The sequence below is a fragment of the Azolla caroliniana genome, unplaced genomic scaffold (assembly GCF_043228905.1).
Source record: "Azolla caroliniana isolate FFs.n. ecotype wild unplaced genomic scaffold, voAzoCaro1.0.p SCAF_17, whole genome shotgun sequence".
Lineage (NCBI taxonomy): Eukaryota > Viridiplantae > Streptophyta > Polypodiopsida > Salviniales > Salviniaceae > Azolla > Azolla caroliniana.
This window is the reverse complement of record NW_028230452.1, coordinates 3,661,571-3,722,200: the sequence shown is the minus strand read 5'-3', so window position 1 is coordinate 3,722,200 and position 60,630 is coordinate 3,661,571. Positions and strand designations below refer to the sequence as shown.

The 60,630-nt window shown below is 38.7% G+C and overlaps 3 protein-coding genes, 1 long non-coding RNA gene and 1 pseudogene across 5 annotated transcripts; all 5 read left to right on the top strand.

The window, feature by feature from the left end:
* The first annotated feature begins 5,153 nt into the window (after window positions 1-5,153).
* Window positions 5,154-8,579, top strand: LOC147852879 (uncharacterized; annotated as a pseudogene). Its single transcript, XR_015531292.1, has 11 exons — window positions 5,154-5,246; window positions 5,328-5,427; window positions 5,483-5,527; window positions 6,777-6,838; window positions 6,926-6,976; window positions 7,058-7,146; window positions 7,222-7,422; window positions 7,500-7,595; window positions 7,865-7,963; window positions 8,036-8,152; window positions 8,256-8,579. The product of XR_015531292.1 is annotated as an uncharacterized LOC147852879 (transcript).
* Window positions 8,580-14,119: 5,540 nt separating this feature from the next.
* Window positions 14,120-14,691, top strand: LOC147852878 (uncharacterized). The gene is made up of 2 exons (XR_015531244.1): window positions 14,120-14,177; window positions 14,296-14,691. It is a non-coding gene; the product is annotated as an uncharacterized LOC147852878 (long non-coding RNA).
* A 4,568-nt stretch (window positions 14,692-19,259) lies between these two features.
* Window positions 19,260-24,178, top strand: LOC147852877 (putative vacuolar membrane protein YML018C). The gene is made up of 8 exons (XM_087333206.1): window positions 19,260-19,493; window positions 21,224-21,598; window positions 21,686-21,903; window positions 21,995-22,065; window positions 22,151-22,252; window positions 23,519-23,636; window positions 23,802-23,937; window positions 24,035-24,178. Exons 1-8 carry the CDS (start codon window positions 19,413-19,415, stop codon window positions 24,095-24,097), a joined length of 1,164 nt encoding a protein of 387 aa, XP_087189332.1. The 5' UTR covers window positions 19,260-19,412; the 3' UTR covers window positions 24,098-24,178.
* A 3,253-nt stretch (window positions 24,179-27,431) lies between these two features.
* On the top strand, window positions 27,432-33,240 carry LOC147852876 (mitogen-activated protein kinase 15-like). The gene is made up of 10 exons (XM_087332924.1): window positions 27,432-27,559; window positions 28,206-28,611; window positions 28,774-28,901; window positions 29,018-29,077; window positions 30,879-31,028; window positions 31,110-31,265; window positions 31,374-31,511; window positions 31,608-31,768; window positions 32,298-32,491; window positions 32,564-33,240. Exons 1-10 carry the CDS (start codon window positions 27,533-27,535, stop codon window positions 32,833-32,835), a joined length of 1,692 nt encoding a protein of 563 aa, XP_087189050.1. The 5' UTR covers window positions 27,432-27,532; the 3' UTR covers window positions 32,836-33,240.
* Window positions 33,241-43,326: 10,086 nt separating this feature from the next.
* Window positions 43,327-45,084, top strand: LOC147852875 (uncharacterized). Its single transcript, XM_087332786.1, has one exon. It carries the CDS (start codon window positions 43,359-43,361, stop codon window positions 44,895-44,897), a length of 1,539 nt encoding a protein of 512 aa, XP_087188912.1. The 5' UTR covers window positions 43,327-43,358; the 3' UTR covers window positions 44,898-45,084.
* Window positions 45,085-60,630: the final 15,546 nt, after the last annotated feature.

Genomic DNA, 60,630 nt, shown 5'->3' with positions numbered 1-60,630 from the left:
CATCACTTCGGTGCCTTCTTCCTTGATCTCGTCGGCCGCTTCCATTGCGTACCGACTCGCCTCGTCCGCCATGACCACGGGGCCTTTCTCCCTCCGTGTACAACATCTTGCTGTCGGTGTGCGTGCTCGTCGACGCACCCGCGTGGTTCTCCTCTACCAGGAGCATCGATTGTAAGTCGAAAAAGGACGGCGTATTCTCCCGGGTACACACAGCCGTTCGGAACACTCCGAACTTCGACGCCAAACCTCTGAGACAGATCTGGACCATCTCACTCTCCTCGATGTTCACCTCTATGGAGGCGACGAAGTCGCAGATATCCTTGATCTTCGAGGTATAGTTCGTCACCGACAAGTCGCGTTGTCGTAGGTTGCTCAACTCCTGTCGGAGCTGAAGCTTCCTGGCTGTGGTGCTCGCGGCGAAAATCTTCTTCAGATTTTCCCACGCACCCTTCGACGTCTTTGCATCCCGAACATAGCTCAATAGTTGTTCGCCCACACACGACGTGAAGCAGTATAATACCCTGCTCGCCGATTGCTCCCACGACGGGAAGTCTCTGTGTGTCGATTCGGGTGCCGCGTCATTAGCTCCTTCGACATAACTCTAGTAGCCGTGCCCGAGCAGGTACTGGTGCATCTTGTAGGACCAAGACGCGTAGTTGGTTCTGTCGAGCTTCTCTGTTGGAAGTGAGCTTGCCATGCCTCTATCCATCGTTCTTCTTGTTCTTCTTCGTCAAGCTATGTCGGCTGCAGAGAGGTTCTCAACCCTCGCGCTCTGATACCATGTAAAGAGTAACGTGCGGAAGCAAGTATGAAGACCGAACAGAAGGAAGAAAACACAAGTTTAATGGAGAGCTTGAGCTTACGCAGTATACGCAGGAGAGACAGAGAGAGTGAGAGAACACACAAGAACTATATTCAACATACTCTGTACATATGTGTGTTCAATGAACACTTTTATACAAGTCCTAGAAGGACTGACCAAAGTACTGACAATACTTCAATGCTCATTAAGAGCTCCTACACTAACTCCCAAATATATTCCTCACGGAATATCTTTCCTAACGGCCTCCTGGTTTACGCACCGATCCGGCCCTACCTACGCACCGGTCTGCGTACCGGTTTACGCATTCGGCCTAACCGATCGGTCCCAACCGATCCGGTCCTCGACATCTTCAGCCGATCCGGCCGATGTTGAGCTTGTCTCTCAACAGTTCTTCTCTCCCTCACCAGCCACTGAGCATTATCGGCCCTTGGATAAGTCCTTAATGTCTTATGCTTGGACATTCCATTATTAATGTGTATGTATACGTGTTTTTTATCTTTTGCATGTTTCCCAAACACACATACATACACATTGTTCGAATGTGCATGTGTATAGGAGATATTAGGGACTTACCTAAGGGCTAGGGATGCTCTTCTAGTGGTGAAGAGAGAAGAATCCACCCACAACTCAACGTCTTCCTTGATGGACCAAGTTAGCTATGTGCCCCATGAACTATGTAAAGATACCCAATTGTCTGACGTTGGTGGTGGAGAAATAGGAGTGTGACAAAAGATGCAGGCTAGTAGACTGGCCTTTGCCAAATCCATAATTCCATGATAAGTGTAAAAAGAACCATAGGTAGATATTGTGCAAGCAATATTGACGATGCTTCAACCCCCTTTCTCTCTCTATTTAATCACAAGTTACGAGAATATCTCATCTTTGTCTCTAAATACATCACCTCTGTTTTACTTCACCCTCCCCTCTCTAAAACCATACTCGAATCTACTTCAATTTGTGGCATTATCAATTTTATTTTTTACCTATTATATTGGGGAATGCAGCACGTTGATAATAACCTAGAGCATAGATGTTTCACTATTGGTAGCTAGTATATCATGCATTTATTCGTTTGTTATCTAACTCCATGATTCATAATTTGTAATATAGATTCTAGACATTTCTATGGAAGATAGTCAAGCTATAACTCCTTCATCTTCGCCTACTAAGTCAACTTTTATTACTGTTCAACGATGTTGTATGGTCTTGGTCAGAATAAAGCTAACCGGAAAAGAAGAAGAATTCGTAGAATTTGGGTAGCTATTCCTATTTTGTTGGATGTAGGTGATGATGTAAAGTGCAATTACGTTCCACCTCGTTGGTTGTTTCCACCACAAGCCTCGTTCTTAGTGCATACAACATGGCAAGGATGAGTGAGGATGTTGTTAACGGTCGAAGCAAAAGTTCATGAGGACAGTTCATCATTTTGTTTGTTGTCGATACAAGACTTGGTGAAAATGGCAAGAGGGTTGTTGTGGAAGCAGATTTAGGTATTATAATTTCTAGAACGATGAATGAAGACGACGATGGAGGCAAATACAAATTTTCATCAGGGTCCGAGGAATGTATGGCAAGATGGTTGTAGTGGAAAATGAAGCTGATCTATTTTGAAAGGATGAGTGAAGATGGTGGCAGAGGTGGAAGCAAGGTTTCATGGGAAGTTGAGGACAGTGGATTCATTCTGGTTTTTGTAGGTACAGGACTCGGGCGCTGAATAACAGGATGCTTGAAGTGGAAAATGAAGCTAATTTAATTTTGGAAGGATGAGTGAAGATGGTGGTGGAGGTAGAAGCAAGATTTCATGAGGGTTTGAGGAGAGTGGATTCATTCTGGTTTTTTGTAGGTACAGGACTCGGGTGATGAATGGCAACATGATTTTGATGCAAAATGGAGAGAGAGTTGATGTGGATGTTTTCGAAGCATTTTTAGTTATTTTTAGTTTTCAAAATGATGAGTGAAGATGGTGGTGGAGGTAGAAGTAAGGTTTTATGAGGGTGAGGAGAGTGGATTAATTCTGTTTTCTGTAGGTATAGGAAAGTGTTGAAAATAGAGAGATACACGACTCAGGCAGTGACTGGCAAGATGGAGGTTGTGGAAAAGGAATCTGTTAATTTTTGAAAGGATGAGCGAGGATGTTCTCGAGGGTTGAAGCAAAAGGTCATGAGTGGATGAGGACAACTAATTTTTTCTTGGTTGTCTATGCAGGAATTTCAAGGAAAATGGAGAGATGGCTGATGTGGAAATATTTGAAGCACATTTTTTGTTTTTCGTTTATACAACGATGAGCAAAGATGGTGGCGGAGGCAGAAGCAAATTTTAGTGAGGGTCTGAGGAGAGTGGATTTTAGTACAGAACTAGTATTTTCATATGCTTGAGGAAATTAAGATTCTTGCTCACATGAATCATGAGAATGTTCTTGCAGTGAGAGAATTTATACCAATTGCTCCGAGGATTAAAATAAATTCATTGGGCAAATGTACTTCACCGAGATTTGAAGCCAGACAATCTGTTAGTGAATGAAGATTGTGATTTAAAGATTGTTGATTTCGCCTTAATTCGAATATGGGGTAATAAGATGGTACAGATAACCAAAATTGCTTCTGAATGCGAGCGCTTACAGTGCAACTGTGGACATTTGGTTGGCTGCACACCTTTTTCCTGGCAAAGATTGTGTACATCAGTTTACCTCAATCATAGAGTTGATGGGTACTCCAACAAATGCTGAACTTGGCTATATACAAAGTGAGAATGCATTGCGATACATTAGAGAACTACCGAGACATCACAAACACCCATCACAAACACCACTTTTCGTCCCTTATAATAATCAAAAGAGACGATTTGTCCATGGATGTGAATATCAGAGTTTTCTGCATGCATTTTGAAAGCTTGTGGGTGCATTAGATCCACAAACAAGGGCGAGGAGATACATTTCAATGCTGAGAGGAAAGAGCTTTTCTGAAAAAGCCAACTTGTTGGAAATGCACTAGTAGATATGATGTGAAAAGCGTTGGAAATGTGGCATGAGCAAAAGGCAGTGTTTGACAAAATTCCTATAGGATATGGCCAAGTTGGAGGAACTCAAAGTGTTGTCTCTATATTTGACTAGATGAGAAGAAATGGAGTTTTAGCAAATCCGGTTGGAAATGCTTGCAGTCATACAACCATGGTAGATAAAGGTCAAATATATTGCGAAGCCATGGTGATGAGCGTTTATTTATATGCTGAATAGCATGCGAGAAAGAGATGGATGAACATTGGGTCTTAGCCAATGATCACATGAGATGGGAAAAAGAGTCATGTATGTGTGTCTACCGCTCTTTGTAGTCTTCTACTTTGAGTCTCTGTGTTTGTTATTGGCCTATCATGGCCACAACTTTTATGATGTTGTCAGACTAATCATTTTCTCATGTATGTAGAATTCATACTAATGAAGAATATTGTTTTGGAAAAAAAACTTTTATTTCTATTCATATGGAATCAATCTATTGTGATCAAGGGGTTTTTTACTATGATTATTCAACCAATGTTTTGTGAATATTTATTGCCTGCAAGTTTCGTACCAAATACCATCTATCTAGTTCAATTCCTATAATTCTACCCATTTAAATTGTTTTTCATCCATCTCTTCGTCAAGAACTTCGGCAATTATATCGATGCTCCGCAATGATCGGAAGTGAATTATCACGACCCCAAACCAAATATACTATTGCAATGGTGTCACTATTTCAATCAAACTAGCCCTTGCATCTGTTGAGAGAAGAGTTATTTTTTTAATCAAATGTTGTATTCGAATACATTGTATTTGTGTTGAAAAATCCTATTGTTTATTAGACATCACATACATATATGAATATGGATCTGTCTGTTATGATCTGAGTACCATAACAAACAGATCATAAACGTCAGACTTTATAGATAGATGAAATGTGGATCTGTCTGTTATGATCTGAGTAGTTCGCATTGTTAAACAACACTAAATCCTTATCATCTTATGTATAAAGAAAGGATTCTTTTTTTGGTTGAGAATGTCTATTCATTTTTTGCCATATTTGGGTTAACATGATCAAATAAAATCATGTGTTACAAATCTGGCAAGATTTTATTTGATCATGTTAACTCAAATATGGCAATAAAAGAATCAACTTTCTTAACCTCCAAAAAAATCCTTTCTCTAATTCTGGTCTGGGGACCACTGGCAGTGCCATGTTCTGTTAATCAATTTCAAAAGCTCTAGAAGAGCATATAAAAAAAATGCAGTTATTTAAATAGTATCATAAAAGAAAAACAAATATAAACTTTCTGGTGACATCTGCTCATACAATCTCATTGCAGAAAGCAACAATGGGGGGAATCTATGAATTTCCAGGTGTTGGTGTTGGTGGATGGAGCGTCAAAACAACTTTTTCCTCTTGTTTCAAAGGTTCAACTCCTAGATGCCCAAATATTCGATTTCTGTCAGACCCGGCAGAAGTTTTTAATTGACAGAGATTGTTTTGTGTAGGATTTTCCAAAAGCTTTGCTTCCAGATGGGATTCGTCCCTCACTCTCCTACGTCTTGGAGCTTCTTGAATCTAGTAATCTCAAGGACATCATTGTAGTGAGTATTGTTCTTATAAATCTTTAGCTCTTATCATGCTATTATGAGGTGTTTCATAGGTTCATCACCTCTCAAAATTCTAGATCATTTCGATGTGCTTTTTGGTAGTATATTTTTATAGAAGACTGTCACACGATGTAACAATTCTCTTGCATATGTATAAATGCAGATATGCATTGTATCCATTTGTGGCCTCGTTTTCATGTAATGTATCTCAACCAGAAAGGCTTAATAGATATATATTGTCAGCTGGTCTAGCTATTGACTACTAAATAGATAAATGTTTTCTTAGGCTACAAAGGTTATGCTATGTGTTTTTATTCTTTATTCTGCTGGTTCACAATTCTTGGACATGCATGCAAGCTTATTGGCGTCGTTTCATCTAATAGGATGATTTGAACCATCTACTTTATGTTTCATTTGCTATAATCAATCATGTTTAAGCACATCTGTCTTTAAAGCTAACAAACCTTGTTCTTTCTCAACCTAAATGATCGCTCTCTCAATGGGTGACATACTTCTGCTTGTGACACATTCATATGAATAACAATGAATGATCTTTGCCTCCAAAGTGCTAGTTCAAAAAAGCTAGGAATGATGGAGCCATATGGGATTTTGCATCACATGTGTGTAAGGAAGTAGAAGATAGAATGACAGTTTTCTGAGATATCTAAAGATATAGAAACTAAAAACAATTATGGGGTTTAACACATAGGAGGGATTAAAGAAGTAGAAGCAGTTCTGCAAAACAAAAGCCTACTGCTTAAAAAAATACTGCTTAAAAATATCCCCTTTTTATTGTCAAGTTCCCTTTTCTATATCTATGGCACTAAAAAGGAGGTAGTTTAAGAAATCTTTTTTCTTTTACGAATATTTTTTATCCAATCGTATTCGTATGCATTCGTGGGGGAGGCCCCACGAATGCGAATATGTCAATCTATGTGGACAATGCATAATCTTCAGCGAGAAATCTATGGATGTGGCCCTTTTATCGAAGGATGGATATTTGCAACATGGCTGCAGTTGAATCATTGTACAGCTTAAACACTGTCCATCTAGGGCCAATGCTTTTGCAAGTCTATTTTCGAATACCTTACAACATCCTTAACTACTAATTCAACATACAATTTTGCAAGGTGTAATTTTTGCATCATGTAAACCCCATCAACATCAGGGAGACTTAAAAGTTAAGAATCCCGTGATATTATGACTGAGTAGATGGGTTCAAAGAAGGAAATTATTGTTGTCAACCTATAATAGCATGGAACCATTTCTATAATATATTAATGGATGCCCTGAATGCTGCTAGGGTGTTGGACTAGGATCCTGACATGATCTTGTTTTGTGTTTCAGTAACTTCCCAGGTTGATCAAAAGCGGCAAATCAAAAGATCAATACTGCGAGCTTTTGGCAGGGTAATGACAGTATTTTGCTATGTATTACAGTGTCTTGTGCTATGAAAGGGGAAACTGGTAGTCAGTAGTTGTTGGTTGCTTTCTCAGATGGAGCTACATACAGATTTGATCGATGCAACATATCTATGCTTTTAAAAGGTACTTCCAAGTCACAAAATACATGTTTGATTTCGGACTAATGTAGAACCTCCTCATGATCTATATCATTCTTTTCTACAGAGCTATTTTGGAGGAAGTTCTAGAACAACGCCCAGGTATTCATAGCATCAAAGAAGAATTAGTTACCATATCTCATTAGATCACAGCTGGTAACTAAATTTGTACTTTTGGTTTTTTCTATTCTTTCATTTTCCATCTATTGATCTGCAAAATCTTATATCCAGACACTCGAAACATCTTCTATTGGGGAAATTGACAATGGGCTGCAATCATTAGAGAAGAATATGTCAAATCAACTGCTCCAGCTATTACCTCATAAAGCTGCATCATCAAGCCAATTTAATTGTTATGCATATGTTGCCAGCAAAGACCGATATTGTGCATGTGTCAACTCCATATAGGCGTACAATGATGTTAACCATGATGTATGTATGTATGATGATGCATGGTTTTATGTCGATTCATGGATAGAGATAGCTTATCACGTTCTGTGCATATCTAGGTTGCCGGAGATAAGGCTATTCACATTACTGGATATGAGGTTTCCAAACACAGTAATGTGATCCATCCCACAGCTAAATTGGGTCACAAATCAACGGTATTTCTAACAATGCACATCATCCTCACTGCTGGGAGTATTCACCCATTGAAGTTAAACCTTTCAAAATGTATATTGAAAGTAACAGCCCCCTGTTTCTTAATTAGCACTGAAATGAAACGTTTCAGCCCATTGTCAATTTCATAGTGATGCTAGGTTACACCAATATTTGTCCCAATGGGGGTTATACTCAGGCGTCAATGTCTTTGTTCTTGCTTATTTTCCAAGTAGTTTTGAATGAAACAACTGTTTGTTTGCGAAATTTACAGGTTGGGCCACACTGTATGCTTGGTGAAGGTTCTGAAATGGGTGATAAATGTAGCATCAAGCGATCTGTGGGCCATTGTCACATAGGCTCTGGTGTTAAGGTGATGGAAACACATGCTTCTAGATTCTCTAGAGGGGTTAGCAGCTAATCTCATGTTAATGGTTTGGTACAGATTATGAACTCAGTGGTCATGAATTATGTCACTTTGGAGGATGGATGCCATGTTCAAGGATCAGTGATCTGCAATAATGCACACCTTCAAGAGTGTGTCAATTTGAAGGATTGCAAAGTAAAAATGAGATGATGATTTTTCGATTTTATTTTTCAAATGCATTTCCATTAATGTTGTTTCTACATATATTTCTGTTCATTGGTGGACTTATAATATGCAGGTTGGTGCTGGATACACTGTTGTAACAGGTGAATATCAGGCTGAGGCACTTTCTAAAAAATAAGGGAAAGACAATGGAAGAGGTTTGGTAAATAATTTTTGTAGCAATTGAAATTATTTATATCAGCGCGCATTTTTAGTTCTGCTAGCTTTTTCTGTAATAATATATCAAATGCCACATGCATTCAAAACTTTGACTTCCATATTAAATGGCTTCAATTGAAAAGTAATTGGCTTGTGCTGTTAAACACCTTATTGTATTTGGGTATCGTAGAATTATGCTTTGTAATTGATCATTATAAGCAGTTGAGATGACAATTATGCTTATCGTGAACAAACTTATCTATACTTGGGTCTCTATTATATTAGTATGGTTGTCGGGAACGTGATGATTATAGCATCATGCTGTTACATCATTTCAGTTGGTCAATCTCAAGCTTCCATTTTGAATCCTATTTGGTAGGATTTTAAATATTTTAGAAAATGGTATAGTGTATCATTTGAAAGAATATCATAAATGTAATGGCACCTTTTCATTACATGGGAGGTTATACTCAGACCGATTATTAAAGAAGGCTAAAGATATAAATAAATAGAATGCAAAATAAGTAAAACAGCAAATTTATAAACATTCTTCACCTCTGTAACACATTCACAATCTTGAGTGCGTATGTGCAAATTAATTGTTGATTAATGTAGAGATTTGCTTGCTAATATTTCTTTTGTGAATTCAGATTGCTGTCTTTGCACCTTTGATTTTAAGTGATTAATGTTAAGCCTTTAGTGTATCACTAGATTCAATGGTTTTTTATAATATTAAGGTAAGATTAATAAGAGAGTTCATTAATAGAAACTAGGTCGCAAAAAGGTGAATGACTACCCAATTTACAACAATCTAATGCGAAGGAAATTGTTATTCATTAGCCCACATGACCATTTGGTGTTGTTGTGAAAGTAGTAAATGCTTGCTAATAATTTGTAGTCATGCAATAGCCACCATTGGTAGTATAGACCCAATCTTGACAATGCACAATATTTCAGATGGATAGAAACCTAGAAATGGTGAATGTTGACCCTTTAGACTTAGACATAACGCGTACATCAAAGGATCAAGGTGTGAATGCCACAAGCTTTGGCCATCATTTGCTTGAACTTGGAAGCTGACACCAGATGATTATATATAATGGCTTAGCCAAGTGTTTCCCACATGGAGGAGGGGAAAGCACTCACATGTTTCCCACATGGAGGAGGGGAAAGCACTCACATGTTTCCCACATGGAGGAGGGGAAAGCACAATTGATTACCTAATAGGACACCCTGAAGCTACCCACATGGTTAACTCCTTCCTATACTTTGAGCTAAAATGTGACACCTCCGACGCCACCAACTCTAGTCAACCGAACCATCACACCATAATACATTTCACGCAAGATCTCGTAGACATCTACTCCTGACATGTTCAAGCCCATCTCTCCTCTTTTGATTCTTCCTTGCCTTTAGAGAACCTCACTATAGAATTCATACACATCCTTCCCTCAACAACAATTAGTAGCTTCCCATACACGAAACACTCCAATCATAGTAGAATAGGGTCTATGCCACATAACAAGTGGTATGACGAGGATTGTAGAAAGTTGTATAGACAACTTAAAGTGTCGCAACTTAGTGGTACTATTTCCTCAGTACAGGCTTGAAATGAGATGTGCAAGATGACACGTCGTAAAAGACGAGCTTGGGAAGCATCCCAATATTGGGAACTCTACCATATGCTCATGAGTAGGGATTGCACCCTTGCATGGAAGAGATTACGGGAACCACGACCACAAACACCCATCAAGGATCCCAATATTTGGCACACATATATCGAGAGACTCTACCATGTCCCGAACCAACCAGACACTTTTCACGACCTCTAGGGTCGCCAAGGTCATAAAAAAATTACAACATAGGAAATCCATGGACCACACAAGATTGCGAGTCGAGCACATCATATATGCTCGAGAGTGCCTAGCCCCCTTTCTCACTCTAATCTTCAACCGCGCCCTCGCTGAGGGTTTTGCACCACAATGGACCATGAACACAATGGCCCCTATACATAAAGGAGGGGACCCAATGGACCCAAATACATATAGGATCATTATGATAGGTCATACGCCCGCTAAACTATATGGTGCGATAATGGAAGTTGAGCTCAACGATTAATGGAAACATTAAGTCTTCGAGCACTTGAGTAGGTTGGTTTTAGACGAGCCTTCTCCACTATTGACCATATCTTCACACTTAGGTGCTTAATTGACTAGACGAAGGCTCGTAAGAAGAAATTATATTGTTGCTTTGTGGACTTCTGCAAAGCCTTTGACACAGCTCCTAGAGAGAAGTTGTTTGATAGACTTAAGAGCTTGGAGATACCAAATGACATGATCTGGGTCATTTATGCCCTATATGAGCAAGTCTCTAGGTGCGTAAGATGCCCAGGTGACCTATCTGATTGCTTCATTAGCACCATTGGTGTAAAACAGGGTTGCACCCTATCACCAACTCTTTTTGGGATCTACATTGATGAGATCACTGATTTTATTGCTCGTAAGGGAGGCAAGGGAGTAGCTATTGGGGATACACAAGTTAGTTTTTTACTCTATGCAGACGACATTGTCTTGCTCTCAGAGTCGGAACACGACCTACAAATGCATCTTAATGCCCTAGATGACTTTTGTACACAACGAGGACTGGTAGTGAATCTAGCGAAAACTAAAGTCCTTATCTTTCATACATCGTCCCGAGTTAGGAGTAAATGTCACCTAATCCTCTCTCATAAACTAGTTGAGGTAGTTGGATCATATGTATACTTGGGAGTCACTTTTAGTGCTTGTTCCGATAAATTCTCGATGACCCAAGTAGCCAAAGATAGGCTAACGAGAGGGTATGCATCCCTATCACTCTTAGAGAGACAATGCCACCAGGCATACTTTCAAGAGCCACAGACTAAGGGATGGCTCTTCGACTCATTAGTGATCCCTTCCCTCATGTAGGCATCAATATAATGGACTCCAGGTCTACTATCTTTCATGTGGACGCAATTTGAGAGACCTTTGGTGACGATGTTATCACGTCAACTCCGACGCAAATCGACGGTACCACATGACATTATTAGAGCAGAGTTCAGTTTGCCCCCGATGTTAGTAGAAGCACTGTTTCAAGTGGTAGTTTTTATTCATCGGATACATAGCCAACCACAAGATAGGATATCCCATCGAGCCTTTGAGGCATCCCAATCCCTACATGCGTTTGGAGACACTAGCTCTTGGTATAGCACTGTGGTGAGTTGGTTACTTGCAAACGACATGGACATTAATAACCTACTCCCCCTTAAGTACAACCATGGGACTGATCAAACTCTAATATCTCATGAAGACCATAATAAAGTGATACACCAAGAAATATGGCAAATTTACACTCGATATAAATGGATCACCCCACGAGAGCCACTCCCATCTAAAATGTTGTACTATAAGGAACACTTCTTGCACTTCTCTCAGTTAGGTTTTATTACACGACCAAGATATCTAGATACATTCTTATCAAATGCACTAAGGGTGGCCATTGGACAACTTAGGATATCATCTCACCAACTTGAGATTGAGAATGGTCGGGCTAATAGAGTCCCTAGAGAGGAAAGGCTATGTAGGTTGTGCCACATAGAGATAGAGGATGAGTAACACTTCACATGCAAGTGCCCAACTTATGTCGAGATACGAGTGGAATACCAAGACATATTAGGACCCTCTCCCACCTTCTCCAAACTATTAGATACCCCGGATGTAAAGAGACTAGGTAGGTATATGTTAGATCTAAAACAACATAGGGAGAATAAATTACAAAGTGTTGACCATAACCCTTTTACTATTCATTAACTTGTAACTAGTGTAAATTTTCAGGAACAAGGGGAGACGATGAATGTGGATACACTTATGCCGCTCGGCCTCTCTCTTGAGGAAGCCAAAATGCAAAGAACAACCAAACGCCCTTGGATGTTGGGCTTCCAAACAAGTCGACACGGAGTAGAAAGGATTAAGAAGATAAGGGAATGTGAGCTACGTCGACTAGAAGCTATGGTTGGGGTAGCTTTTACATTGGGGCCACGGGCCACATCCACATTGAAACCCTTTGACCTCCCGCTTCTCTTCGAGAGACTTGGATGGAAATGAAATTAGGCCTAGTATAACATCATTTTCACTGTAGAACATGTTTGTTATTTTACTAGAAATATTTAGCTTTAAACTCTATTTTTATTTTTATTTTTTACTTTCAATGAATGGGTAAATATCCCATTTTTTGTTGTAAACCATTTGTCTCATGGGCCAATTTGGCCGTAGAAGACGTTAATATATCTTTCTTTCTTCTTCTTCTTCTTCTTCTTCTTCTCTCTCTCTCTCTCTCTCTCTCTCTCTCTCTCTCTCTCTCTCTCTCTCTCTCTCTCTCTCATGTTTGTATCCATGTCCCTATATATGTTTTTCTCGTTGTTTCCAATATCGAAGGTTGTATGTGCTAATTCCAAGGTGTAGGTGTATGAACATCTGGTACACTATGTTCTTATATGTAATCTACTATGTTTTGATTTTGTACATGATGTGCTATGGTATGTTCTTGTACCTAATGTGCTACGTTTTCATTTTTGTAGATGTTCTGCTACATTATTTTATTGTACGTGCTCTATATACTTTGTTCAAATTTTGTACAAATTCTATTAAGTATTGTGTTTATACTTGATCTACTATGTTTGGTCATTGTGCATTCTTTGATATTGCATTTGGTTTGGCTTGCTTGTGCCCACTATGATCAGAAATGTGTTGTATTTGTGTGTTGCCCGTGCATACTTTTTTTGTGTGTGTGGCTTGTAACTAGCTTTCTAAGAGACATGTGAAGCTAGTAGTTGTTGCTGAACCTTTTGTTTTTTGTTGTCTTTGTACCTAAACTTATGCATATTTTCTTGTTTCTTCTATTACTTGTATGTGTGTGCACCTAAGACAAAAAGAGACCTTACAAACTTGAAATTTGCATTTGTTCCTCTCCTTGTATATGCCCATATTTAACAATCGGCAATGAACCGAACCGAACCGAATTGCGGTTTAACGGCTTAACGGTTCCAACGGTTCGGTTCGGTTTCATCAGTAAAAAACCGCAGTTTAAATGGTTTAACGGTTTTTTATTTCTTATTTCTTTTAAAAAATGTTTTTAAACAATCTTTTCATTTTTAGACCTTATTTTCACATTTTAAGAACATCTTTAAAAAAATTTAAATTTTTAAAAATGAAATATTATAAATTTTAAAAAAATAAAAATTTGACCTATGTTGAAAACCAAAACCGAACCATGAAACCACGGTTTAATGGTTTAACGGTTTCACGGTTCGGTTCGGTTTGGTTCAGTTTTTAACAATTTTTAACGGTTCGGTTTGGACCCTCTCAAACCGAACCGAACCGTTGCCAATTGTTACCCATATTCTATTTTTTTAATGTGTTTTGTGAAAGTCTATTTAGAAAGAGGGAACAAAAGAAGACACCAATCAAGAAGATGCCCACCAAAGAAACTAAGATATTAGAACTATGGTTATTTGAGGGACAAAATTAAGGTGAACTTATTTCCTTTGTGCAAATCGTGACACCTGTCATCTATGAAGAAGTGAGAGAATGGATGATTAAAATATGGATGGAATTTCCTTTAAGAAACTTAAATGAGAAGCTACAAAACACCTTCAAGAAGCTATATGATTCTATGAATGAGTTTATGATACACAACATGTCTTACACAATGAAATAGAGATAGTTTTTTGCTTGCAAATTTGCATGTGAAGCTAAAAGTGGCATATAGGTCGACTGAGAAGATTTTATTCATTACCGTTCAACATATTATAGAGTTTCCTCAAGTACAAACAAAGGCTTATAAATAAGTGATGTAGCCCATATGGAAGTAGGTAATGTCTAAAGTTGTGTATTGTATGTCATTTTAACTAATGGAGTATATTCTTCTTTGGAAAAAAAAAGTACAAACAAAGGCTTAAATTTAGAGGGTCCCTCTCATCTTGAAACCTCAAATATGAAGCTAGTGTCATTCCAATCCACCTCAAATGTAAAGGTAACACTGTCAAAAAACAAGGAAAAGTTATTGCTAAATTGAATAACAATAACAAAATCTAGAATACAACAATTGCTTGTTGATTTGGAAGTAGTTATACCTCATGTAAAATTGTGACAAAGACCTTCTCTTCCATTTCAAATACATATGATTGGATTGCCTCAATAGTCCACAATTCAACAAGCAATCTTCTAAAGGAGGAGTTGAAGAAGGTTATGAAAATTATGGGTGCTCAATTATTCTCGATGTAGAGGGATCTTCAATCATGGAAGTGTTCTTGTACTAAAATTGATGAAAAGTTGTGCGCCTTAAAGCTTCATTCAGAAAAACTTGCATCTTCGATGATAGATTGCAAAAGAAAATGGTTTTGAACCCATATGTCCATTTGCAGTTGAGCATCCAACAAGCTTGGAAAGTGTAATTACCAACATTGCTATATCTTGGAAATATTCTTTGTTTTTCTTCTATGAAGGACAATGTTACACAATATCTATAAATCTAGTATTTTATAGATCGGTGACTACTTGGTACAATGCAATTGTGGATTCTATGGCCTCGAATTCAAGCTTGTGGCAACAGATGTTGTGATTTTGCTCACTTTGCATACATATAATAATATCTTGTGAGCTAAGTACCATAATGAGAAAACATATGCATGTATAGATTGTAAAAGTAAAATTGGGTTTGAATGATACTCACCTATGGGTATAAAAGTTAACTCCTGGGGTGTTGAGTGTAATGGGAATTGTTGATTCTATATATATGCGTATTTTTAGTCATTACTTAATACGTTCATTCTATATTCCTTAGTTAATATTAACGTCCTTCTATACGTAAGTGTACAACTAGTTTCTTAATAAGTTCAAGCCTTACATGTATGCACTTTACAACTATTTTAGTATCAAGGAAAATGGTTCAGTCCATATAGTGATATTTGGTGCTTCTAGACTAGCTCATTCCATAGAATTGTATTGAAGCTTTAATATTGAGCTAATGCATACAATGGCATGTTGTTGGTAACCTCGTTTTGTAGATAATTTAGTACTAACTTCATTATAGGTGCTTTAGTGTTGTTGTAATTGTTTTAGTACTAGGTTACTAGCATTATTTTACTTAAAAGTATATTTCATTCTATATTCAAGTGGTTTAATATTGATGTAGAATGAAGTTCATTCTAGAGTATGGCATGTAACTAGTTTAGTACTAACATCATTCCATAATGTGTGAACGTTGCTTTTAGGCTTACACATGTGACATTCTCTAGTATTTTCACAATTGTGGAGGCTATTGCTAATGCAAAAAGTGTTTCAAATGATGTTGAGGAATTGTAACTTAACTAGTAGCTAATGTTGTTTTCATAAACTAAATACAAAATTTTATACAGAATACCAAAATATAAATAATAATATCTCCAATATGCTCAATTCAATTTTTTACCATTCTCACGAAGAGATTACTAAAAAAATAAATCCTAATAAGTTATGTGAATCACAATCTTATAAACATGCTAATAATTTATAGTTATGCCACTTTTGGAGTTTGTAGTGGAAACCTACATGTGATCCTATTGTTGAACATATTGTCATTACCTATATTTCTTTCATCGAATATATAACACCACATTTAATACGTTGTTTATTGAACTCCTCAATGAAACACTTCAAAGGACAAATGTGAAGGTAAAACCTAACACTAGATTGGGTAAAATATAATTACTTATATGCGATTGTTTTTTCTCGTTTTGAGTTGGGGGACTTGCATTGAGGTTGAACATTCACTCGTGAAAGGTCATGTGGTGGGAATACAAAAGTAATGGTATTGCGAATGAAATGTCGTTTCATGCATGAATGGAAGAGCCTTTGTTCAAGGACTTGTAAAGATGTACGATGGAAACTATGCAAATCAAGCTTGATCCTCGCATTGGTATTGCTCCTCTCTTCTTTAACCAAATCAAAGTAGCTATAAGATTGAATATAATTGAAAGTTCGTGAACATTATAAGCCTTCAACCACTACAATTGCACTCTTAGAGGTAAGGGATGATGGTGACATTTGATGGATATAACAATGGTTAGATGGGGTTTATTGTTTAAACATTATAAATAGACAATACTATGTTTGATAGTTGTAGCATGTGGGGGAACTTATAATAATGATATTTTATTTGCTTGAATTAAAATTTCGAGTGAGACACTTCAATGATTATCGTGATTACGAATGATCCTATTTCCAACAAACCCTTGGTTCGAAAGGTGCCATGAATAGTGCATCATAAAATTGGTAGACCGTACAAATCAATTTTAGAGACAAAAGCGATCAAGCTTAAATTCTCTTGATACATTTGATGCAATGCATCATACAATGTTGAGATAAATGCCAATAGATGTACAAGAAACATGATTCATTCATGGCATTTCTTTTGCATGACCAACCTATGCTCTAACTATTTTATCCATAAATCATGTTGATATATTTTAAATAAATACATAGAACACCCTCTAAGATTGAAACGATCCCAAATAATCTCACTTTCTCTATCGTTATCCTGAAGTTAGAAACCAAGAAACTAATGTACATGGAGAAAAGCAGTTCATGCATCGTTGAGGTGAAGCCAACTTTGTGTACTGGTAGGTTTAAATGAATCCAAAGAATATGGGGATATGTAGTTTGTTTGCCTACACAAGTTTTTTTTAATGGAACAAACTACATACATTTTCACATGTTCAAATTGATGACATCCTTTTATTTGACAAATTGCCAGCATGTCTAATATGTAGTGATTGATCAAAAAAATTATTGCATTATAGAAACCAAGTAAAAAACCAATCAAAGATTCCCATAAACATAATACACCCCTTTTTCTTGTCTTTCTTAATTTCCTAGCTGAATCTACCTAAAAGAATGTTGGAAGCAAAAGATCAATTCATGAAATGACCATATTCATTTCACCTTTTACCAATTAGGAATTTGCTTTTATAAGGATTCATCGTGGTAATAACAAAATTACTCTATTGTGAATGTTTGTAAAAGAATGGTAACAAGGACTAGAATTACATCAAAACTATGATTTTGTCTTTTTTAATGACCTTTTAGTTTATACATTTTATATGTGAATTTATGAGGATAATTCAATCAGTGATATGAGTTTAGATTATGATGGCTCAATTTGTAACGGACAATCCTTGGAAGATCATTGTTAACCTTTCTTTTCCAATATCCTAATTTTCAACTATCTATGGTGAATTATATTGCCCGTTGTCTCGGAGGATCCTATTAGCAACATTCTACCTAAAACATCCTCACTAAGTGCTTTTACCCAAAGGTGGAAATCTACACAACAAATTTAGCTTAGTGTTACTTGTGCACCTTTTCATGTAAATGGTGTGTTATTCATGCCTACATTGATTAAACATTTGGGAATATAGTATAAACCAAAGAGAGATTTGAACCCGAGGCATGGAACCATTAAGCGCTAAACATGTGCCACCACTTCACCACATATGTTCTTACTTCCATTAAAACATTCCTAAATACTTTAGCCGTATCCAATTTATTGTATTAATATGTAGTTGCTACCTTATTGATATAACATTATTTCATGTCCTCTTGAATTCACATATTGTTTTTACAATGCTAAATGAATTTGATTATTAATCTTTTGTAAACTCCTTTGCCCCCAAACCAATTGGAGATTCAAAGATGGTGATTTTGTTTGGTGGGATCATGGGCTTCTCACAGAGATAGTGGCTACGACCAACCTAGATTGGCAATATTGGGCAGTTACATGCAACACATCAATCTTAAGCAAAGATATCTCACATGGGGGGTGTTTGTTCATGTGAGCTTATATCTCCACAATCTATATGCCATAAGTTGATTGTCACGATGTGCCATAGTGTGATAATTGGACTATGCCATTGTCAATAATACAGGGCGTCCAATGGAAAAGGGTATCCAGTGTAGCCTTTTTTTCCCTCCCATGCTCTTTTCAAGCTAAACCCCTGGGTCACATAGGAGGGCAGTGGTTCCTTATTATTATTATCGTGTATTTTGACAACTCACACACAAAGCAATGGCTTAGTGGAGTAGGAGGTCCTTGAGAGCGTGCATTCCCTCTCACACCCTTCTATTTGTGTCTTTCTTATTGCCTTCTTATTTCGTACTCCATTCTTTCCTTCCCAATGGTCGACCTCGCATGACGAGTGAGGACACAAGTGGTTTGAAGATTGTTCTTTTGTACGCTACAATGGAGCATTGTGTTCACAGATGCCCATTTCTCAAAGATTTGTTTGCCCATCAGTAATTCGTGGTTACATACGAAGCGTTCACTAACGTGTTTATAATAAAGTTGTCAATACATATCGAGGCTCTCAAGGAAACTATCATTGTAAAGCGACCAATTTTTTTTTTGCGTGGGTTATGTGTTCATAATAATATGGGCCGAGACCCCCAAAGCGGAAGCAGAGGTTAAGGGCTCTAAGTCTCATGGAGAGTCGAGATGCGAGTGGAGGTAAAGGTAATGGGCTCAAAAGTCTCACAGAGACACCCTATAGAGTAGTAGTAGTAGTAGTAGAGGTCATGGGCTCAAGTCTCTTGAAAGACACCCTTTAGAGAAGAGGTAAAAATAAATAAAAATAAAGGTCATGGGCTCAAGTCTCATGGAGAGGTCATGGGTTCGAGTCTTATGGAAAGCCTAGAGATCCTCACTTCATGATTCACAGACCCAAAAAAAGCAAACGCAAACGCAAAAGCAAAGGCAAAAGCAAAAGCAAAGCAAGCAGCACGTTCGTTTGTCTTCTATCATATATGTATACATATGTAACACTACTGTTTCCCGTGTTTCCTCCTCCTCGGCTTCTTCTTCTTCTTCTTCTTCTCCTTCTACTATGATCTCTGTCTTTTAAAAGCCCTAATCTTGCTTTTGGATCACGTTCTTTGTTTTGTTTCTTTATCTTAGATTTGCTACAGGAACAAGATTCGATCTATTTTTGGGATCTCAACGGCCAGACCCGAGTTAATCTTCTTAAATGAGTTGGAGGTATAATGCAGGTTTGCTACTCATTGGCTCGGTTGTGGTCATATGGGTCACTTCTGCAGAAGTTACGCAGGTCTCAATCTTCCTCCCCTTTTTCTGTCTCCATTTTGTTTGCTTGCTAAAGTATATTGCAAAGTTCCACATGTTTCCCATCACATTAGCCCTCCAGATTGGTTTGAGAATCGTGTTCTCAATGAAAAATTGATATAAACAAATTAACGCACAGTTAGTTCTTTTGTGCATCACATTGAACCTTACGGGATGAGCTGAAGACTGTTTCCTAACATTTAATGCAAATATAGTGCTTTTTTACATCACATCAAACCCCTCAATAATGGTTTGATGAATGGATAAAATGAGATGCAGAAACTAATGGCTCTATAGCTATTTTGTGCACCACGTTGAGCCTTCAAGAATGGTTCTAGAAAGGAGTTCCATAGCCTATGAATGTTGATTTAGCTTTTTTGGCGCATCACTTTGAGTCTTCAATATTGATTTGGGAACTGTGTTTCTAATGGAAATTCTATTGTAGAACGTATTTATTGCATATAAATATAGAAAATCAATGCACATTTAGCTCTTTTGTACATCATATGGAGAATTGGTTTGAGGAATTGATTTTCTAATGAAAAATTGAATTCACTTTAGAGTAGGTTTGCTGTATATAAACATATGTAATTAAGTCAAGTTCTTCTTCTTTTTGAATGTTATTTTTCTTTAGTTATTATGTTGTATTATTATTTTACACCATGGAACTCTTGAAATTGGGCAAGATGGCGTTGTGTGGCTGGTGTGAAATGATTGAGGGCCGACAGTCTGTAGACTGGAAGAGCGAATCCTGGTAGGCCCTTGGGTCAGCATGTGATTAGTTCAATTAGGATTGTGCTAAAGCAGAATTTTGAGGAGGTGACACTTAGCAGCATGAGGAAATTTTTCCTTATTTAAACAAACTCTTTTTGATGTAATATCCGAATTCAGCTATAGAGTTAATGGACAGTCATTTCAGATGGGTCTCGTAGCAGATATGATCAGATTTCTACTGCACTTAGTAGATAGTAGTTTGGGTTTTAGTTGGTAATAAACATAACCTATCTACTCTTATTGTATCCTCTTCAACTGATTATTAATAAGAAATACCAAAAGGGGCGCTAAGCTTTGGTTGTGGCCCATGGGGTGTTAATTACCTTGTTCAGGAGCAATCATGCTTCTTGGATATGAAATTAATTCTTAGTGAGTACATAATCTTAAGAAGGCCTTTCATCATTTATATAAGATATCCCCAGCAGTGAAACTTTAACTAAATTTGTGGTTCAACTGGCGTTCATCATTATCTGGAATCGCCATTGGCCAATTTCAATAATTATTTTCTACATTGCATGAAGACTTCAAGATGGGTTTAAGAAGCAAATTTTCTAATGGAAAAACTATATAAAAAAATTTATGCAAATATAGCACTTTTGTACATCACCTTAATCCTTGAAGATTGATTTCATAAATGATTTTTCAATAAAGAAATGGTTTGTTTCCGAGAATATTTGCTGCATTTAAACATCAACACTTCACATATGGATCTTTTGTACATTACATGGTGTCTTCATGAAATGTTTTTGTAATGGAAAAATGATATGGTCAATTACTAAACCCAGCTATTTTGCACATGACGATGATTTCCCTGATGGGAAAAAGATCCTTGCAGAGTTTATTTGCTGCACAATTAATGCACATAACTGTTTTATGCATGGCTTTAAACTTTCAATATTAGTTGAGGAAGTGGTTTTGTAATCTTAGAGTGATCCATTGCAGAGTATATTTGCTGCATATAAACACCCATTCGTCCTGACGTTCCTTGGCGCATCTCTAATGGTGGTTTACCTTCCACTTTCCTTTGTTAAGGATTATATTTGTACATGCATTGTAAAGCATTACCCATTATGGCAAACCAAATCCATAGAAATTGTCAATTTGAAGAGTAGTTGTGTTTCGCCGAGGTCTCCTCTGAAGGGCAATGGCACTTTGAAAGGGTCAGATCCAGATTTGCAATATCTTATTGCTAAAAGGGAAGGCACCTATTCCCTTGAAGAGGGCATCAGCAACTTCGCGGAGAGCTCAAGTCAAATAACCTCATGGGAGATTGCAAAAAAGAGTTTTTCTATAGCCCCATTGTGGTTTCTAACAGAGGTAAACACTACTTGAACTCTGTTTTAAATGTAAATATATTGTGCAAAATTCGAATTAAAGAATAGTGTAATGTGGTGGTTTTCACAGTATTTGTCAAATGCGGCATTGGCTAATACAAGTGTTGCAAGCACCACAATCCTCTCATCAACATCAGGACTATTCACCTTGTTCTTTAGTGCTTTATTAGGTCAGGATTCTATGAATGCTAGTAAGATTATAGCAGTCTCCGTAAGCATCACTGGAGTTTTCATGACTACACTTGGAAAAACATGGGCATCCGACGAAACAGAGATATCCCCAACTGAGTAAGGATGCAATTAGAATTCATTGTCCGTTGAAAGCCATAACTCTTGAAGAATCATTTTATTTGGCTTCTTATACACCCTGTTGGGTCAGGATGGCAGAACACTCAATTATAGGGGATATATTGGGACTTCTTTCGGCTGTTTCATATGGACTATTCACTGGTAAAATTTTACTTGATGACCTGAGATGTTGCTCTTTAACTTCTGTCTGAAAAATATGTAACATCATTTCTGCTTATTACTGCAGTCTTGCTGAAGAAAATTTCTGGGAAGGAAGGGGAAAGTGCCGATATGCAGAAGGTGTTTGGTTACATTGGCTTATTTACCCTTGTTGCAATGTGGTGGTTAGGTGAGGTCAGTTATGGTTTTTTGTGAGTGCCAAAAGGATACTTTCTTGCAATCAATATATACAATCGTAATAGTAATTGTTAGTTATTCAGCCATGATTGGTACAATAGAAAGGGAGCTATCTATGGATACCATGAAAATATTGATGGGAAGGAAGGGGAAAGTGCCGATATGCAGAAGGTGTTTGGTTATATTGGCTTATTTACCCTTGTTGCAATGTGGTGGTTAGGTGAGGTCAGTTATGGTTTTTTGTGAGTGCCAAAAGGATACTTTCTTGCAATCAATATATACAATCGTAATAGTAATTGTTAGTTCTTCAGCCATGATTGGTACGATAGAAAGGGAGCTATCTATGGATACCATGAAAATATTATGCCTTTCCCCTGCCCACTCCTTTGCGTTCGATCACACAATCTAGGCATTGAAGTTGCCTTATGGCATCAAAGTCCGTCAAATATAAAGGCATGTAAGGTATGTGAGGAAGGGCTAGTAGAGGATGAGTATCATTTGCTTCTTACATGCTCTGCATATAGTGCAATTCGTGAAAGCTATGATGACATATTAAGAGGGGGTGATGACTTGAGTGTCACTCTAAAGAGAAGACCTAGAAGGTTGAGCTTATATCCCTGAATTCCTCTTCTTAGGAAGAAGGCGCACATCAAGGAAACTTGTGTACTTAGGTCCCATGGGTTAATATTGGCCTCTCTATGGATGGTAAAAAATATCAAGTCTAATCTAATCTAACTATATTGAAGAATGTGGCAGTTTAATGATAAGAATCCTAGAGGTTCTGATTTTTCTCAATTGCCCGTGTGTTCACTAATAACTGATATAATTCCATCACTTTCATCCCGTCACCCTGTTGACAGCTATGATGAAAGTACTAAATCTAGAGTCTATGGTTCACAACCTCTATGTAAAAAACATTCTCTCCAAGATCTGGATTATTTAAAAAGTCATCCTATCACATTGTTAAGGAATGATTTTCAAGCCCTGAGTGACGTCCAGAAAATAATGCCTGGAAGTATCATTTGAGACATCATCCATTCACCTGCAAAATTGAATCTATGTACAATTTTAGTTGAGTTCTTGGCTCATGTTGTTGCAAAGTTAAATCTTGAAAAAGCTGCTTATGAATCAAGCATTTATTTATATGTGGTGAGGATTTCTGCCTTTGATATTCCTTTTAACTCTAATATTAGTTTTTTTGTTTTTGTTTTTCTTGTTATATCTGGGGAGGCTTCTTATGATATGTCTTTGGGAACAGTGTGGCCACTTACTGCTCTAAATCTAGAACCCAAATTCAGCATTCCGAGGTCTGCAAAAGTAGACGAGGTGGTTCTCGCCAATGGCTTTATTGGTAGTGTCATCTCTGATTATTTCTGGTATGTACTATTTTACAGATGGTACTTCCGGTAAATTTGCATTGATTTTATATAGCCTTTTCTCTTCCAGGCATGCTGTTATATTTGTACTTCAGCTAAGGCGTTTGTTGATACCATAACTTTTTCTCGTTTATGCATGTTTTTTTTCTTCTTATGTTGGAACAGGGCACTATCAGTAGTATGGACGACTCCTCTCGTTGCCACTCTTGGGATGTCATTAACAATACCTTTGGCAATGGTTGCAGATATGGTTATCCATGGAAGACATTTCTCAGCCATTTATGTGCTTGGTTCTGTCCAGGTTTACAAATTGAGCCTCAAAATGGAAGTGATAAACTTAAATAAACTCATTTATAAATAAAACAACGTAATTTGGCTTCTGGTTCCTGGTTTTGCAGGTTTTTGCTGGGTTTGTCATTGCAAACCTCTCGGATCATTGTACACGTAGGCTTGGGTTCTAGCATTGTACCAATATATTAGACACTCACACATGTAACTCAATGCCACGACAAAAAATGAATGCTAGAAGTTCTTTTAACACATTATCGTGTATGAAGTCTCTAATTTTTTCTTTTCTTTGACATGCATTCTTAGACAGCCTTTGATAATATCGGTGTAATGAAGGTCTTAGATGCAGATTTTCATGCATTATTCCTCATGGACTACTTTTGTTACATTTGAAATGATCATTCTGTCGTGTCATCGGCCAAGTGTTTTGTAGATGTTTTCTTGGCTTTCATCTAGCAACAGGTTAATGTACATGGCCTCTCATTATGGCATTTTTTTGGAAGTGCATATTTCTTTAGGGGTTATTTTCCATTTTATTTGCCTTTTAAGGTTCTTGTTTGTTTTCCTTTTTGAAGATGTCAAGTTGAATAACGGTGTTGTCGCTATGCGCAAGTGCAATGGATGAATAACACTCACAAAGTCACTTGTACCAATTTGATGATTAAGCAAACTAAATAGTATCCATATCAATTAACCTCCAATTCCGTTTTATGAATATATATGAACTCATAATTATTTTTTGCTCTCGTTGTAAAGTTGATATTTGGTTACAGCTCATAACTGAATCATGACATATTGAAACAAAATTGATCAAAGTAAAACTTTATGAGGATTATGAACCATATGTCCCACATTAAGTCATTTTGTTGAGGAGACCCTAAATTGTGCATTGAAAGGTGAATTGGGGTATAAACTAGATAGGTGTCATACCAAGCATATTGCATAAGCTCATGATGTTGAACATTCTAAGGAAGCATGTAAAAATTGGGCTCCCATGTCATTTTTATTCAATATAGGGTACATTGTAAGATTAGTGGATGTTGTGAGTCGTGACGTTGTCCTTCACATGTAATGTTTATGAATTATGAAACACTTGTCATGAAATTTTCGTAGTCAAATATTATGGCTACATGTAGGGAGGAGTTTATCAATTTGTGGAAATATATAAACTTATCTAATGAATTTGGTGGGATGTGGGAAGTAGAGGAAATAAGACAAAATTGGGATGGTTTGTGACAAGGAGGTGGACTACAAATTTGGTGAAACAGTAACTCAACAATACTAATAAAGGAGGAGGTGCATGCTTTGCCATCAAATGTTATAATAGGTAAAGTATGTGGATATTTCACACTCTTGTCGTGCTCTCTTTTCCATAGATGTAGTAGAAGTAGGTAAGTATATGATCTCTAAAGTGATTGTTGTGTAAATTGAAGCAACAACTAGATTGTGAATCTTGTCAATACCTAGACCTCAAAGAAGAAAAGTCTATTTTCTTGTTCCTTCTCTGATATATATGACAGCCTTTATTATAAAAGTTTGACACTCATTTTTTCTTCAGACATAGCATTGAACCTCTATGAAGTGATATAGCAAGAATGGGCCTTGAAATTTTGACGAAATTACCTTCATTCCGTTGCACATAGCATTTCGATATTTTGCTATTCCATCCCAAGTTTCTATTATTATATATATGTATATGTATATGTACATATATGTATGTAGCTAAGTTTTATACACCACGAGTCACGACTAAGTGATTGTTCTTTTTGAGACTTTTGTAACGTCTTGCACAAATATAGTGTTGAAGAGAAAAGAACGCGTTATGCAGAATTGTAAAATGCACCAAAATTTATTAAGTTTCATAAAATAGTATGTATGTCACATTTCATTTTTTGAGTTCACTTTGCTTTCTTATGATTGCATTCAAAGAAACATGTGACTTGTTTTACTTGTAGCTCAAACATTATAATTGCAAAGCTTTGATGTAGTGAGTAACTTACAAATGATGGAGAATTTGTATAGTTACGAGAGTGAACTATTTTCGGATCTTTGGCTGATCACAAAGGACTTATATCACGCTTTTTGCTTAACATTTGGATACATAATGATAACATTCCTTGATGTACAATCCAACCACTTCTTTTGCTTGACTGACATCAAGTGATTTTTGTAATGTGATGAAAATAACTTCAATGACAATGTTCTGGCTTAGATTAAGAGAAAATCATGGTTTGTATACACAAACTTTCACTACATGATAAGTTGTGTCAATGTTAAATGACTTAAAATCGTGGTTGTTGGAGACATGTAGAGCAAGGTAACGTGTGAGGAATATGTTTAAAATCAAGCACTACATAACGTTTAGGAAAAACATTAAAAAAAGTGTTCCCTTGTGCACGTGACGTATAACACGTTGAATCTTAATGAAAATCCAATGGCTCAGAAGAGAACGAAGACATGGGTTGAGAATCTTGTATAAACACAGAGGAAGAGAGATATGCGTCATGGCACAATGAGAGACACGAAATAGATCTTGAATGGTTATCATATAGTAGAATCCATTCTACACACCATAAAGCAAAACAAATGACTCCCTTTTTTGCGAGTGTGCAATAAAAAAAGATGGCTCTCACGTATGTGTGTTCTATGTGCACAGGCGACATTTCGTGAGGGAGTGGGGTGGGGGGGATGCTCATTAATCGGGAGGAGATTAGACACACACTTTGGAAAGGGATGGGGGCCACCCTTCACTATTTCAAAGGTGTCTTCCAAAGGCCACCACTTTGACTCATTGGGTGGAGGTGTGTAGAGAGAGGGTTACACCGACATGTGAAATGGCTTCTTCGTCTTTTTTTAAGCGCATCGACACATAATGTTGCCTACTGAGAGCATAAGTTATGGGTGGGGAGGCCCGCCAGATGATACCGAAACCTAGAAAGGGATGTCCATATATACATATATGTACGTATACATACGTACGCACGCACATATACATATATGGATACGTATACGTATAAGTAGACATTATACCCGAGCCATCGAAGAGTCTCTCGTGTTTCGACATTGGCCGGTCCGGGTGGCTCCGATGGGTGTGTGTTGGTGGTGGGGCCCATTTGCATTCCAACCACATGTCTTCAGAGGGGAGAGAGAGAGAGAGCACTAGAGAGAGAGAGAGAGAGAGGAACAGAGGGAGAGAGAGAGAGAGAGAGAGAGAGTTTTCACTACATAGCCTCTCTCTCTCTCTCTCTCTCTCTCTCTTCCTCTGTTCCTCTTTCTCTCTCTATCTCTCTCTTACTCTGTTCCTCCTTTGTTCCTCTCTCTCTCTCTCTCTCTTCCTCTGTTCCTCCTTTGTTCCTCTCTCTCTCTCTACTTTCCTCTTTCTTCTCCATCGCAGCAGCAAGAATCCATATATCATCGACGAAGGCCAGCAGCACCCAAACTTTGATTCCTGTCTGTCTGTCTGTCTGTCTCTCTCATACATACATATGTGTGTATATGTATCTCTCCCTCCTTCCCTTTCTCCTTGTCCTTTGATGTCCTGCATCCATCATAGGTCACTGCTCTCTCCCCAGAGTTTTTATGCTCCCTCCCACAATTGAAACAACACAATGCAACCTGCGGAAACTCGTCGAAAGGTAGCTTCCAATTAACCCTTGTTTGAATTCTTAGTTAATACCTTCTTCTTCTTTTTGTGAAATATATTATTCCTTACAGATTTGCTCCTTCTTTGAAGGAGGCTATAGTTGTGAAGATCTATTTTGTAAGCTCCTATCATGTAAAGTTTTTGAACTTTCCCGAGAAGAATATTTTGCATTTTAGATCCATTGCTCTCGAGATTTCTATTTTATTTTTGACCAGTCAGAATGCATGGTGCTCGTCGAGACTTGAGCTTCTCGCCATGGTATTGTTTTTTAATGATCAGTTTGATGCATACAAATTTCATGAAGAATCTAGTTCTATCTGTATAAACGTTGAGAAAGCCTAGTTTTATTTATTTAAAGCAACTTAAGGAAATAACATGAAAAATCTACTGTGTACGTATATAAGTATCTCACAGAAATCCTAGTTTTATATAGAGAAAAAAAAAAAAAAAAAAAAAAAAAACCCTGTTTACATAAGGGAAAAGATATTGGAATGCCAGTTTTGTATATTTCTTACCCTGTAAAATTACGCAAATACATTATATGTCGAGCTTTGTCAGTTGCGGTGGAGAGTGATTTTGAAAATTTGACAATGTCTGGCAAGTTCGAAAATTTGGGATCCTTTTTTGATGCAATGCAGAAAACGGAGGCTGAATTTTTCGCCGAATGTGGGGATGCGAGTCGTTTCAAGATCCAAGAAATTGTCGGGAAGGGGAGCTATGGTGTTGTATGCTCTGCTTTAGATACCGTCACTGGTGAAAAGGTAGCTATCAAGAAGATCAATGACATATTTGAGCATGTATCTGATGCAACACGTATCCTCAGAGAGATCAAATTGCTTAGAATCCTCCGCCATCCCGATATTGTGGAGATCAAACATATCTTGCTTCCACCATCAGCACGAGATTTCAAGGATATCTATGTTGTGTTTGAATTGATGGAATCGGACCTTCATCAAGTCATAAAGGCTAATGATGATTTAACCCCTGAGCACTATCAATTCTTTCTGTATCAGCTTCTTAGAGCATTGAAATATATCCACACAGGTGATTTACTTATGGATAGTTCGTTTTTTATGCAAATTTTTTGTCCACTTTTAACATGCTTGGAATGTTTTGTCGATTAATCATGGATCTAGAACATCTTGATATGCTTATGTGTATTATTATGATCATGAAACTGTGATTGAGGAGCTTTCTTATGGGCAGGTAATGTCTTTCATCGTGATTTGAAACCGAAAAATGTGCTGGCCAATGCTGATTGCAAGCTAAAAATATGTGATTTTGGATTGGCAAGAGTAGCTTTTGATGACACTCCGACAGCTATATTCTGGACGGTATTGTGATTTGCATAGCGTTATTTTGTATACATATAATCCATTGCGAATTTTCATTTTATCAACAACTAGGTGTGCAAGATATCAGTGTATCATTATATATTATCCATATGCAGGATTATGTTGCGACAAGGTGGTATCGTGCACCAGAGTTATGCGGCTCATTCTTTTCCAGAGTCAGTACAGATTCATGATCCCATGCTTTTTTTTAGTACTTTCAATTGAAGGTCTTTTTGTCATTCAAATTTCCTAGCATAAGTAATAACAGTGATGTGGATTTAATAGTATTCCTCAAACAACCTGTGGATGTGCGAATGGTTTTTTTGTCTCTTGAAATGAACTGGGGAAAGTGAACAATTGATTATCATGATTTGATAGGAAATTGTTACAGATATGTCATACATGCTTCATTAATATGCATGGAAATTTTAGATAGGATATGAAAGGGTTCAGCGATGCTCTTTGTATTGAGTGAACTATTGTTCATCTGTTGGCTTTGAGAAGTTATAGGATATGTGAGTATTTAATGCTAGAGATTGAGCTGTAGGTATTTTTACCAGAGGAATTGCAGGTGTGATCATAAAAATCCAATCACAAGGTTCAGTAGGACTTTGATGTGAAGGATTTAAGCCCTTGCAATCTAAACAAGCATAAAAGTTTGCCTTGGTTTTAAGGATATGATTTCACCTAGTGCTAGCACAAGGTTTTACAGTCATTTCTGTAAAGGGATAGGTGCTAGAGAATCATTAAATTGCAGGTTTTTGTACCAGAGGAATTGCAGGTGTATTCACAAAAGTCCATGTCACAATGATCAGTGCTCTTGGTATGAAGTATTCAAGCCCTTGACATCTACTTAAGTGAAACCTTTTTTCCTTGGTTCGAAGGATCTCATTTCAACTGCTTCTAGCACAAGGCTATGCAATCGATTCCTCTACAGGGATGAGTGCTAGAGCACTTGCTTCTTGATGATGCTTTAAAATTTATGATTTCTTTTGGATGAAAAATACAGTCGCCTGTAATCCTTTCCATTTGCAGTCACAGGAATGGAGGGGATAGGGTATTGGGATGTCCAAATCATGTTTTGATACTGAGCTTCTTCCATGCTTGCTGAATTGTGCACGATGTGAACCATGCTTTTGCCCTTCTTTTCACTTCTTTGTTTCTATGTTTTTCATATTTGTTTGTCCATTTCTGGTGATGTCTGATGGCTGGAATGGACACTTCTTCTAACATGTACATATTACATTCATCATCTATAAATTTGACTATGAGAATACATGCCACTATGTGCCCTAAAATGGAGTGTCATGATTGCAGTGTGCCCAAACTAAGATCATCTCTATCTAATTAACATGTTCCTATCTCATAGATTGCAATCAGTCTCCTCTGAACATTAAAAATATATCCATCTATCTATCTATACCCTTTTCTTACTTTCAAACAATGCTAGAGAACCAAATTTTCTGTATATGTTGGCCAGTGGCATTACATATGTGAGCCAATCACTAGCTCCTAGACATAAATCATGTAGAGAAAGAAGTTTCCTAGACCTAACCATGTAGTTGAACTAGGAGACTTAAGCATATAGTTGAGACTATAGTTTCCATGGATTGATAAAACATATATGTACATGTGTTGATATACGTATCGTGAAAAGCCCACACATGTATGATACTCATATACATTCAGAACCAAATATTCAGAACGAAAAAATGAATAAAGATGTGTATCCACAAATATGTATGTGCATTGTCCATGTAAATGTGTCACAACCTGCTACACAGTTTAGGCACAAAAGTAACAATACACATGTTTCAGGGACAGCATCTGTTTGATATTTAAGCCGACTAATTTAAAGCCAAGGTCACATACATACTATTATAATAACAGTTGATTATTCACATGCTGATATAATAACAGTCAACTATTTTCAGCTCAGTTTTTCTCCCTCTGATTGTTTTATGTTTCTTAATGCAGTACACCCCAGCTATTGATATCTGGAGCATTGGATGCATATTTGCGGAGGTTCTATTGGGAAAGCCTCTGTTTCCTGGCAAAAATGTGGTTCACCAGCTAGATTTAATCACTGACTTGGTTGGAACTCCATCACCTGATGTAATTTCACGGGTAAGTTATTGCCTCATTTTTATATAGACATTACCATATATCTACCATGTCATACGGGTGTAAATTGGGAATTTGTTGCAGGTGAGAAACGATAAAGCAAGGAAATATCTTATGACTATGGGAAAGAAGCCACCAATGCAGTTTTCTAAGAAATTTCCGAATGGAGACCCATTAGCTCTGCGTCTTCTTGAAAAGCTCCTTGCTTTTGATCCCAAAGACCGCCCCTCTGCAGAAGCGGTAGTTTTTTTTATTGAACTTTCATGTGTGGTTCCCGAATGATGAAATGATTGAACTCATACCATTTGAGTCTGGACAACTTTCTAAATCTTCAGTACAACTGTTTAGGCATTAGCAGACCCATACTTCAAGGGAATTGCTAGGATTGAGCGTGAACCGGGTGCACAGCCTATCAGTAAGGTGGAGTTTGAATTTGAGAGGCGAAGAGTTTCTAAAGACGATGTAAGGGAGCTCATTTACAGAGAGGTATGAAAGTGCTTTATAATCAGAACTTTTTAAAAGTTCTAGTGGTATTAATCATTACTAGTTATAATACGTTTCTCTACTGCAATTTGCGAACAGATACTCGAGTATCATCCAAATATGTTGAAGGAATATCTTAGTGGAGGGGACAAAGCGAACTTTTTGTATCCTAGTGCTGTGGATCAATTTAAAAAGCAGTTCTCTCATCTTGAGAATGGTGAATCAGTACGGCTGGAGAGGCAACACACATCTTTGCCAAGGTATCATACCAATAAAATGTATTTCCACATGTGAAATTTGAACATTATTTTTTTGTTATAGTTTTGGATATGCACATGTATGGTTAACAAGGCGCAATGGCCACAAGCAAGTGGAAGTATAAAATTGGGAAGCCTTAAAAGCAAGTTTTTGGTTAATGGCATGTTCACCCAGCCTGAAATAACCTCAAACATGCTTGATAAGAATCTATAGCAATGAAAAGTTATTTTTCTGGCTAGTAAGAGTTATGCATGAACTACTCTCTTGTTTATCCAGCATGATATAACCTAAATTTATGCATGATGACAATGCATAGCAATGGGAAGCCATTCTTTTGTAGCTAATAATAGTTGAGTTGTACATGAACTACTCTCTCTTTCAGACAATGTGAAGGTATTAGCTAGACATATAGTCATTTAGTGGGCTATTAGTGATACCGTGATGATCTTTATATGTCTAATCATTTTCTTGATGAATGTAGAGAATCATATTTTTGTTTGGTTGATTTTAGATGTTTTTGCTTTGCCACAGGCCATGTTTATACCACTCAAAAGAAAATGGCCAACAGCAAGAGCAAGTAGCTTCATCTTCTACAAAAGATCATATTGTTGATATTTGTGATCAAAGTTTGAAACAAATAAAAGATAACGAGAAGGTACAGAGTGAGAGCAGAACTAATGTGTGTTCTCAGTCTAAATCACAAACGAATCCGCGGACTCACATAGGTTTGTGCCATCAATCATGAGTATTTTATATTCTTTTTAAACTTGCTTCACTGTTTTTGTAATTATTTATAGGTAGTCCTGCCAAGCCAGGCAAAGTAATTGGCACAGACATGCCAGCGGACAAGAATACAAGTAACGATGGGTACAATTCATGGCGGCTTATGCAAAAAACCATTTCAAATGTGTCAAGCAGTGCATATTCATATCCTAAAAGAAACACAGCAATTCCTGTGAAGGATGAAAAAAGAGAGAATATAGCACTAGATGGCATAATGCAATCGAAGCCTCAATATGGAGGTATTATCAGCAGGAAAGTAGCTGCTGCATCGAATGGGCCTAGCTAAATTTATTGAAGGTTTACTGGGCTATATTATATACAATGCAAAAGGCAAATAGGGCTTTGGAAAGGCTAGTCTAGTATAGGAGGTGGTAAAGTCTCTATTTACTGTTAATGAGAGTAGCTCAGAAGCACGTCTCCCCTGTTTTTCTGTTTATATTCAGTGTGGGAGGAGAAGGGGTAGATGATGGGAAAGTTTTGTACATAAAATGGCAGAAGCTTCACCTTTGAGCTCTTCATATGGGTACTTAAATCACATAGCATATCTTGAAGAAATTTATTATATAAACTCTCCAAAATGGTAATGTTAGAGCGAACCATTTCGGTACTCAACATGAATCCCCCTATACGCATCCTTGATTGTATTTTATAATTCTTCGTATCAATAAAACTAACTGTTACTTTGAATGTTGAGACCATTTATAGTAAGTATGTGCCAATTTGAATACCTACATAGTTGGCTTCTTATTAGAATGTTGGATGCTATGAAACCAAATTATCTTTGTGCATGGTTTAACTTCACTGCCTTTTAACTGCATTCTCTGGTTGGCTCATGATTGAACTAATGGTGAAGAAGGTGTGGAAGGAATGATTAAATGGTGGTATTTGATTGGCTGTGAGAACTGGAGAACATTGGGACAAAATGGAACTAAATGATGTTGAGTGGTATTTGAGCTTTCAAGTGGACACTGAAATTTGAAGTGGGATGTCCCTAACTTGTGGATACTTATGCAGAGACCAAAAACCTTCAGATGCACAATGTAGCAAAGGCACATTTCTCTTTTGAAGTTTCAACCCAATGGGAAGTGCCGCCAACAGGCATCTTCGTAAGGTGTTCGCCAAGACCATGATTTCAGTAACGTTTACAAAGCATTTTCATGTTCTTGAAAGGAATGTTGGTGTAACCTTTACATTGGATGTGTTAATCTTATCCATTGGAATAACTATACTGCCTTTGTCAACATTCAATCATGAACCCTATTTGCCGGTTCTTGGAAGCAGGAGGATTATTGTAACCTTTACAATGCGTTAATGTTATACGTTGGAATAACATACTGCCGTTTTTCAACATCCAATCATGAACCTTGTACTCTCTATCTAAAAAAGACAAAGGACTCTCTACATAGTCTTGGGGCACTTTATTTTACATAGGTCAATGATATGCCCCAAGACTATGTAGACATGCTATGTCATATATTAAAGTGACCTTGATAATTTATGACATCGTGAATTTATTTTAACACCTTGCCAAAAAATAAGTTTTTCTAGGTTCTTGTTCGGCCGATGATCATAGAAACTTAACACTCCAATGTCCATTTTTATTTATTGCTATATTGCCTTCTTTGACATTCTTTGATATGTCCATCAACCTTCCCAAATGCTAGTACATCCCAATGGTTAGTATCCCATGAGTCAAATGACTTGTTTCTAAATTGGCAAATATATATGGTAGCATCCTTCTTGAAGGTAATATGTTGAGGATAATTTTGGCATCAAGTCTGATTTTACAAATAAACATATGCAAATGTAAATTAAGAATATTGATTCCTCCCCAAACTTGGGTTGCACATAGTTTCTCTTGTAATAGGAGCCTTCCGCCTTTGAGCAATAGTTTAGAGCACCAAAAGTATCGTGAGTTTTTATGTTAACCTTTTGGATAATTTGTTTGGGCCAGCCAATCATCATGAGGTAATAATACATGTAAGCCATTAATATTGATTCAAATATCCTCAATACAACATGAAGGGGCCATGTTTCAATATGCCAATAAGTAAGGTTGGGTTGCACTTTTTGAGAACCTATTCATCCTTTGCTTTCTCTCTTACAATCCACCCTAGTGGATAACCAAGATGTACCACTTTGCTTAGGCTAACAATTTGAGTGGGTGACAAAAGTTGATGACAATGATATATTATCAATTATAGAAGTTTGAACCCGTTAAAGTTAACATGCAATCCCATGACAAATCCAAGCTATTTGAAGGCCTTCACTATCACTCTTGTATGAACGATGTATCTCAACAAATACTTGTGCCACAAAATCTTGCCCATCATGCATTTTCGAACCATGAAGTAGATTGGTAGAAACTAAGTTATCCACATTAGATCATGCATGTACACCAATAATGGATGAGTTTGCTATTGCCTTTAGTAATGCACGTATAGAACAACCTTCTTTGGCTAATTTGGTTGCATCATATGAATCTTTGATACATCATTACTTATGCATGAAGATGTCGTGGACCTACAAAGACAATAAATTATTTGGAACATTTTTGGGCCAGCTTCTTGTTTGACCATTGTAACTTCCACAAAATCCCATTTATTTGTCTCAAAAGCCTTTTCAATTCATTTGCCATGATCAATAAATCTTGTCTTGTGTATTTGACACACTCCATTATGATAAAGGAATCAATAATGTTATCTATGGTTTGTGGTTTGTAGGATGAGCGAATATTTATTTGCATGTACTTGTCAAAAAACTAGCTTTACTACGATTCACAATTATCTTTGCAATGAGTCACCAATCCAAAAAAGTTTGACATAATTTCTTTTAGGGGATTCATCTAACCAAATCATCTTTCCATGAGATTGCCATATCCTTGTATTGCCAAGCTTTATTTGCCAATTGCCATGTACAATATGACATCTTTGAAAACATCCCAAAATTCTATGATAAATTCTAAGTAATACCTTGATTGTCTTTGTCTTTTCCTCATCCAAAAACTCATATATTGCGAATGCGTTTGCTCACGTAATTAACACCAATTTTGGGTTGAACAAGTGTCAAAATGTCTCTCTAACATGTCTAATTGTATTTGTAACTAGTATGTTGCTATCCAAGTCTATATGTTGTTTATGCTTGAGCTAGTTGTTAATAAACATAGCCATAAGTCTCCTCCTTGGCAAATGCACTTCATATGAACAAATCTTGAAATGAAGATCGAGCCAAATTGGAGCATGATCTCAAAGTGGTAAAAAATGGTCTAAAGTTCCCATTTGTCTAGCCTTTGCATAATTTGCCGGTGTTTGTTATGGTGAACATTAAACCTATGGACAAGGGTGCAACATTTTCCATAAGTCACCCTACCCTAGGCTACTAAGCATCACATATTGAGACATTGATTTCGTTCCTCTCCCCCTGCATATACAAATGCCCAATTACATTGTCTTTCCCAAAGGTTCTTCACATTTAACTGCTATTTGTAGTCATGGGTAAGCAAATAAGTCTTGCCAAAGGTTCTTCTTCTTGATGCATTGGGGGCATATATTGCAACAAATTCATAAGTCTTTCTTCATTCATCATGACTTGCACAACCATCTACCTCCATGTTATGATGTTGATCATTATCAATAACCATTCAATTTAAAGCATGTTTTATGATAATGAGTACTCCTAAATTTGTACCTTGACATGCTTAAAAGGCATCAAAACTTGCAAATGAACCAAATTGACCAATCCTAGGGGCAGGTCAGGTCCCAAGACATGGTTGTACTGCATAACATGCATTTTTAAGTCCATATAATAATGGTCGGTGTTCATTATTATAGATAATAATAAGGTTGGACATGTTGGACCAATGAAATCAAGTCCCCACTTCTTCAAATGGGTTGCAAGGCAGAGACGGGCATGGAAGGGGGTTATGGCCGGCCTGGGGGTGTGTGTCTATCTATGTCTCTCACCCTCATCACATCTCTTGACATAACATGTGTTGATTGTTAAAATAGCGTGAGCCACCACAAACCCAAGCTTGGACGATCTTGCGTGATGTAATAACAATAATGTCCAGACTAAAACTGACAGTGGCCATGGCCACAGGTGTGCGTTCTGCTCAAATCCTTACTAGTGTAAAGCTTTGTGGAGAAAATGAGAAAAATAAGGTGAGGGGTATATGGGGAATTTGTGAGAGAAAGTGGTGAAGGGGGCATTTTTTGTGTAAATTGCAAAAAGTACAGGTAGAAGTACATCACATGAATATATGTATATGTATATGTATAATATATATGTATATATGTATGTGTGGAAAGCAAGGGAAGAAGGGCTTTTTCTCAGGAAGAAACCCTAATCTTTCTTCTGTAAACAATCGAAATTATTGGCCTCCTCTGCCTCTGATCCTTCTGTCTCGCTCTTTCTCTCTTTGTTACTGTCTTCCTGCGTGAGATTTGAAGAACAGTTTGTTATTTTGTGGACTTTCAGTGGTGGCTAATTAGCCAGATGCTCGGTGCCTCCATATATATGTATGTATATGGTTCCTGATGTGCTTCTGGTCAGTAAGATCACCTACATCCATGTTCTTTTAAAAGCTCACATCTTTGCCTTTTTGGTTCCTCTACTGAAGCTTTTCCATCTTCTCTGAGGAGTGAATGTAGCTTTCAAAATTCAACATAGCAGTTTCATTTTGCTGGCTGTAGAATTAAAAAACGAAAGGCTAGAAGAGTGTTTTGAAGGATTAATGGGATTAATTCTCGCAATACCTCCATGTGATGAAATTTTAGGGAATGCTTGCTAAATGCCATGATTATCATTCATGGTTACAATGGGTAACATACTTAATTTTCGATGGAGAGGTCTTTGTTTTAAATCCACTTCTTGCTTCCAATCATGCACAGCTGCAAACATTCATGCATTCTGGTTAACTTATTAGACCTATTATTTACTACCCGTATACATGAATTTGATTCTATGTCATGGGGCTTCATGGCACACCTATGAGACTTTTTCTCTTCTAAGAACCTGATTCCCAATTATAGATTTCAGAGAAACTTATTAGTATGTCGGATTTTAATCCCGCACTGTGGGTTTCAAAGGTCACACAGCATTGGAAGATTTTCTTTCCTTGTATATTATGCAAGCGTTCATGGTTTTTGATTCCGTGTTATAGCCTATAGGTTTCAGAGCAGTAATGGGGGATATCGATTTCATATCAATGGTTTCAGAGCAGTAATCCAATTTTTTCGTTGATCTTGCAACTTCATGACAGCACACTGGCCATTCGATACGAAAATCAGTTAGTAAAGAGTAAGGAGCATCTCTCGATCAAGACACATTAACAAAACCCTAATAAATATCTATGGATAATCCATCATTTCTTTGGTCGTGCAACTTTATGGCAGCACATTAGCCAAATGGATACGAAAATCAGACGAATCAATACTATGCAAATGATATATTTGGAGACTAATCTATTGGCTTGATTAGGTATATTACTTTTAAAAGAAATGTTTGTGGCGTGATCCTAAGTAAGAACAATCTTGGTACCCCAAACATCGTTAGTCTCTATTGTGCACAGCGCTCTTATTCGCTTCTTACATTAAGCCACACTCCATGGGAAGCATTGTCAGGAATCAGTATATATGGATTATTGCAAAACTGATAGAATCATCTCTAATTCTAGAGATTACCTGTAGATGATTTAGGTGAGAAACGCCTCAGCACATGCACATTACGTCTAAACTATAGAACCAGATTCAAGAAATCAGAAGCATGTGCACAAATTTCTAATCCCATGCACTTAGTTAGGAGATATGACCTAAGGTGTAGAGCATTTGCATCATTAAAGTTGAGCGAAATTACTACTTGCTCAAGAGGACAGTGGTGAATATCTGTCACATTATCATTGGGAGGATCAGGATATAGTAATTTGTATGCCTATTGCAATCGATTATTAGTTACCACAATTTAACGGTAGGTTTTCGTTCTTAACAACATATACCGATAAAATTAGGCCTGGTTTTGTGAAATGTAGAACTCAAGGATAGTTATGGAACTTGTGGGAGGTGTTAGTGATAAAAAACTTCAATTGTAGATCTCCAACATGGATGTATGTATCCATGGCTCCTAAGCCTAACATTTTGGCAGACAATTTTTGTCGGCTTGTGGTATGAATTTATTATGAATCATATAGTCACCAGGAGAGATGCAACACTGAGTGATTTTTACATTATCTCTTTTTACTTGATCTAGAACAAGGTAGAAGATACTTTGATTTGTTTTTCAACACAAGGGACGTAGGGAGAGATATTAACATAAAGGCGTAACAGTTGGCTCGTAACGACCACATGACAAACAAAAGGAGGGGACAAGAACGACAATTTCTTGCTTGAACAATCCCCCAACTCTTGTGATGTTGGGGGGAGGAAGGGTGGAGGGGGTACGATGGACATTTTGCATGTACATGTCGATAATAAGTTGAAGAGGCGAGGTCTTGGATGGATAGAGACTCGTGGATGTACATTATTATTGAGATCGAATCTAAAAAGGAACGAATGGATGGATGGTACATGCTCAAGTATATTTATTTGTTGGTGTGGTAACAGTCTAGGTGAATTGTTGGTTAATAATTCTATTGTTTTGCATTGCAGGAAGATTGGTGGGGGGGGGGGGTTGTGGTCCGATATCATGGTAATCATGGGGGTGTATTTTTTTGTTCACGGACAAAGATTTAGACAAGAAATACGTATAACAAAAGCTTCTCACATGATGAAGAATGCACGATTCACGATGTATCCCACCCCGAATAACCCCCTCTTGGATCCGGAACGAAGAAAACGAGGGGTTTTAATCTCTTTATCACATTGCACCTTCTTCTTCTCGTTGCATGGCCTTAATTTGATGGTCTCACACAAAGGAATGACAACGATTTCTACGTGATTCTTTTAATGTTAGCAAAACGTTGTATTATTAGTGATCATCCTAAAAGATTGGGTATACCAATTGTTTGCCGGAGTACTTAATACAATGTGAACATATATTTTGGCGATGGCCTGTTTACTTGGAAATTTGTTTCCATTCACAAGTTTTCTTGTCATTTCACATCATAAGCATTTGTGTTTTGTCTCACATTATTAAATCAATGCTTTCTGGCCTCTTTCAAGAATGATCATTCCCACTTCATATAAAGACCTCTATTTGTCAATTGAATCCCTGACCTACGGAATAGTGGCTATATTATAGCTTAGTACGCTCTAATCGTCACTTAAAATAATACCCCCCAATCTTTAGACCAAAGAAACTAAAATGCTAGAATTTACTTCATAAGCTCACATCTTTAGCCTTTTTGCCTTTTGAGTCGTACATTTGGTCCTCGTAATTTCTATATTATCCAGGATCCTCCCAAGTACATCACTGCTACTATGGGACTTTCACTCTTTAGTACAAACACTACTACAGTTGCACGATCTTCCATTGATATCCCAAGTCAACAACAAAAATACATAGATACATATATGTATATAGATATAGATAGATAGATAGATATGCACACATTAACATAACTATTACATGAAAGGAGTCCACATAAATAATAAAGGAAGACACATCCCACATTAGGATCCAAGTTTTCACCTTTAGATATTAGTGTAAAAGGGACATGGGTCGAAACCATCTATCAATGTCAATGTCAAAAATAATTGGTACACTAAATGCAAATCATTTTCATGGCAATTGTTCTTACCAAGTGAGAAAAATGTCCCAACAACGTTGACAATGAAATATGTTGTGTTCATGTTCATGGAACCTAATTTTCAACCACATGCATCTATTATAATGTCCCAACAATGATGAAATATGTTATGTTCTTTTTCATGGAACCTAATTTTCGACCATATGCATACATTATAATGTCACAAACTTGATCTGCATGCAAAACTTAACCCCTAGCTTAGTAGAGATGCACATTGCCACCAAAATCATCTTCTTAATTTGAAGAAGATCAATGGTGAGTGCAACAACTATTTTTGCTATGCTTAAATGAGGGTTAGTAACCTTTCTAATTTGTTATATAGACATGATATATTTTCCAAGATGTGATATACTTCAAATCCATAACATGGTCAAGAGTCAAGACCATAAGCTATTAGATTGTGTCCTAAGCTCTAGTTTCATATTGCTCATGTTAAATGCACGCGAAGAAGGTAAATGTTCTTGAAAATGAGGTGTTTGAATCTTTGTAGCCTATGAATGACTCTATGGATGATTAGATGGTATCCTCAAGCTAGGTTTAAATGCATTCTAAGGAGTTAATGTAGTAAGTTTGATTGAAGATATGCTTGAACATTATTGATTGAAGCACAAGTAGATGGGACCACGATAGTCTACTTCACAAGGTTGAATTAAAGAGTTTAGAGTCTGGTATCTCTCCATAATGAAGTATGACTACTGAACTTTATACCACTTTAGCCCTTCAAATATTGTTTAGTAGCATAGTGATGACTTAGTTGGAGTACACAATCAATTTCACTAGTTTAAAATACGAACTTGAAATGTGTAACTAGACTGTAAAGTCTCACAAATTTAAGGGTCATATCAGTATTGCTTTGAATATTTAAAGTGTGAGTGACAATATTGACATTTGTCGACATAGGGTAGAGAATCAAGTTAATTGTGCATTCGAACTCTCTTAATATTCATTAAAGACAACATGATGCGTAGTTCTTGTAGGGGCATGTAGATTTTTCACTCCACACAAACTTGTCTCTATATTTCACCCCCCTCTTAATGTTCATTAAAGAAGCTATCACTAGATGTAGACACTTTACAATCTTGGCATGTAAGATCTAGGGAAGGCTTTATTATTCAAAGTCTTTTTAATTTAGTTTGCTCCAATGGTTTTAATGGTTTTCATCCACGTAAGTACCCTAGCTAGCTGTTTTGTTCTATGTCAATAATAGTGTGAACAGATTTTGCCAGTGAAACGAAAATTGTGTACTCCATTGTAATGTACATATAACTGTGATTGTCGTTGGGTAAATTTTATAATTATTAACAATAACGTTAGGAAAACGGTTTTATATCTAACGTCAAATTCATAATTTAATATATTTTACCCAAAGATCATTACTACATGAATCCTTACGTTGAGACTAACTTAATCAACATTTTTATCTTCAAAAGATGGTCTCTCTTACCAATCTTATTCTCCCAATTGGGTGTTAGATGGGCCAGTTTTGGCCTTAGAAGACGTTAATATATCTTTCTTTCTTTTTGGAAAAGATCGCATCACTAAGTTCATTTTGTATAGGCAGGCAAAGATGTTTGAAAAGGGATAACATTTGCACGAAATGCAAACAAATATAAGCTATAGAGAGCAAGGAGTGAAATGGACAACATTGCCACATAGAAGAGAATGCTAAATTGTATTAGCAAACCAAAGTGCAAGGTGCGAAAACGAGAGCAACACGACATAAAAAGACAATGTCAGGGGATTCTAAACATCTAGACTAGAGTGCGTGAGGCTTGAAAGTGAGGGAGTAATGCCAACAGAAACAACGATCTGAATTCGACCAACAAAGCCCATACTGTGGGAGAAGGCGATAAAGATTCCCTGCATGTCGGAAGGTAGTGCTAAATAAAATGGGCCCTCCATGGTAACAAAAATCACAGTGTGTGAGGCTACTACCGAAGGCAGGCAAATGTGGATAGGGATGATGATGCTCTCAAATAAGGGAGGCATGAAAACATGGACTTAGTTGGGGACACACTTGAATAATAAGCCTGGAACTTGGAGGAGGAGGAGGAGCCTGGAGGGATGGGGGAACTATTGGATTTAGAATAGGAATTGAAGGATGGATTCTTAATTAGGCCCTCTCTTGTCTAAGAGGACCTTGGGGGATGTGTGCTAAATTTGACTAATTAATACTCTTCTGCTACCAGGAAATACCCTCCCCAACTTGGCCTTCAAATTTCAATGACATCCATACCCATATCCATGTCCATATCCATACATACATACACATAGATGTCCACACACACACACACACACACACACACACACAATAGACAAAATACCCACATACATATTATACATACAATATACATCATATAAACTATACATACGATATACATAATGCATATACATACTAGCCATACCATATACATCATACATACATATGTACATACTTATTCACAAAGAAAGAAAGAAAGATATATTGACGTCTTCTAAGGCCAAAATTGGCCCATGAGACAATTGGTTTACAACAAAAAATGGGTTATTCACCCATTCATCGAAAGATAAGACATCCATTCATCCATCTATACATGTGTATGTATAGTTAGTTCTTCATGCATGCACATACATACATACATACATACATACATACATACATACATACATGTGTATGTATAATTGTTCATGCATGCACATACATACATACATACATTCACCCATCCATCCATCCATCTATACATGTGTATGTATAGTTGTTCATGCATGCACATACGTACATACATACATACATACATACATACATACATACATACATACATACATACATATGTACATATATACATACATATATTCATCCATCCATCCATCTATGCATGTGTATGTATAGTTGTTTATGCATACATACATACATACATACATACATACATACATACATACATACATATGCAGACATAACACATATGTATATCATATGTATACATATATGTTTGTTTGGCTTTCAAATATGTATGTATCCTTACAATTCCCACACTACTGATTTGATAAATAAACCTTCTCTGCTTCCTACTCTAAAATTGTGACTAGCTATGGCAAGAAGGAACTCAGATAGTTGTGTGGATTTGATGCAGAATGGGGAGCTAGAAGGCCTGAGCAGGAGAAACTCAGAGAGCATCAATGGCAGTTGTAATCAGGGCAATAAGAGGCAGTCGAATTATTCAAGAAGCTTAAGCTTACACTACCTGCAATACCATGGAAGCAGAAGGAGCAATGCTAATAAACCTGCAAACAAGGAAGCTACCATGGAAGAAGGAGAAGAAGCAGAAGAAGAAGAAGAGGAAGAAGGAGAAGGAGAAGGCAAATATATGAGCATTCATTACAGCATGAGTGGATGGAAGTTCTTTCGAACCATTAAATCTCTGCTACACCATATCACCAGAAATATTGGCACAAATTCTTCATCTTCATCTTCATCTTCTTCATCTGCTTCTGCTTCTTCTGCAGGTCCTCCTCATCACCATGTGTCTCACGATAAGAAGAACAAGAATCAGAGCAGTTCTGGCAAGAAAGAGAGGCGTCCCAGCATTTTCCTGCAAAGAAACAGAGGTAGCAGCTGCAGTAATCGCAGTGGTAGTGATTCCATGTCAAATGTGGTGGTCACTGGGACACTGTATGGGAGAAGGCGAGGCAGGATAAGCTTAGTCCTGCAAGAGGCTCCATCTCCTTCTGCTCATCGCCATCGCCATCGCCATAATCATCACCATGACCATCAGAAGGAAGCATCCTCCTTGGTGGTGGTAATTGAGCTGCCAATGCAGACGAGTGCTCTGCTGCGAGAGATGGCGACAGGGCTTGTGAAGATCGCTCTTGAATGCACACGGACCACATCTGAGCCCGACCACAACCACAAGATCATCCCCAATCATGTGAAAGCCGCGTCTCCTGTTGTCAGAACAGGAAATGCAATCCACCATCGCATTTCCGATGTTAATCCTGCGGATTCTGCAGCATTCCCCTTCGGCCCTCACCTGCGTATCGCCAAGAATCAAGATAATCATGGCCAATTTAGCAGTAGCAGCAGCAGTAGTAGTGGCAGTACCGATCACGAAGATGATGAGGATCAATTCAGATATGGCGTGGGATCGCATGGCAAACGATGGCTTCCCTATCAACAACGTCGATGGCCATCGCATCGCGTGCAGAGCGTGACAGGAGATCTTCTGTGCGAGCCTTCCTGGGTCATGCATTGCAACGGGCGGAAGGTTGGATTTGCAGTTCGGAGATCGGGGGGGACCTCTGCAACCGATCTCCATATCCTGTCTCTGCTACAAGGAGTCTCAATGGGAGCAGGAATCCTCCCAACTGCGGCTATCTCATCACTGTCCAACCCCAGTTCCGATTCCAACCCTAGCACTACTTCTTCCTCTGCTTCTGCTTCTGCTTCTGCTTCTGTGTCTGCTTCTGGCACTGGTCTCCTCTCAGATGATAGCCATGTCCTCTACCTGCGCTCATCTTTCCAGCGTGTCATTGGCTCTAGTGATTCTCAGGCTTTCTACATGATCAACCCAGACCATGGCTTTGCTTCTGGCCCGGACCTGAGCATCTTCTTCCATCGATCACCCCCATAACCACTCCCCCCCCATCTTGGGTGTAGAAGTGCCTGACTGAACCCTAAACCCTAAACCCTAAACCCTAACTCCTACCTGTAAATTGTGTCCCATCTTTTTGTTTAGGTCACCCTCCATCTCTCCTGCAAAATTAAACCCTAACAAGCTAGTCTTTTTTATTTCTGGCCGGATGCTGTTTCCAAATGTTGTGTGTCCTTGCCTGAGTTTTTGTCATACATTTGTGAAGAACTTGCCTGCATTTGTGAGTAGAAAGAAATAGGTTCTTAAGTGGCTCACATCATCAGAGTCACGAATTCATACATAATCGTTTGTCGGATTTCGGCATTATATAACAGAATCAATGCCAAACTGTTGTTTGGGTTTGTCAGATTTCAGCATTATGTAACAGAATCGATGACACACTGTGTTTGGGTTTGTCAGATTTTGGCATTATATAACAGAATCGATGCGAGATGACACACCGTATTTGGGTTTGTCAGATTTTGGCATTATATATAACAGAATTGATGCGATACCGTTGTTAAAGTTTGTCAAAATTTTCAGCATTATATAAGGGAATCGATGCAACACTGTTTGGGTTTGTCAGATTTCAGCATTATATAACAGAATCGATGCCACACTGTTTGGGTTTGTCGGATTTCGGCATTATGTAACAGAATTGATGCCACAGTGTTTGATCGATCGATACGTACGATTCTTCATCAGTATCATAATGTTTAGGACGGACTTGTGAGCGATCGAAGGGGATGTAAAGAAGAACATGGAAAAGAGGCTATATCGATCTTCTTGTGATTAAGTTAACAGTCAGGATCGGATGATGGCAGCCCAATCTATTCTACATTAATCCCTTCTGTTATGTGACACACTTCCTTCACTCAGGCATCATCACATTGTGCTCCCTGTCTAAATACAAAATGAGGTATGAAGGATCTTTTCATCATTGTTTCCAAAGTATCCATGGGATTGGAGGAGATGCATTCCAACTCTATGTTGCATTATGAAGACCAAAAGAAAAACAATATTGGGCTGCTTGCTTGCACCTATGACAGGCCCGTCCGGACGGCCGAATCGCAAAGCCCTCTTAGGGTTTTATGTTGTTCCAAGACATCGCGACAAGACAAGTCCGACAAGTTCAAGGGTCCTAGTTAATGGTGAAGATTGTTACAAATATGATTCATGTTTGACACCCCCCATGAGCCTACATAATAGCATCAAGAAAAGAATGAGATGCAATTTCATACAAAAGGCCGACACTATTCTAGAGCTGGGGTTTTGGACATTTTTGATCAATCAAGAAAAGATACCATATCTTGTTTCTTGACAACATGTTAATGCTGAAAGATTGTTGCAAAATATGATTCATTGTCTATACACCCCAACGAGCCTACATTATTATAGCATCGAAAAGAATGTGATGCAATTTCATACAAAAGCCCTATTCCTATTGTGGACCTAGGGTTTTGGACATTTTTTATCAATCAAGAAAAGATACCATATCTTGTTTCTTGACATCTTGTTGTTGGATCCTTCTCCTTGTCCGGTTATTTCATTCTCCACGCACAAGAACCAAGCTTGAACTTGTTGTAAACACACACAACCCCATCAATCCTGAACCGATGACCCTCACCCTAAAGATCTTTGCACAATCTTCTTGATGAAGAACTTACTTCTTCGAAATCACTTGTACAAGTTGTTCTATGATGCCATTTTTATGCTTTTTTGTGTGTGTAGAATAAGGTATAACGCGCGAAGGTATGCTTTGGTCACCCATTCTCCGGCATTACTTAAAGGTCTTTTTTGTCACAAATATGTTGGTATCCGTAGCCCCATGTGGGAGGGTAATTGTGTGCATTGTGTAGTCTTGTGTGTCATGGTCACATGGCTCACACTATCTAAACGTAATCTATAGCCACATGTGCCAATTATGCTTTGGTTTGATTCACATTATTTGTAAAAGGATGTCAAAGAATAAAAGGGAATGGTATAGTTTCTTTTCTTGCTATGCTGTACTTACATTTCAGCCACGATTTACGAAATGCATACGTTGTGTTGGGTTCGTCTTTATTTTCTTCATTATTCTCTTGTTTTCCGGTTCGATTGGATTTATTTTTTTACCTATGCGTACCAGTTGATCGGTTCTCAAATGTATTGAGATTTCGATAAGCTGTTAAACCACCATTGTTGCAAATCTTTTCGAGAATGTTGCTACCAATATTTACGGCACGAAAAACTTCTCACATCATGTTGAAAGGGAACACTTCAAAAATGTTATCTTTATGGGACAATCTTGACATTCTTGCTATTTCTCTTTTGATTCACGTGTACACACACACACACACATTCCGGGAATATACACATCAGCGATAAATGTCCTAACTAGCGAAAATATATGCATTTGATTTTTTTTTCTTTCACATCAAAATAAGTCGGTCCCTTTATATCAAGGCTAAATTGGAAACCCGCTAGTCATTCGAAAACATCTTATTAGAAGAGTTATTATCTTATTAATGCTTTACGCGTTGATTCGCGCCCGTTTACTAAAGAATTTAAGACACAGGCTCTGTATAATCTAGCTTCTTTTTGGGTCATGCTAAGTCAGGTCCAAGTGCATTCTAAGTTTTAAACCCTTATTGTATAGGACCCTCACGACAAGGGTTTAACTAACCTACCATGCCTGCACAAGATGAAAGTAGTGCACCTTCATGATTTTTGTGTTGCACACAATACATACCCTTCTTGATGAGACTTGCATTTAAGCTACTAATACATTGAATATGTAGTAATCTATAACAAAGAAGAATGATGAAAAATGATAGTAGATTTCTATTTTTACCGACATGTAAGAATGACAAAGGTAGATAATGCCATTTGCCAGGAGGTACTTCTCAAGCTTTTGGCAATGGGGAAGTATGGAAAATTCTAGGTGGGAATTTGGTTTCATAGGTTATGAATTCTCGATAAATACTCCATGTCACATATTACAAAGATTTACATTTACCATTGTAACACTATAGTAAATCATGGTATCAAAGTCATATCTAGGCTAATAGGATCATTCCCTACTAAGTATTGAGCATATAACTTTTGGCAATCACCCATATTTGGGTGTAACTAATAAGACATCTACGTTTAGAATAATGAATAGTGTCTGTTTGTTAATTTAATCGTATGACAAGTTGTGCATTAGTGAGGCAACGATTTGATATAGAATAAGTTAAGATAATATCAAAGTAAGAAGTTAACACTAATAGTATGTTGGGATGGTGGGTGGGTGACCAATAATAGCTCACCCATATAGGATTTAAGTGAAATGATTTGAAGAACACTTTCGCAATGACTCTAAATCAATGAACCAAACCTTGGTCCTGGGAAATGACATTAGTGAATGCCCAAACCTTGCGCAAGAGAACAAGGTTTGGAGATTCTTGCAATTGAATGAAATCACAACATTTTCATCCCTCTTTCTCAAGGTACAATTGTTCCAACTGAGTTTCTTTATGTTCTCATTAGTAACTAGTCATTCACTCTTAATTTTGTCGAATTATCCTAAGGAAGGCAATACAATCCAATTCTTGCAAGGCCTTGATCAGTTCAGAAAGATAGGATAAACTTGGTAGATCGTCATTATAAGCATATGATCAAGGATATGTCCAATGAGGATTTTCAAGGATATCATACTTTATCCACTTGGATGTAGCTCACGTTGATAAGGTTGCCCAATGGAGACCAGGTGGTCATGGGTTCAACCCCTACAGTCCACATTGGTATCTAGTGAATTAAGAGATATTAATGAAGTATATAATAGAAAGAAGTGAGAAAATTGGGTTTCGAACCCAAGATGCAGTGCTTGTAAGTTGTAGTGTTAACAACTTACTATAGGGTAAGATAATTAGAGAGAGAGTATGTGTTTAATTTGACATAATACTTATTAGTAGCCATTCTTCATACAATCATTTTTGCAATTTAAGCACTACACCTAATCATTTTTACTTGATGAATTCTATATGAATAAGAACATTGAATATAATTTAATCTATTTTATTACATGCCCTTGGTTGCATTGAGTGGTTGCTTTTTCTTTAAAAAAAAAAAAAAACTCTTTCCATTAGTTATAAAATTTTACAAATGAGAATGTTATATGTATCCAAGTCCTAGTAGGTACACCATAGTTCATCTTATATGGAGGCCCACTGACTCAAGAAAGGGAAAGGACGACCATTGTTGGATGAAGGCTATTCATTGTCTTTTGACTCCATCGGATCCGCATGTGAGACCATCGTATTGGCTCTTTAGAGTGGCTACAACTTTCCTTTTTTTGTTTTCTAGAGTAGCTACAACTTCACTCCATATCTCTTGCAATAACACTGCTTGATGCACGGTTTGATTGGAAAAGACATGTCTACAACGTTTTTTCCAAAGATTCCAAAGAGCTATTGGGCTGACTAATTCCAACACACCTTGAGCTTTGACATTGATAGGAGTTGAGTGGATATTGTCAATGGTGGAAAACAAAATCCCTTTTGCCTTTATCACCAGTGTCATCCCCTCTCAATGTTCGTACTGTCATGATATGACAAAATTCGAACCCATGACCTTATGTTATATGAGTCAAGCTCTTGACCATTACACTATCTATTGTAATATATAAGATATTATTTTTATTTAAATTTTACTATAGAAAATTAATGTATATTCTAGAAGCTTTAGGACTACTCCTGAGAACACTATAAAAGGAGGCACAAGGCATTATTTCGAACCAAATCGGTTCAATGCTAGTCTTAAGCCTCCTAGCCTTCATTGTATATTCTTCTCACATAATATATCGATGTCATCATCATTTTTTCTCCCTCGATCTCTCACTCAGTCACACACGCTCTCTCTCCTTCTCTCGAGTGTTCTACACCCTCTATTCCTCTTAGTACTAATATTCCTCTCTTAGTACTAATTTCTTCTCTATCTCAGTACTATTCCTGACAGTTTGAACCGATTTTCCCTCCTTTCCTCCTCTTCCTTTTATCTTCTTACATATCCCCTTTTTTCCGGTCTTCTTTCCGGTTTCCCTCATCTTCTTACCCCTTTTTTCCCTTCATACTAATCCTCTTATCCTTCCTAGTAAAATGGAAATGGTTAGCGCTCAGGAATACCAATTTGTTTTCTCGGAGCTCCAGTGCTTAAAAGAGAAATTTATAGCACTAGAACAAGAAAATCACCGTTTGTTGGGGGATCTTCAACAAATAGCGTTGGTAAAACAACAACAACATGGGGAGTTGACGTTACGTGTACAACAACTTGAAGCGACTATTGTATCACTACAACAAGGATCAAGCACTCAAGGGATTCACATGATTCACAAAGAACCCAAGATCGGTATTCTTGCAAAATTTGATGGGACCCGATCACAGTTTAGAGGTTTTCTGAATCAGGTACGTTTAGTGATTCAAATGCATCCTTCTCGATATCCCACCGATGCATCACGAGTGGGACTAGTAGGCACTCTACTTAGTGGCTCAACATTGGCATGGTTTGCTCCGTTGTTACAAAAGGAATCTCCATTACTAAACAATTTTGAAGAATTTATAAGTGAGTTTAAAGCCTGTTTTAGAGATATTGACAGCATATGGACAACAATCAACAAAATCCGACGATTACGCCAAGGTGATCGTCCAGCCTCCGCATACGCTGCAGATTTCCGCCTACTCGCCGCTGATATCCCTTGGGATTGTCAAGCATTGATGGAGCAATTTCATTATGGTTTACACAACGATGTCAAGGATTTACTCTTGACCTTCCCCGAAGAACCAAAGTCATTAATAGAAGCAATCAGTCGCGCGGTGAGATGCGACAACTGCCTTTTTGAACGACGTTCGGAATGACAATTCCAGATGCCGAGGGCAAGATCAGAGCCCACCTATGCCTCAGTGGTAGCGAAACCTTTTCCGAGGGAGTCATATAATGCGTCTCCAGTGAATACTCTGACTTCGATGGAGATTGACACTACACGTCATCGCGTACCATTATCGGAAGAAGAAAAGCAGCGATGTCGAGCAAATCGACTATGTCTTTATTGTGGTGGACCAAGGCATATTGCAGTAAATTGTCCCCATAGGCCAAGAAGACAGGTAAACCAAATAGTTGCTAGTTCTAATTGTACTAAACTTGAGTCTATTTCAGTAGGAATATATGATAGTCCTAATAGTACTAATGGCCCAAATCTAGCGAACAAATTTGATGTCCTTAGTTAGTTAGAAGAAGAGTTAAACGACTAAGTCCAGCCAAAAGAGGAGCCGTTTGGTTGGACAACCCTAGATCTATGCAGCCCATTAGTGGTTCCATTCCCTCTAAGCAAGTAAGCAACGTGTTCATAGCCCAAGTAATAGTTAGTACTAAAAGTACCCCTCCGGTACATGTCTTAGCACTTCTAGATTCCGGAGCTAATTCTTGCTTCATGGATAGGAATTTTGCCCAAGCTCATCAGATATCTCTCAGAAAACTCCCGTGTCCAACCTCTGTAGTAGTCATTGATGGTTGTCCCATCACTTCCGGAAATATCATAGAAGAGTTAGAGCCCGTTAATATTGTCCAAGATAATCTAGTGTGTGTAGTATCATTTAATATAATTAGTATCCCAGAACATCCCATTGTTTTAGGATTACGATGGTTCGAATTACATAACCCAGACATAGATTGTAGAACAAGAGAAATCTGGTATCGACAAGCCCAAGGATCTACTCATAAGATTGCAACCATTTCGCTACATCAGTTGCGGGACGGACGCAAGGAAGAAATGTTTCTCTTTGCAATATTAGTAGAACCCTTCGACACCACTAAAGAGGAGTCCACCATTCAACTTCAAAGAAATATCATCATTATGCCGATGTGTTTGATAAAGTACAAGCCAATACGCTTCCTCACCATCGACCGTATGATTGCCCCATCGATTTACAACCGGGAAAAGAGCCACCATGGGGACCGATCTACAATTTGTCATCAACCGAGCTAGAAGTCATTTGAACCTATATAGAGGAGAATTTGGAAAATGGTTTCATTCGGCATTTGAAATCTCCAGCCGGCGCACCCATTTTCTTCGTCAAGAAAAAGGATGGATCACTTTGTCTCGTTGTAGATTACTGTGGCTTGAATAAGGTCACCATAAGAAATAGGTATGCACTTCCCCCTATCTCAAGTCTTTTAGAACGGATCAATGGTGCAAGGTACGGGGAGCATATAACCTCGTACGGATTCGACCACGAGATGAATGGAAGACCGCATTTCGCACCAGATATGGGCACTTCGAGTATACGGTCATGCCGTTCGGCCTCACTAATGTGCCAACAGTCTTCCAACACATGGCAAATGATATATTCCAAGATCTCTTGGATGTTTGTTTGATCATCTATTTGGATGATCTACTGGTTTATTCGAAGACCCAAGAAGAGCATGCTGCTCATGTACTGTTAGTACTAAAACGACTTCAAGAACATGGTCTTTATGCAAAGCTGGAAAAATGTAGTTTCAGGTGCAACCATGTGGAATTTCTGGGCTAAACACGTTCGCGTTCACAAGTGGAAGGATTGCGCATTCCATTTATAGATTCCTTTTATAATCTTGCGATTTTAGACAATTTTCAAAAACTTGATACACTAGTATCACAAGTTTCAAAATGATAATTTCTAAAATTGAATAGTTTTTCAGTAAATGTTTAAATGTTGATGGTTTGCAGATATGAAATGTAGTTAACTTAAAGAAAATCACAATGGTTAACTGAAGGCACAAGTGAAGATGAATGGTTTCACCATCTTGATGAGATTAAGATTACACCTTAGTTAGACTTGAAAATGTTTTAAGTATAAGAGGTAACATTGCAATCCTTAATATCATCATCTATAAATTTAGTGCTCATTAACATCCATAAATTCACAACTCAAGAAATGTAGACAATATTCATAAACAATTTTGATAAATCCACAACTCCAAAAATGTAGATGATATTCATAAACTGTCAAAACTGTCACGGATGTAGACGAGGGCAAGGACAAGTAGGCAAGCTCAATATTAAGAAAGAGAGAAAGATAGATATATAGATAGAGAGGAGCATAGACAAGAGAATGAGAGAGAGAGGGTAAACAAAAGAGCGAGAACTAAATTATGCCTCCGTAACTGGTGTTGTTCACCTTGATTGTAATCAAGGTGCACCGAAGTATTTATACAAGAATGTGGTGGTATGCATGTAAGCTAGGAAAGATCTAGAGAATGCATGGAAACTTCTAGAGAGTGCATGTCTATGCATCTCTAGAAGTTTCTTGAAAGTTCTAGTGATTAACTGACATGTAATAAGTTGAAACTTATACAATACAATAATGCATAGATGGAATGTAGCTCAATTGGTAAGGTTGCTCAATAAGACCAACAGGTCATGGGTTCAACCCCTTACATTTCATCGTGTCTATGACATTATCCTCCCTCTAAGGCCGCCTCTCGGGTCTCGCGGTTGGCTTATGTGGGTATCGTTGATGAAAATTGCATTCACGAATGGCCTCCGGAGCATTTTGTAAATGTGTAACTGGTTCCCATGTGGCGTCCGAAATGGGGTACCCTTTCCATAAGACCAAATATTGGAGCTGTCGACGACGATATCAAGAGTCAAGGATTTGGCCAACCTAATATTTTTCGCCCGTCGACAATTCCACAGGTGGCGGTGGAGGAGGGTGTCGTCTTGGAATTCGAGAAGGATGGTAGAGTTCGAGGAGGGAAACGTGAAAAACATCGTGAATTCTGAATGTTCGAGGAAGTGCTAACCGGAAGGCGATTGGGTTGATCCTCTCGATGATACGAAAGGGGCCTAGTCTTTTGTAGTCCAATTTTGCACAAAGACGTGTGGTGGCGATGTGACGACGTAACAACCAAACCATGTCCCCGATTGCAAACGTTGGTGCAGCTAAGTGATGTTGGTCTGCTTGATCTTTAGAGTGGTCGCCAGCAACACGGAGCTCCAAGGAGAGGTCACAATGGACATCATGTAAAGCGTGGTCACGCGTCTCTGCCGAAGGATTGACCGAAGTTGCAGGTATGGAAATGCTGAAACGAGGGTGAAATCCATAGTTTGCAAAGAAGGGGGAAACCTTAGTTGAAGCATGGATACTATTATTGTAAGCAAATTCCGCCATTGCAAGGAAGTCCACCCAATCCTCCTGTTGGTAGCTCACGGTATACCGAAGGTATTGTTCGAGGATTTGGTTGACTCGCTCCGTTTGTCCATCAGTTTGAAGATGGTATGTTGAGGACAAGTTAACAGAAGTCCTGAATGTTTGTAGAAATCGTCGCCAAAAGTGGGAAATGAACTAAGAACCTTGATCAGAGGTGATATCCTCAGGTAAGCCATGTAATCGAACAACATTTTTAAGAAAAAGATCAACAGTCTCTTCCCCCGAAATGGTTTTGGAACATGGAACAAAGTGAGCCATCTTCGAAAACCGATCGACAATGACTAGCACCGTGTCATGTCCACCAACCAGAGGGAGGTCGGTGATAAAGTCCATGGATAGGGAGACCCATGGTCGACGTGGAATGGGGAGCGGGTGGAGAAGACCATATGGCTGATGGTGAGGCGTTTTGGACCGAGCACATACATCACATGTCTTGATAAATTCCTTGACAAATTTCCAAGGTTGGGGCCACCAAAACCCTCGAGATAGCAATTCCAGGTTTTTCATAACCCCAAAGTGGCCGGCAAGAGGATCATCATGACAGTTTTGTAGAACCCGTGTACGACATGATCCTTCGGGAACGTACAAGAGATGATTACGATATAGTAACCCATCTTGGGTTGTAAATTGGTTGAGATATGAGCTTCTCATGTGCGAAGATGGGTCATTAATGCGGCCCATGATTTCTTTGGCGAATGGGTTTGACACGGTTGCCGTGGCGATCTTGTTGAGCAAAGAATCATCATGTAACATGCATGTGGCGAACATTTGAAGTTGATCAGGCCGCAACAAACAATGGGATTGTTTTGAATATGCATCATCTCCTGGGCGCAATGCAAAATCAAGTCGCCGAGAGAGGGCATCATCTTTCCCATGTTGAACTCCGGGTCGAAACAAGATCTCAAAGTCGTAGTCGGCGAGAAAAGATGACCATCGGGCTTGCCTCCGATTCAATGTACGACTGGTGGTGAAGTAAATTAGATTTTTGTGGTCGGTTAGCACCTGGATGCGATGTTGGGCCCTAGCCAAATAGGTTCGCCATTCGGTGAAGGCAGATATGATTGCGGCCAACTCCTTGTCGTAGACTGGATAATTGATTTTTGGGGCGGTAAACTTCTGATAGTAGAAGGCAACAGGACGTAGTGTGCACTCGTCGTCTGGTTGGGATAGGACAACTCCAATGGCAAAGTTGGAGGCATCGGTTTCGATTTGGAAGGGCCTTGTGGGGTCGGGGTGAACCAACACTGAGGCTGTGAGAAAAGTTGCCTTGAGGGCATCAAAAGCATGTTGTGCCGCAGAGGTCCAAAGAAATGGAGTATCTTTTCTTGTAAGGATGATTAGAGGTTGTACTAAAGACGAAAAACCATTGATAAATCGTCGATAGAAATTTGCAAAACCAAGAAATGATTGTACCTCTTTCAATCGAGTAGGGATAGGCCAATCGATGATTGCCGCTACCTTGCGTGCATCCATTGTGATCCCGGAGGGTGAAATCACGTAGCCGAGGAATTCGACAGAGGTCCGATCGAATTCACATTTCTCACTTTTGGCGTAAAGTCCATGTTCCCGAAGTTCGGATAGGACCAATCAGACGTGTTGGGTGTGCTCCTCTATGTTGGAAGAAAAAACTAAAATGTCGTCAAGGTAGATCACCACGAAGTGATCGAGATACTCCCGAAATATATTGTTCATCATGTGTTGAAAGACCGCAGGGGCATTGGTGAGACCAAAAGGCATCACCTTGTACTTGAAATTTCCATAGTGTGTTCGGAAGGCCATTTTCCACTCGTCTCCTAGCTTGATACGCACCAGATTGTAGGCTCCCCGAAGGTCGATTTTGGAGAAGATACACCCGGTTAGAAGTCGGTCAAGAAGTGTTGGAATTAAAGGCAAGGGGTAACGATTACGTACCGTAATTTTGTTGAGACCCCGATAATCCACACATAGGCATAATGAGCCGTCCTTCATTTTAACAAATAAGATTGGGGCTCCAGCTGGTGATTTGGAGGGTTGAATGAAGTCCTTGGCGAGGTTTTCATCCAGATATGTGCGAAGGGCCTCAAGTTCGGGTTCAAATAGCCCATAGATGGGCCTAAATGGTGGGTGTGCGCCATCTTGGAGTTCGATTGGGCAATCATAGGGGCGATGTGCCGGCAACCAGTCTGCATTTCACTTTTCGAATACATCCAAAAAATCTCTATATCTTGCGGGCAAATTGGTGACAGGAGTAGGGACGTCCTATGACACAACGGGCACGGACGTGACCACGCTAGAATCGGCCACAACGGAATTGGCAACGTCGGAGACTGAGTTGAAATCAAAAGAATGTGCACCTAAGCTGAAAGCAGCCCCCACACAACTAACAATGTTTGTGGAAAGTGCCCGCACTGGTGTTTTTATGGAAAAGTGATGGAGCAGCTACACCAATCCACCATTGGATTGTGTGTTTCCAACCAGGAGAGCCCTAAAACAATCAGATGACGAGGGGTTGCAATGAGGTAGAATGTTAATAGCTCCTGGTGTAACCACCCCTGAATAGAGAACCCGTTCGTTGATAGCTTCAACGGATATGGGTTGTGCTGTGCGGACGGTTGGGATTTTATGTGCTTGGAGGAACGCGATATCAATGAAACAAGTAGATGCACCAGAATTGAGCAAGGCATGGGATTTTATTGAAATAGACCCAAAACAACGACTTACTTGCAAAGTAAAACCTCCTACTGGCGTGACTGAATTGTAGGAGCACGAAGAACTAGGGCGACAGAAAGTGTCCAACAACATGCCTCCTACTGCAGCTAGACTTGCTCGTTTTCCTGTTGTTCAGAAACCTCCGCAAGATATGCACGGTTGTTTTCTTGTTGTCGAGAAACCTCTACAAGACGTGCACGGTGGGATTGATGACGAGGGCTTCGCATCGGGCAGTGGCGGATGACATGGCCGGAGGTACCACAATAGAGGCAGAGGCCATTGTCACGTCGATGTTGCCATTGGGCATCGGTTAATGGTTGCAACCGAGCATGGTCGATGTCCATTGGGGTACGGGGATCGACCTCCATTGCGGTATGAGCACGATTGGAAGAAGGCAGCCGTGGCGTGCTTGGCGAAACTGATATATATGGCCGTGTGAGTGGAGCATTGCGAGAGGAAGATGGAAAACCTCGAGTCCCCCGTTCCTCTTGTCGAAGCTCAAAAAGACGATTATCACATTGAACGGCTTGGGAGATTACTTGGGACAATGACATGGGCTCCGGAAAGTTTAAGAGAAGAGTCTTGATATAATGTTGGAGGCCTTGACGAAACTGGTCGCATAAAGCTTGCTCATCCCAGCTGACATCGCACGCGATCTGACGAAACTTTGGAACATAAACGGAAGCTGGACGAGAGCCTTGTTGTAAGGAATAGAGTTTCGTGAGTGTTGTTTGTTGCCGATCTGTCTTTCTAAATGTGGCTTCAAGCTCCGCAAGGAAGGCAGGAAAGTTGTCTAGGAGGAGTGATGAGGTCTCGGTAGGCTGACGTTAGGTTCGAGGACATATGAATGGGAAGAGGAAGCGGTTGGGTTAGATGCTGACGGAAGGTGAGGCTGAACGGGTGAAGGATTGTTGGCTGTGCTATTTTGAAGCTATCGCAATGACTGACGAAGGCTTTCATTTTCTAATTGAAGTTGCTCCAAGGCTGCCATTACTTGGTTTAAGGTCGAGTCAGACATGGTAACAAGAAGGGAAGGTGAATAAACTGTTACAGACGTAGGCGAGGGAAAGGACAAGTAGGCGAGCTCAATATTAAGAAAGAGAGAAAGATAGATATATAGATAGAGAGGAGCATAGACAAGAGAACAAGAGAGAGAGGGTAGACAAAAGAGCGAGAACTAAATTATGTTTCCGTAACTGGTGTTGTTCACCTTGATTGTAATCAAGGTCCACCGAAGTATTTATACAAGAATGTGGTGGTATGCATGTAAGCTAGGAAAGATCTAGAGAATGCATGGAAACTTCTAGAGAGTGCATGTCTATGCATTCTCTAGAAGCTTCTTGAAAGTTCTAGTGATTAACTTACAATGTAATAAGTTGAAACTTATACAATATGGAATGTAGCTCAATTGGTAAGGTTGCCCAATAAAACCAAGAGGTGATGGGTTCAACCCCCTACATTCCATCGTGTCTATGACAGAAGCTGTGTAACTTTAGATGTGAACATTAATATATCAATTTGAACATATCACACAGTTATGAAGGTATCTACAATGTTATCCTCTTCTTCCTTTTGAGAATTCCCCTACAAAATTTGTGAAGTAAATGGCATTTGCAAAGTTCAATTACTATCAATACAATTATTAATGGTTTTTTGCTAATCAATGAAGCACATGTTCACCATAAGGTATCTTGTTGTGCAACATACATCTTTGCAGTATCGATATGCATCTTTTTCTCTTGTAAAAACATAGATTTCAGTATAATTGGAGTTCATGTTTAAAAAACCTCTTTTATTTGAAAAACAAGAAGTTTTTTAAACATGAACTCAATATGTTGTATCGAGTTGATGTTCATGATGTTGCAAACGATGCTCGGCCACAACCGAGGAATAGGATCAACTCACAGAAAATAGGAAATACAAAGTACACGAAGACTATAGAGAGAAGAGTACACAGGATATTTTTCGTGGAAAACCCTAAATGGAAAAAAAAACCACGGGAGTCCTCAAACTCCAACTATCACTATGAACAGGGATGTACAATGGTGAAGCTTCAAGGCAACAACCTTGGGCTCACTGTCTTCGCCACAGGGGGCGGCAATACACAGAGGCAACGACCTCTTCGTCTCTCTCTCTCTCTCGCGGCTGCTCTCTTCACTCTCTCTAAGTGAAACAGAAAAATGAGCAACAACATAAACTGTTTGCCCTAAGTCATATTTATACATATATGACTTTCGGGCTATTTACAAATATAACCTCAAGGGCCCTTGGCAAACATATTCACAAATATGTCCCCGCATCCGGATCTCTCTCTCCGGGTACATACGTCATCCGGCTCCGTAACTGGGGTCTTCATCATCCGGCTCCGTAACCGGGTACTCTTCATCCGGCCTCATGCCGGGTACTCTTCATCATACGGTTCCGAAACAGCCTCCGGGCTTGCCGTCATTCATCTCCGGACATCCCATCCGGAGGGACCGTAAATCCCAACAAACTCCCCCTTCACTTCGGCATGGGATGTCTCTCCAATCCGATCCTCTTCCGGCATGCTTCCAGCTTGTCGGGTGTAAGTACCTTGGTCAGCATATCCGACCCGTTCTCGTCCGTATGGATCTTCGCCAGCACGAACTCCTTGTCTTCTATCCTTTCCCGGATCCAGTGGTATCTACGCTGGATGTGCTTCGTCCGGGAGTGATAGGCCGCGTTCTTCGCAAGGTGGATGGCACTCTGACTGTCGCAGTAGAGTCGGTACTCCACCTGCCGGATACCGAGCTCTCTAATGAAGTCCTTCATCCATATTATTTCCTTGCCGGCTTCAACAGCCGCCATGTACTCCGCCTCCGTGGTTGACAGTGCAACCGTCTTCTGCAGCCTCGACTGCCATGAAACAGCTCCCCCTGCATACGTCATCACATAACCTGATGTGGACCGGCTGGTATCTGCATCAGCCGACATATCCGAATCGGTGAAGCCATCGAGTTCGGACTTACCGGAGCCGAATCGGAGGCACACGTTTGCCGTGCCCTTCAGGTATCGGAGTATCCACTTGACTGCGTTCCAGTGCTCTTTGCCGGGATTGCTCATGTACCGGCTCACCACTCCGACTGCATATCCTATGTCCGGTCTTGTACACACCATTGCGTACATCAAGCTTCCAACGGTAGAGGCATATGGTACTTTCATCATATCCTCCTTCTCAGCCTTTGTCTTGGGGCTTTGCTTGCTGGACAACTTGCAGTTTGCCGGGAGGGTTGATCCGACCGGTCTTGCTTCCGACATGTTGAACCGTTCAAGCACCTTTGTCACGTACTTCTCCTGTGACAGCCACAACTGCTTCTTGCTCTGGTCCCGGATGATATGCATCCCTAGTATTTGTCTCGCCGGACCCAAGTCCTTCATTGAGAAGGTTCGGTGAAGAGCCTTCTTCAGCATCTGTATCTTGACCTGGTCCCGTCCGACGATCAACATGTCGTCCACGTACAGGAGGAGTATTAGAGAGTCTCCTCCTTCGAACTTCTTCACAAACACGCAGTGATCGGACTGCGTTTTGTGGTACCCTTCGTCGGTCATGAAAGAGTCGAACTTCCGGTACCATTGCCGGGGAGCCTGCTTTAGTCCGTAAAGGCTCTTCTTCAACCGGCATACCAGGTGCTCCTTCCCTTTCTTCTCGAATCCTTCCGGTTGCTGCATGTAGATCTCTTCTTCGAGGTCACCGTGAAGGAATGCCGTCTTCACGTCCATCTATTCTACCTCGAGGTCCATGCTTGCCGCTATGCTCTGCACCGTCCGGATGGAGGTCATCTTCACTACCGGGGCAAATATCTCGTCGAAGTCGACGCCCT

Coding starts and splice junctions, on each gene's coding strand:
- LOC147852877 (XM_087333206.1), top strand. CDS start 19,413: ATGAGTTGGAGGTATAATGCAGGTTTGCTACTCATTGGCTCGGTTGTG. Junction 21,599..21,685: donor CATTGTGGTTTCTAACAGAG/GTAAACACTACT, acceptor TGGTTTTCACAG/TATTTGTCAAATGCGGCATT. Junction 23,637..23,801: donor GTCATCTCTGATTATTTCTG/GTATGTACTATT, acceptor ATGTTGGAACAG/GGCACTATCAGTAGTATGGA.
- LOC147852876 (XM_087332924.1), top strand. CDS start 27,533: ATGCAACCTGCGGAAACTCGTCGAAAG. Junction 28,612..28,773: donor ATTGAAATATATCCACACAG/GTGATTTACTTA, acceptor TCTTATGGGCAG/GTAATGTCTTTCATCGTGAT. Junction 31,266..31,373: donor ACCGCCCCTCTGCAGAAGCG/GTAGTTTTTTTT, acceptor ACAACTGTTTAG/GCATTAGCAGACCCATACTT.
- LOC147852875 (XM_087332786.1), top strand. CDS start 43,359: ATGGCAAGAAGGAACTCAGATAGTTGTGTGGATTTGATGCAGAATGGG.